Source organism: Dipodomys merriami, unplaced genomic scaffold, assembly GCF_024711535.1.
Source record: "Dipodomys merriami isolate MVZ:Mamm:240054 unplaced genomic scaffold, mDipMer1.0.p SCAF_470, whole genome shotgun sequence".
Classification (NCBI taxonomy): Eukaryota; Metazoa; Chordata; class Mammalia; order Rodentia; family Heteromyidae; genus Dipodomys; species Dipodomys merriami.
This window is the reverse complement of record NW_027206036.1, coordinates 645,284-717,372: the sequence shown is the minus strand read 5'-3', so window position 1 is coordinate 717,372 and position 72,089 is coordinate 645,284. Positions and strand designations below refer to the sequence as shown.

Below are 72,089 nucleotides of genomic sequence, written 5' to 3'. Positions count from 1 at the left end.
ACTCCAAGCTTCAAATCTTTACCATGAGAAACACAACAGAAAACTACCCAGAATCATTAACATGCAATCAACTGGGAAGCAAAGATATGCTCTTTGCCTTTGCAAACAGGTGAAACATAAGCTGGCATATTCTTTTCCAATCTGAAGAATTTTTCCTTCACACACAAACTAGCCATGAAATATGTATGGGGACAATTCTGTACACACACAAAAATCCTCGATTGAATTTATGGGCAAATTCCAAGGAATAGTAGGTCAAATGATCAAATAAGGGAAATAATGTTAAAAACAAATATCCCCAAACACATACCACCTTTCCTAAAGTTTCACATACTCCTGTCATAGGGATGAGGATGAATGCAAATACTGCAATATTACAAGTGAAATGGATTAAAATCAGCTGTTGTCAGATTGGGGTGTTGTAAATGTGATCTATAAGGAATCGCTAAGAGGAAGTTATACAACATGGATTATTTCCAACTCCAGAAATAAGCAACTTGGGTTTTGATTTTTCCTTTCAGGGCAGACACAGTTCACCCTTTCACATTGTAAATCTCACTAGGGCTGAATAATGCTCTCACAATAACTGACAAAGAAAGAATCATTCATGTCAGACCAAAAGGCTTCCTTCTGTCTGCTCCATGCGGCTTTCTTCCAATAGGCCAACAGGAATGTAAAATCCTGTTCTCAACTATCCATCATGCTCACCCCATCTTTCAATTAATGACACTGCAATCAGGTCGATAGAATGCAATAAGACCTTTGCATTTCTATACCTAGTAATTTGCTGAGTAACTCCAGCCATAAAACGTGACTTGGGGGAAAAAAAACCCTCAAGGAAAATGAATTTTCTCTTGATGTAGCAAGCAATGATTCTGACCACATGCCCAGGTTCTTCCTTCAGGCCAGGCTCATCAGCATGCAATGATGGGATGCACCTGGGGAAGCAGGATACTGTCCATGTGGGAGAGCCCCCCCCGACGCCAACACATGTCTGGTCAACTGGGTCATTTCTCAGGATTGGGGAGCACACTTCCTGGAAATGCGCATTAGAGCATCTGGGAGGAAAGCCATTGTTCTCTTCCTCAGCCATTCCTGAACTAGCTCTTGGTGGTCTGTGGCATTCTGTCTGCACAGAGGAACTGGGGAGCGGTGCTCAGTTTAGCTACACTATCAAGTACTGCTGGAGCTAGGGGTTCTGCAGAGTAACAGACATGCCAGCCCCACCATGTGTGAATTGTCTGTGTTGAACTCCGCCACCGCGCGCACTGGGATGGTAAAGGATGAGTTCTCTGTGGTGGGCCTGATGCACAGGAGGGCTGGTATAAGATGTCCCCTGTCCTCCAGCACTTCTTCATTTTGGTGTTTCTGGAGCTTTCAAACAACAACTTTAATCCTGAGAAGTAAAATCTTTCTACTACATTGATTCGATAATACAGTTTGGCCCACCACTAGATAACAGAATGAATATTGGTTATATTGCCCAATGTACCAGTGTTTAAATATCAATTCAATCATACACTAAATTAGCACTTTCTTTTTGCTGGGTCTGGGGCTTGCAGTCAGGGCCTGGGCACCGTCCCTGAACTCTTTTAGGCTGGTGCTCTACCACTTGAGCCACAGCTCTACTTCTGGAAACTGGATAAGAGTCTCATAGACTTTCCTACCAGAGCTGGCTTCAACCTGTGATCCTTATATCTCAGCCTCCTGAGTAACTAGGATTATAAGTGTGAGCCACCAGCACCAAACATTAATTAGCACCTTTGAAATTCAGATTTGATTGAATGGTTCATTAATCAATTGATAGTTTGGCTAGGCTGGAGATTTAACCCATACTAAGCAAGCACTCTACCACTTGTTTGACATAAGGTCTTCCCTAAGCTTACCTAAGCTAGCCTCAAGCTCACCATTTCCTGCTTCTGCCTCCTAGATTGCTGAGATTACACACATGTACCACTACACTCTTGATGAACCTTGAGTATTTTACTAGTAAGGAAGGAATATGCTTACCTCAAAAGCTACTATGAAGGTTGAAAGAGAGAATGCATATAAAAGTATCATGTAATGGCTAGCCCTTTCCTCTTCCAATTCTTAGATTTCCACATATAAACCAGCAATTTAAAAAAAAGGTAACCAAACCATGCTGCTTAAATGAGATGCTGCATATAGAACACAATGATCAGTCCAGCACTATACAACCAAAGGGTAGCATCACTATTGCCATACACAGCCAGCAATGTTTCAAAGGCTGAGTGCACCAAGGCTCCAGGAGTAACCATGATGTCCTGCATTCAATCCTAAGTTCCACTTAGCTCTGATCACAGCATTTGTAGAAGACATAAAGGATGAAGACTATGGCCCATGACAAATCACATATCTCAGATCCACATAGGAAATAAATATCCATGGGCCCTGGGACAGACAGGCCATGGACAGTCACATCAACATGCCTTCCCATGAATCCCAACAACATTTAGACTGGACAAAACATGAGGACTTAAGTTCTGCCATGGAACTATAAGAAGAAATCGAGAATGTGCCATGTGCTGTGGAGGCCCCGGCCACTTGGGGTTTCCTCCACCAGGGGTGGGGAGCTAAGTGTCCACTTCATAAGCACGTGTCCCTCCATGACACAGCCACCAAGAGCAGGGCAGGTGGGATGTAGAGAAAAGGAATTTTTCTACAGTGAAAAAAGTTAAATCATACAATGAAAACGATTGCACAGCATCACGTGAGGAAAACAATGCTACTCTTGCCATCACGTTTATGGTAATTGGTGTTTGACATCTGTACCACCAGAAGTATTTTTAAAGGACTCTTTTTATTTTTTTGTCATAATGATCATTACCTAATGAAATGAGACAATGCATGAGAGAGCTTAAAATAATCACCACAAAATACCATGCTTTGTGAAGACATCAAGTTCATTACTTATGCGTGGTTGATAGAAAACACGGGGAAGCTTTTAGAAACTGAAAACCTATTAAGTCCGCCCGTGATGTGGAGAGGATGTCTGCCATGCTCTCGGGGAGAGAAGAGTAGCTCCCACTCACGGGCTGTGTGCACCTTGCCAGGTAATCTGTGCCATGCGAAGTTTGTGTCTCACAACCCCTCAGTCTTCACAGCACCCCTCTGCGGTAGGCGCCACTGTCACCATCACTGTTTTTGCAGATGAAGAGATGGACGCCCTGAGAGGTCAGGTGAGTTGTCCAGGATCACAAAGCCAGCATGCAACGGGGCCAATGTCAAGTCCAGACAATGGATGCCCAAACTGGGCATCCATGCCTGAGTGACTGGTCACCCTCATCTCCCTCTCAAGTTCCTTAGATCCTCATCAAACTGAACATCAGTACAGAGTGCTGATGAACTATGCCACATGGCCTGTGAATGGACTGTGGGAAGAAGAGAGAGTCTACAGAGCCAAACCACCAAAGGCAGCCATGTGAGTTCATTCATTCATTTGGGAATTATCACTCTCTCGGAGTGGTCATTTTCCTAGCATCATCCCCACCTGTTTATCATTTCACTACCATAACATGTGGCTGCATCCAACCCTCCCAAGGGCCACATGTTCCATCTAGTGCTCGGGTTTAAATTCTCTGTAGCAAACGGAAGCTTGAAGGAATTTTCAAGTTCATCTCCACGTGGGCTGAAAGACGGACCTACCCAGCTGTCTAATGATTGTGCAGGTTCTCTGCTGGCTTTGGGTATGCTAAGACAGAGTGTAGAATTGCTGGGTCTCAGGGTTGGCCACACTGTCAAAGGGGCTGAAATTGAATTTGAAAGGTTGTGGTTGGGGCATAAGATCCCACCTTGAGACAACCAGGAAAGCTAGGTGGGAGGTCAGGCTGACAAGAGCACCTACAAATTCAAGTGTGACGCGCCCAGAGATAGCTGGGGCTCACCTTCAATGAGCCGGTGAAATGAGAAGCAAAGCACTTGCAAGAGAGAAAGGTGGATTGCTTGGGGGCAGAGGGGCAATGCTGTGCGTGCAGGGACAAGTGGCCAGTTCACGGATGCTCAGCCAGGGTCGTGGTCAAAGCCCACAGATGCACCTGGGCATTTTGTTTGCAGAAATTCAACTGGGGTTTACATTTCCATAATACTATACAAGTTAGCTTATCATAAGTGCCCTTTTTCATGGGCACAAAGGTAGAATTTGGACTGAGCTACACTGAGGACACTTGTCTCCATTCGTCACCCCCTTGGCAGTGCAGACACCAGGTAGGAAGAGTGACAACTAAAGCCCCCCACTTACCAGAAATGGGGAAGGGTGGGTGTGGAAAGCAGGCCAATTGGACCAAACAACACGGTCAAGGCAAGAACATTTCCCCTTATCCAATGACAGAACAACACACCACCAACCACCACTTCCCACAAGGCATCCATGTGCCATGCAGCCTTCCACTGCAGCCCACACCGCACTTTGAATCAGGATATTGACTGGACTGGACTGGGGGGGAGGCCCCACAATGTGGAGTGGCTGGGAAGGTGGACCATATTGCAATCTGATCACATCTTTTTGGGGGGGAGGGAGGGGTCTGGTAGTGGGGCCTGAACTCTGGGCCTGGGCACTGTCCATCAGCTCTTCAGCTCAAGGCTATCGCCTATCACTTGAGCCACAGCGCCATTTCCAGCTTTTTTCTTTTTGCTTATGTGGTGCTGAGGAATCGAACCGAGGGCCTCATGCATGCAAGGCAAGCACTCTACTATTGAGCCACCTTCCCAGCCCCAGCTGATCTTGAACCTATCAAGGCCAATAACTGGTTCTGTGCTCTTCAATAGCTTTCAGTACCTATTGGAGCCTCTGTGCCCAGCCTGTAAAGTGGCATTGAAATGGACTTCACCCCCTGGCTCATTGTAACAACGCAAACAGAGAACACCTCTGGACTCTACACAGCCCTGAGGTGGGTGCAGAATTCACGTACATGTTAGCCTGTGTTAGAGACAACCTAGGGAGTGTAGGCAGCAGGACCAAGCCTGCGCCCCTGCACCAGTCCCATCCTCTCTCCTCTGGAAGATGGCCGTGTTCACGGGGTTGCCCTGCAGAAGGTTGTCATGATGATCAAAGGAAACAATATCCTTGGATACCCAGAGGTGTATGGCTCATTTTAGTGCCCAGAATGTGAAGCTAAACCCTTAGGTCAAAAGTCCACCAAAGAAAAAGAAAAACACAGAATAAGTAGGAGTTTCTTTCCCTTTGGTGTGCGCTATAGTGGGAGTTGGTGTGCTGAGTTCAGTTTCTCCTACTTAATGGTTTAGAAGTCTGTGCTGCCATGCCACAGAGCTGGGACCATGCTGGAGCCATCCGCCGGTAACCCCAGCCCAGGTGCCCCTCTGACGCAGGGGTGTGGCAGCTCCAGGTGCTCTGGGTGCACACAGCGGGCTCAGGACGCCTCCCTCCAGGCATTCTCAATTGTTTTACATTCCGGAAGAACTGCATGAACTCTTCCAACAACAATGATTTGTTCATTCTTAATACCAACAGACTAGGAGCAGAGGGCTCTGCCTGGGCAGACAGCATTCAGAGAAACCACTTCTCCCCCCAGGGTTCCCTGGCTTTTCCATGCAATGATACCACAGTCATTTGCTACTCAAGGACAAAGGCTCCTCACCCCTTTTTAGAAGAATCAAGGACTTAACCTTGCTGAGAAATGTCCTGACACTTGAGTGACACCACCAATTCTTTTGCTTTTAATTTGAAGGTTGTTTTTTTGTCAGTTGTGAGGCCTGAACTCTGGGCCTGGGTGCTGTCCCTCAGCTTTTCAGCTTCAGACTAGAGCTCTACCACTTGAGGCACAGCACCACTTCTGGTTTTCTGGAAAATAAGAGATAAGAGTCTCATGCACTTTCCTGCCTGGGCTGGCTTTGAACCACGATCCTCAGATCTCAGCCTCCTGAATAGCTAGGATTACGGGTGTGAGCCACAGCACCCAGCTTTAATTTGGCTTTTTCAGGTAAATCTCATAGTTTTATCCAAGTGATCTATGGACTGTGACCCTCTCATTACCTCCTCCTAAATAGCTGGGCTCCACCGGCGATACACCAGAACCTTTCCTAGAGCCCTTGTCCATTTAGGTTTCCAATAAAAGTTTTGTGAAAATAACTGAAGCCCATTTCTTTTAGATGTCTTCTTTAGTTCAAATTTCTTACTATTTGCATGAGCCTACCCTCAAATTAGCTATGCCAGCCAAGATCTTTGAAGTGCCACATATAAAGCTTTCAGGCTATAATCTAAAACATATGTTGCACAAAGGAATCTATTTCTTCATTGATGTCCTGAGTACAAGCAGACAGGCAAAGCAAATGCCTGTTGATGTGCTTTTCCCTCATCTTGTTCCTGCCTGGGTCAGCATCTGACCTTCAGCACATATAGGCTCCCCACAGTCTGCACAGCAGCATTGCTTCCTGGTCCTGCCTGTGGCCCCTTTGCCATAGCAGAACTAACTTGTAGCTTAAAGTCCAAAACCTGCCCAGGAACTCATAGAGGAGTTACCAGTAGGAGTCAGGGTAGGGTAGACCATGTTTCCTGAGTATATAATGGCTGCTGCTAATATTCTTTCTTGAAGAGGATGCTATAATATTGCTGTGAGAATAGAGACTCTATATCTGAGGAATTAGGATGTAGTTAGAAAAAAAAGGGGAGGAAAAGGACTCATAGGATTTAATTGATAAAAAGTGAATGTAAATGTGGGAAGGTAGCTCAGTGGTAGAGTGCTTGCCTTGCATGCAAGAGGCCGTGGGTTCAATTCCTCAGTACTACATAAGCAGAAAAAGCCAGAAGTGGCTCAAGTGGTACAGCGTTAGTCTTGAGCTGAAGAGCTGAGGAACAGTGCCCAGGCCCAGAGTTCAGGCCCCACAACGAAAAAAAAAAAGTGAATATAGTTTCCCTTTACTGAACTTGTACACTAATGACCTAGGGTAAAACTTAACCGCTCTGCTTTGCTTTCTCTGTTTAGGAATTGGTGACTTTTGACTCACAATGAAACTGCAGAGCTTCAGTGAAATAATGGATGAGAAAGCGGAGTGCACATTCAGAGTGCAGCAGGAAAGCATGCATTCATTCAGAATTCGGGAAGTATACAGAACATAAGAACATTCACCCTTACTTGTGCATACTCAAGGAAATAATCCTCAGTTAAGATTTTTTTTTAAATAAAAAGACATTCTGTGAAAGTGTCAGGAAAATATTGAGGAAATATAGAGACAAGAGGCAGTGGGGGGTGGGGATTTAGCTTAGTGGAAGTGCACTTGCCTAACAGTAAGGTCCTCAGCTCTGAAAAAAAAAAGAAAGTTGTTTGATTGTCTCTGTCCCTGGTGTCAGCTTCCTATTTCCCCTCAGGTGTAAGTAGCTCTATGGGCTTTGTCTTGGTGCCCCAGCCTTGCTTTGCAGAATTTCCACACATAGTGTATGCAGCGTGAACCTGTGTTTAGTCAACTTCATCTTAGAATTCCTCTATGCATCAGGACATAGGGTATTATTGTTAGCTATGTGCTTACACACAATGGTCAGCTTTCTTAATCCCAGGTGGGTCAGTGGATCAGAGACTGCTTATGAAAAATGCTCTTGACATATGCGGATTCTAAGATACATGTATTGCTCCTGCCAAAATGTTGTCCCTGCGCAGAAAATGAAAGGGACAGCATTCTGAAGGCACCTGCAAGGTTTCCTATTTGGTTTCTCCCTAGCTCTCAGTGGGCACTCCACAATCTGGTGACAAAAAGACTAGTGGTAATTCATGACAGAATCCTGAGCAAGCAGCCCACTTAAAGAGTCATGCAGCCCATGTTTTCCCTGGGTCTTTCAAGCACCCACTTCCCAGAGAAAAGCTTCTGTCCTCAGTCAAATGAGTGCCCTTTCTGCTTCAAGTATCATCCAAAGCCGCATTAATGAAACTGGTGGTGTTTGAAGACTATTCAATATAGATTTGCATGGCTATGACATGCCAAGCAATGTTCTAGAAAGACTGTGGTGGGAACTGAGTATGCACACCAAACACAGACACACACATGCATGCACATACATACAAATGTGTGTGCAGTAAATCCACAGAAGTGAATATGCAGTAATTGGTCATGAGAAGTGTTAAGGGAAAGGAAGTATAGAGGAATCAAAACAGCGGTTGAAAGAGGTGATATTGATGAAGATATATTGTATTCTTAAACTGCTGTGTTAGATAGCAATTCCTTTGTATAACTCCTTAAAGATAATAAATAAAAGAATACATTGCTTTTAAAAGTAAAAGCAAAGAGTTGCCTGGCACTGTTATCTCAACCCTATACTCCTGACAACTCATGAGGCTGAGATCTAAGGGTCCCGTTCAAAGTCCTTGACAGATAAAGTCAGTGAGACTCAAGGGACTGAGCATCATCCATAAACAGAAGAGCCAAACAAGAAAGAGGCCATAAGTTCAAGACTAAGGTCAAACACAAAAAAGGGAAGAAAAAGAAGGGAGGGAAGGGAAGAAAGGAAGGAGTGAGCACTTATAAAAGTCAAGTTTAGAGAAAAATAAAGAAGATGTTAAGTGTGTATTCATATGGTTCCTCTATGGTGGATATAGTAATTACCATAATTGCTATAAATAATCTTTACAGAAGATAGACCAACTAACTAATGTGACAAATAAGCAGAAGGCAGGCTAATGGTACTAGTTATATATATTGATCATTAGATATTATACCAAACAATTCACCTTTTATCCCCTGGACTATGGGGAGGAGCTAACACTCCACTGAGAACAATGAAACCATACAACAAAGCCATTAGCCTGGAGTTACCAGTCAGTGACAGAGCCCAATACCACTCAAGGTTTCTAAAAGTTGCCCTTGGCTACAAACTCAGGGTCACTATCAGACAGATCTATCCCTCTAAGAAAAGTAAGGAGGTTCTTATTTTCAACTGGACTTGTAAAGAGATTTGCAAAATTTAATCTTACCTCCTTGCTCCAGACTACAGGGATTTGGGGAGCAAGCACCCAGCATTCCATAGCTCTTAACCGTTCCTTGTACCTCTGTTTCTAAGACAAAAGAAGCTATTACAATTTATGAAGACAAGAAAGGCAAGACAAACCTGCGGAGTGATTCAAGTATGAGCTCAGGGGAAAAGACAACCAGGCTCCTTAGACCAAGGTTACTGACAAAGATTCGGGGAGAACCTAAACCAAGCCTGGATGGCAAACCCAGCAGCAAAAACCGCCGAGGTCTATGGGAAGGCCAAGTGAGTGGAAGGCAGGGGAGCAACAGGATGGCTCGGCTCGCCCCTCGGCAGCAAAGAAGAGCAAAACAAAGCTCCCAAATTCCACCCTAGTCCCAGGCAATTTAATACATTTTAATTACTTATAACTTGCTGTATTCCAGAACTGCTCTGATAAACTAGGTGTAGGAGAGAATGGGAAAGTAGAAAGATATGTATACCAGCATACAATGGAGACAGGAATGGAGTTAATACAGAAATACACAATGAGTACCACGTAATGACCTCTGTATTCCAAGGGGAGGTGGGGCAGGGTAGGAATTTAGCTTGAGACTGGCTTCCAGCCAATCAAACCATGATACAGATCACAGAGTCCAGAAGAGAAAATAGCTTGCCGTCTTCATACATAAGGCATTGTTACACCACGCCTCCACTCCCCACAAAGCAATCCCTCCCAACTGTGACCACAGCGGAGAAGGATATCCATCCTTTACTCTGAAGGGAAGACTGGATGCAGTGGACAGAACACCAGTCCTTCTCTAGACGGATGACCCTGCTCGTTCCACTTAGAACTTTGCATTGGGATCTTTTCCCAGGCCAGGACTATGCAGGAGGCTTGTCTCTCAAAACTCGGGCAGTGAGCCGCAGTTAGAAGCCCCCAGTCAGCCAGATGACCACAGGGTGGACAGCTGCTGCTAAGCTGTGAGGTTCAGTGAATAACGGGTATCTCATGTATTTATGACTTCCGATGCCTTTAAGTTATAGTGTGTTTATTGTAACAGTAAATCCATTTGTGAGCTAACCGAATATGCCCATTCCCAAACTGCCTTCACTTTATCTGGAAATAACTCACTCATCTTTTCTCTTCCTCCTCCTCTTCTGTTTCCTCTCCTTTCTACTTCTTCCTCTTCTCATACTCCTCTTCCTTTCCTCCTCTTCTCCCTCCTTTCCCATCTCTTCTTCCTCCTCCCCTCTTTCTCCTCTTCCTCCGTCTTCTGTTGCTGCTTCTGCTCCTCCTCCACCTTCTTCTTCTCCTTTCCTTCCTCCTCTTCCTCCTCCTCCTCCTTCTACTTCTCTTGCAATGTAGGAGATTGAATTCAGGGTCTCATGTTTGCTGGGTAAGACCTCTATCACTTGAGCCACACCCCCAATTCTGTTTGCTTTTAGTTTCTATTTTTAGATAAGATCTCTTCTTTTGCCCAGACTGACCGCAGATCCTAATCCTCCTACCTTCATCTGCCAAGAAGCTTGGATTACAGGTATGTGTAGTGATACATGATGAATAAGTGGTTTTTCTCATCCAGATCTTACCATTGAAGGGCCGAAAGCATGTGTCTTCTTTACCATAATGGCCATGGCATGCAGCTGGTACCAGCAGTAACAAGAACTTAGCAAATATTCATCAGACCATGACAAGACAAAAAGCAGATTCAAAACACAAAAGATAAGGCTGTGATGAGCACCTGCCACGTGGTGGTGGCCAGCTTACCCTGGGTGAGGCTCTGAGGTCAAACCCAAGGCCTGTCCACACAGCTCTCCCTCTGCTCCAAGGGTTCTGACATATTTAGCTGATTGACCTTCCTCCTGAACCTAAAGCATACCATCCACATCCTCAACTGGAACCAACAAGAGCTGGTCTTTTTATTTTTCAAGTAGGTAGCCTGGATCTAGACTTCTTTTCTACCTGAGTATTTTAGAAGAGTTCAATAGATCAGTACAACATTCATTTATCTTGGACTGTCATTTTGATCTATCTTTTATACAGGTTTATACAATTCAAAGGAATTGTAGTCCTCATTATTTCCTCATTGGTTAATAAATTATTAAGAAGTTAGTTTGATGGGGCTTTTTAAGAGGGGGGGGATCAACCTTTGTTGAAGTTGTTAAAAACAGATTTTCCTCTTAAACACTGAGATCAGTTTTTGTTCAGTTTGGTTTTATTTTTTTTAGAGTGAAACCTAAATATACAAACACACCATTGCCTCTTAATTTCTATTGTTTGAAGTCTTTGATTAAATACAATTCCCTGTATAGCTTATCTGAGTTCCCATGGGTATACCTAAGATTGCATTGACCATTCAAAGCCATTCAGCAAGTAAGATATGAAATGCCTGGGACACTTTGCAGCAAATAGTGAAAGTTCATTCAAAGTTTTGGTCCTCCACAGCCACAAAGAGATGTAGGGTGTACAAATAGAATGGCTGAGTCTACTCCCTGCAGGCTGCACCCAACATGGTGGCCTTCCCTCCCATCTTGATAGAGATCTTTCACCTCACAAGTGGTTCCAGAACTCAGGTAATGAATCTTTGAAACAAATCTGTTCGGAGACAATTGCTATTATCTTCTAGGAGTCAACAAACTAGCTGTCAGCCAGCCTTACATTTGGATACTACTGAAAAGACACAGTATGACAGTTCACCAGTTTGTGAGTTTGTGTGAAAAGAGGAAACTATCTTACAGCAAACAGTCCATGCCAGTTAAGAAGTCGCTGGCACTATCAGATAGAGGGAACAGAAGAGCCCAAATCATTGTCAATAATCAGTTTCCTCTGTGCAATTTCTCACCCTCATTTTGCTCATGAGCTATGAACAGGAAAACTCCTGCAAGTGAACCAGTCAGCAACCATCACAAAGCCTCAGGATGGAGGAGAAGAGAACTGATCTAATACATTCCTACAATAAATTCATACATTTGTTACTCCAAACTCCTGCCAAATACATCGCTTCATGAGGGCATAATCTGTAAAAGATTTCCACGGTTGAATGTTTCAACTCAGTACTTTTGCTGCTCTGACACTGAGACTTGTCCCATTGTCACATAAGATGGTGATGTACAGAGAACAATGTCTGGAGCTCAGGCCGCCTGGCCCTCCCCTGTTCACTACTCAGGGTTGAATCTTCTGTACCTCATTCTCTGAATCAGGAAATCAGGAGCCGAACCTCTCTTCTGAAATTGTGTTGAAGCACATATGTGCACGTACGCACACCCCTCCACACACAAACTGCACTACGCACACCCCCCACACACAAACTGCTCTAAAGAGTATGTGCAGTTTGCCCACTTAAGAAACAATTCATAAACACTCTTGAATCCCCCAAAAGAAGTAAAGTATCCCCCAAATGAGAGGTAGAAGGAAAGAAGTTTCTAGAAGCAAAGTAGGAGCCTATTCACAATCAAACTAAAGGGAAGGAACCAAGGATAGCCAGAAGGGAAACTCACAATTCATAGAAAATGAAGAGTGTAAGCCACAGAATCAGAGAAGGGAATGCAGCAAAGGGCAGGGGGGTTGGCTGAGTGGTTGAAACTTCTGTAATGAAAAGTTCTGGACAGGAGTGAAGCCTGCCATGGACTCAAGCCCCAGGCATCCCCCAGGAGGTTGGTGGAGAAACAGATTCCCTAGAGAAGACAATCTGGTCAGATATAACCTGTTGTTCTCTGAGAGAGAGAAGTTCCAGTGTGACCGCTGCTCACCACAGTGACCCAGGGCCCAGTGGCAGGATGCCTGCCCTGTGCCCTGACAAGTCCCACCTGGGAGAGCGTCTGCCCTGCCTCAGGACCAGTTCAGGCCTGCCATTGTACACAACAGCCCTTGTTTCCTCCTCTAACAAGCAGCTCAATATCCAACCATCATGGGAACCCAGTCCGAGAGGCACAGGCACGATGGAGGGGAAGCTGCCGAGGCAAGCATTTGGAAAGGAGTTGAGATCACAGCAGGCAAAGTGCCATGAGGGTGTGTCTGCAAGGAGTCCTTAGCTGGGTAAGGGAAAGAGGCCAGTGCAGGTGGGCAGGGCACTTCCATAACCAATTTGATCATCTAATAAAGCTGCCTGTGGTGGATAGATGGCTTCTGATTTGACATCTGCAACAGAATAAGGGGCTGCAAATTCAATGAATAGTCTCTGGCCAGAGAAATAAGGTCAAAAGCTTAAGTTTCTGTACTTCCAGTGGTTCCTGGTATCTCCAGTAAGTATACTAAATTAAAAGACATCCTAGGGTTTTCCCTCCTTCTCTTCCCTCCCAAAGGCATTTGTGGTCCCTATGGAGTTCGCAACCCCCTGTAAGGCAGTCGCCACTTCTCAAACTCCTTGCATCCGCTGCAATATTTAGGCATCATGCCAGGAATCCATGACTGGTGCCTATAATCCTTGGTACTCAGGGTACTCAGATCTGGAAACTCACCAGTTGAGGCCGTTCTGGGAATAGAAGTCTGTGGATTCAGCTTAGGTACACCTTTACAGACGTAGGCATTTTCTCTGTCTTGCCACAGCCACCACGGTATGCCCCCCCCCAAACAGAAGGTCCTGTCCACACAAATATGTTCATGGTGAAAATGGACACTCAACTGGTGCCCATCAGAGGCAGAGTTCAAGCTCATGGTCCGTGGCTAAGTATGAGAGCCTAGGAAAGAATCCACAGGTGCTCTTAGAGTGACTACATGGCGCAAAGTTCCTAACTCCATGGGGGAGGGGGGGTCTCAGAACTTCAACTCTGTAACACATGATCAAACCATGTCATTCTACACCCCAAATTGAAATTCTGCATTACCCTGAAATGCATTACTACACTGGGGGTTGGGGGGGAAGGGAGATAATCTGAGCCATCAACCAACGATAGGTAGAGTTGAATAAACAAGAGAAGGGGAAAACAATTTCAATGAGTTCCACACTGCAAGTGTCCAAAAGATAGGGACTATGGAACCTTCCTATCTCCACCATTCCCTACGAATATTTTCATCACTTCTTTCAGAGAATTCTGAAATAATTGATGAGTGAGAAAGAACTTCTCACTCCTATCAGAGGATTGAAGAAGCACAGGTCCTGAGAAGTCAGGTGCCTTGGTCCTTCAAGTTCTATGAAATAGACGTCTAGATTTCTCCACATCTATTCCTGCATTGCCTGGTTTGGCTTTTGTTTGGAGCAAAATGCTAAGCAATAAAGCTTCCTTAAGCAGTCTTCTCTTCTGGGGGGGGGCGGGGTGAATGTGTGGAGCCCCAGTTGCTAAGAATAGCTCAGAACACCTTGGAAGGAGCTCTGGATCTGAAAGGAAGCCTACTGTGGAGTGTGTCTCCTTCTCCCCAACCCATCTGTCATTATGAATTTCCAAAAGCGCATCAGAGATGGTTCGATGTGTGGAGGCATGTCTTTTCTCCTATTTCCTTTCAAACACTCAGCTACGCCAACTATTTTTCCTTCTCCAGTGAGGTGCATTTTGGTAACTGGATGATGGATAGACCTTACAGAATCCTCTAAGGAAGAAAGAGAGCAGCAAGAGCCAGGAGAACTTGCCGAAAACAGCAAAGAAATGTAGGCAGTTCCCAAAGGAAGAATTCTTTAACCATATACAGAAAAGCACAACTTTCACTTCACATGACTTTCCCCAACTTTTGTTTTCTAAACTAGGTAGCAAAGATTAGAGTGCCAAAAATGACTGGAGGAAATTTTTGTGGGAATGCATGGGTATGGAAACACACTGCGCGGGAGGAGTGCAATCATCCTGAAAGTCTCCATTTCCAAGTCTTTGCAAACTCAAACTTAGGGGCTCTGTTGTCTAATACACAGATAAGCTTCCAAGAAGAGTTTTTGTATTTCAAAGAAAACTCTCCAACAATGATTGTTTCTTAAAAACAAAAATAGAAGTAATTATCTATGGGTTATAGAGTGTGGTTGTTTAAAATTATTTTTCTTATTTGTTCATAACAAATAAGAAAACATGACTTTTTTATTAGTATTTTGATGGGGTTGCACCCAGGGTAACAATTCCAGAAGTCAGGTTACAAGTACAATGCTTCCTGGGCGACGCCACCCCTTCCTTCTCGTTCCCCATGCCCCCCTCCAATCCCTTATTTGTGGAGCTGCTGCTCTGTCTGGAGACAATAGGAGGAACTAGTTGTGGCCAGAACAAGTCAAGCCTTGTGCCTTCGTGGAGTTTAATATAGTCTCTACTTGAGAAAATCATAAACTTACGTCATAAGGGCAACTTGTTACCTAGGTGCCAAAGCAAGCTAAGGTGTCCCAGCCACATGGGACGGACCAACCAACCTGTCCACAGCTGTGCCTCAAGCTGATTTCCATCCTCACTGCTCAAAAACCTCACAAAATCCAAATGTGTCTATGATAGTCACTGCCTGAAAACAGATAGACTGAAGCTACATAGTCCAGTCCTCCACCCACTCATCAGGAGCTATGCCTGCCCCTAAGCACAGAGTCATTACCAGTCCTGATTCCTGACCAGTTCTGACCTTGCTTGGCCTCACACTGCCATTTGCTGATGACCAGGGTCCCTTCCATTTACAGCAGTCATGAGGATGTGTCTGCCGTGAGCCTCCAGCAGGACTCCAAGGAGTTGGGGGGGGGGAAGGGAGAATGAGTGCCATGGGCAGCTGACATTAATGATCCAAGTATGCATGAGAGGTGCTGATGGGTCAGCCTGGAAGCCGTATTTGAAAAATAAATAAAGCAAAAAGGGCCGGAGGCATTGCTCAGATGATATAACTTCTGTCTAGTAAGGGCATGGCCCTGACTTCAAAGCCTAGCATGCAAAGAAAAACAAAATGATGGCAGTCATGTCCTGACCCTTTCACTGTCTGTTACGCAGTGCTGGGCTGGGTGACCCCAATGGGCTGTGACTCACAGCCTGCCTCTGGGACTGGAAGCCTAGACTTCAATCTGGTGGCCTCATGCTCTTCCTTAGTGTTTTCTTCCAAAGCTGGCATTTTACCACTTGAACCACACTTCTACTTGAGCTGGCATTTTTGCTGCCAGATAGTAAAAAAGAAAAAAGAAAAAGAAAACCCAAAAGTACTTAGTCCTTAACAATGGTAAGGAAATAAAGATAACACTTTATTTAATCCATCATGCCATTTAAATGTAGTTTATCTACCCAGAAAACAAACACAAGTACTTCCCAGGTGAAAAAGGTGAACTATGTCCTTTGTCATGTAAATTTGTGTTCCCCCCCACCACTACCACTGTCAACATAAGAAAAGGAGTGGGCGCTGGAGAATCATTCCATCAAATCAGACCAGGTGAAGACTAAGTTGCTGCTCCAGGCCTAGGACTAGAGAGAGGTGAATGCGGAAGGAACTCCATTTCATATTGCACATTGGCGTGAATGCAGTCTCAGAGAGTGAGCTTGGATGCCCTGCTGTTGAAACTCCAATAAGAAGAGGACAATGCAACTCCATTAGTCACCACCCTGCCTCTGGACATTTCCATCCTTTCATTAAAAATGAAGCTGGCAAAAGCAGAACTCTACCCCATGAACAGTCACGATGTTATTTTCAAGCGCGTTCCTCCCTTGCTTTTCCTTCCGCGGGGCCCTGGACAGCCAGAATAGAGCTCCTCCCCATCAGGCTTCACAGTGGCCCTGTGGAGTGCACAGAGGTGTCCTGAGGAGCAGCGAGCAGGTGTGGGACCAGAACTCTTCTCCCAGCCTCCCTCTCCAGTCCCCTCTCCTTCCCATCTCCAACTGCATTCTAAATCCCAATGTCCTAAATTAGCCCTGGGGTACAGGTCACACCAAGAGCAGAGAGGGGGTACAGGTCACACCAAAAACAGAGAAGGGATACAAGTCACACTACCAAGAGCAGAGAGGGGATAGAGTCATACCAAGAGCAGAGAGGAGGTACAGGTTAAACACTGAGAATAGAGAGGGGTACAGGTCACACCACTGTGAGCAGAGAGCATCCTATGGGGAGGGGAGAAGATGGCACCCACCAAGGCTGATGAGCAGGAAACCAAACCACACTCCCGCAAACAACCACACACACACACCAAACAACCACACACACACACCCCAAACAATCATAAACATCCCAAACAACCACACACATCCCAAACAACTACACACATCCCAAACAACCACACACACCCCAAACAACCACACACATCCCAAACCACACACTTCCCAAACAACTACACACACCCCAAACAACCACACATACCCCAACCACACACACCCCAAACAACCACACACACCAAACTCAGCAGCATTGCTGTTTTGAGACACATCTGCCTGGATAGTCTTCCATCTCCATGGACCAAGAGTGAGGCTAAGGCTTTGGGCCTAGTCAGGGCTTGGACCTCGACTGTCAATAAATAAGCCATATATGCTGCTCATCCGATGATGTCAATTCGCCAACACAATCACTGGGTGCATCTAAGGTTTGGGCTCAGTAGGATCACAGAGGGACAATACATCCTCAGCTACATGCTGGTGGCTGGCACCTATCATCTCAGCTACTTAGCAGGCTGACATTAGAAGGATCAAGTTTCTAGGACAGACCGGGCAGAAAGGTCCACAAGACACTGTTTCTGGGGGAGAAAAACAGTGCGGTGACATGGGCCCGGGAGTCCCACATCACCGGTGAACCTAGAGGAGGTGGATTCAGACACAGTCATACAACATTGGCAGAAAGCAAAGGAACCTAGAGGCAAGGTTCAAGTGGCAAAGCATCTGTATAACAAGTGCAAGGCTCTGAGTTTAAACCCTAGGATCACCAAAATTTTGAACAGCAAAAATGAGCAAAATGTGCTCATTTTAGGGCTTGTCCTGAGTCAAACCCCAGCATACAGGCTTGCATAACCCTCATTGCAACCTTGTGTGTGTTTACTTGACGTCTGAGAAAGAGTGGCTCCGAACCCAGAAACACTTTGCGATTCTACAGATGGAACTCAATCCCAGCTCCCTAAAAAGAGCTGTGGGTGGAGTGTGTCCTTTCTCCTCTGGACCAGGGTTGACATGGTCTCAAGGCCTGGCCCGGCCACATCTGTGACATTCACGGGTCAGGGAGTGTGGCCCTGTGTGTGCTCTCTCTACCTCTGTGGTTCAGACAGTTAACATGTCCTAGAATTCCAGGTTTTGAGCCAGGTGGCCTGATGTCCCCACCTGGCACATCAAGACACTTACATTTCAGTCTCATCACTTGTGGCCTGAAAATAGCAACACAGTCCAATGTATGGAAAAGAAGAAGGAAGAAAAAGATGGGAACGTCTCCCCCAAAGTTTCAAAGGCTCCTCAAGTTGACAACAGAAGGCAATAGGAGACTCAGCATGAGAATGTGGCACCCAAAATAAAGGCCTTTATCAAAAACTTCCCAGTGGATGGGGAAACTGAGTCTCCAAGAGGCAGACGGTGACCCTAGGCTCTTCCTGCCCAGGGGTAGGTAGAGACGTGGGCTGGAGCTTGAAGTATCTGTGCACCTGTTTTAACCCAGTCAGCACGTGGGTCAGGACACTGGTCCTCTTATACAACATCCTCCACTGCCTCCCCCAGTCCAAAAGGTGGGATGTATGCAGGGTGCACAAAGAATCGGCACTGAGAACAGGCAAATCTCTGGGAGCCCACAACACAGATGCTTCAATGTATATTATGTACATCCTGGAAAATCACACATGCTCTTGAAAGTGCAAAGTCAGACTTCCTCTTCCCTCCCTCTCACTTTCCCTCCTCACAGGCTAAGCCTTATGCAGAGGTGATAAAAATCAGCCTCAGGATCCAAACCAATGTCCTCAGTCCTGCAAACCCTTCCAGGAGGCAGGGTGGCAGAGCCAGGCTGCCAGTAGAACACACACACAGACACACACAGACACACACAGACACACACACACACACACACACACACACACACACACACACACACACACACACACACACACACACACACACACACACACACACACACACACACACACACACACACCGCTCATCCCAGAGATGGCTTATTGATGCAATTACATGGTTCAAAGCCAGTGGCACCTGACGGGGGAAGAAAAAGACAAAACCAGAAAGGGCGGGATGGCCTCAGCACTACTCCCTCGGGCCGGCTGTACAAGTGCCAAGTGCCTTTTCCTTGTGAACCACAGAGGCAGGTGCGGGCCGGCAAGCAGACAGGACCACAGCCCTGGCAACAGGAGGAAGTGGTAGTTGAGGTTTCCCGATAGATCTCCTGATCCTCTCTGGACCTCAGGACCTCTCCTAGGCTCCCCAGTGCTTTCCCTCTCTGGTCTCTGCTTGGCCTGCTCAAGAGGGACAGACAGACAGAAGTTAAAAGAGCAAGATTAGTTTCCTTTCACCCCTAACCCATCTCCTCATCCCTGTCCAGGGGCAGGGAGTACAAAGGTAGACACACAGGGAATCAAGAGCTCCAGGCTGCTGCCATTGGATCAGTGGGAAACTGGGCTGTTTGCATTTCCAAGTGCTGAATGGCCGGCCACTGTGATGTCCATGTTGATAATTCCTGATGCTTTGTATTCCAGCAAATGTTTAATCCCTCACTGATCAATAATCCTCACTCGGCTGTTCTTTTTTCCTTTTTTTAAAGAACCAAATCCCTTTTTACTCTTCAAATCCTTGAATAAAATTAGGCTGCTTTAGCCCTGGATGCGTTATTCCTCAAAGAAGCTGTGTGGTTTCATAACCTCGGTTGGGGTATTTTTAAAGGGACTGCCTAGACACACTTGTTCTTGGTGTCACCTAACTTGTCTCTGCAATTGCTGTGTGTTATAAGCTGGTCTCCTCAGACACTGCTTTCAACACAGATCTACTTTTTTTTTCACTCAAAAGAAGAAAATAATTCAAAGTGAAGTTATTTGCCCTAACTAAACCAGTGAGTCTAATCTTTGCATTCCTGGCTTACACTTAAGTCCTTCTGTACAACTTGATTTCTACCTTCCATCTATAATTTCTTTCCAAAACCATATTGAAAAGAAAACAGCTCCATTCCTAGGCCATCTTAAGAAGCTGTACTTCTTTCTTAGAGGCACGGCTGAATGTTTTGGAAAATGCACATGACACATGGAAAGAGACAACGGCTCTGTGCTCACAGGGGATGGGCTGGCAGGGGGGTCTCACAATCCACTCCAGGTCCACCAAAGTTCCACAAACAACGGCAACAGAAAGAAACTGCCTTTCATCTGTAGCAGCAAACAAAGCAGCAACTTTCACCAAAGCTAACCCAAGCCAGGAGTACATCCCACACACACCAACCACTTCCACAGTTAGCCCATAAGAGCCCAAGCAGCTCACCACAATATTTATTAGAAAAACACATAATTTGTGGTGGAGAAAGAAGAGTATCTCATACAAAAAAGAAAAAAAGGGGGGGGGGAAGCTCCTTCAAATGCAATTAACCAAAAGACATATTTCCCCTGTGTTTGTAAAGATCACTCTATGAGAAGCATAGTTTTTGTGTGAGAGGAGGGGGGGGTGGAGAGAAATGGGTTATCCCCACTAGTTAAGAAAGACAATTAAATTACTGGAGATTACCTTCATCATTAAGGAGAATGGGCTTTATTCATATTTACAGACCTAAGCAGACTTCAGTTTCCAGGTCACAAATGAATCTCTTCTCGTCTCAGATGCACATGTGGACACTGACATGGGCTGCTGTTGAGTTGATTGGATAATAATCTTATTCTCAAGCTCCTGCTGGAAAGAAGAGCTCCAGAGGAGGGCAGCAGGGGGAGGGGGAGATGGGTGAGGGAGGGAGGGAGGGAGGGAAGCGAGGAAGGAAGGAAGGAAGGGATGAAAAGAAGAATCCAATCATGTATTCTTCCTGGTTGGAAAAAAAAAGTAACCCCAGTATCCTGGAAGGATTTCAAACACAGGCGAACAGTGTGCAGGAGGGTGTGTTAACAGCATGCCTTACTGGTGTGGCCTGCCTGAGACACTCTTAATGAATATTACTTCCTTCCCATTGGCTGTTCCCGCTAGAAACCCAGACCCATCCCTCCTTTCAGAAGTCAGGAATTCAGCTCCAGCCAAAGTCCAGAAAACATGCTCACGCAGGGACAAGGCTCCACCACCGATCCATAACCTTTGAGGTTGTGTCCTACAGTCAACCTGACCAACAGTACATAGGAGTGAATTTTTTCTGCCTTGGGTTGTGTTCCCAGCTTTGTGTCTGTTCTAAACTGAAGGTCCATCAAAGAAAAGAAAAATAGACAGCTTTCTTTAGAGAGAACATGCTGTCCTAAATGCTGGGGAGAAAGAACTTTCTCAATCAGGCTTCCAAAACCAGATCTGAAACGTTGTCTATATCTTAAAATCCATCCAGGTGATTTTTTTTTTAAAACTCTGTGCCAAAATAAAGTAAAATCCCCAATTAATATATGTCCTTTTGTGGACTGAAGCTTCATCTCCCTCTGAAATGTCACATACCAATGCACCCTTTGAATAGCTGTTCAGAATCACTTGGAGCAGCAATATCTAAGCAGTACACGAATATGCATTCAGGTGACAGGATGACTAAGTTTTCTTTTCTAAACAATGCTCTTCTCCCTAACTTCTCCTGTCTGCTTACTGACAGGAGACCTGATGTTCTCAACATTTTAAAGCAGATAAATTTTTGAGAATATGAGCAGATATAATTCTTGCTCATAAGAAAAAAAAGCAACAAAAAATTGAAGGTGGGACAGAAGAAATGGAGAAAAACATTTTATTTTAAAAAATAGTAATAATAAAATATTTTGTGGCCCATTCAGTATTTCCCATATATAATTTATTAAAATTAGATCAAATTACGAATATTAAGTGCTCATTTGAACTAAAGTGCTTCCTCTTTCATACATACACGCACACACAAACAATTTGTGTTGTATCAGTTTCAGAAGGCAACAGAAACTCTAAGGATACAAAGAAATATGGTGTCCCCAGCCTCTAATACAAAGCATGCTGGGCAGCCCTGAGCTCCTGGATTACTGAAAGGTGTTTCTGTGCACATAATTGCAAGGCTTCCACCTCTCCCTCCCTGCCTGTAACTCATTGCACAGCTGCAGGAAGCTGTGGCTCTAGTCCCCTTATCTAAGGTCCTTGGTCCTTGTTCCATAAAGTATTTTCCTTACCACTATTAAATAAATGAGATGTCCTTCCTGTAATTCTAGGTTTCTGTGTTTAGAATGGAGGTGATTTTGTTTTTAATGCTTTGCTGAAGAGGGAAGAATAAAACTGAGCTCTCGCTCCAAGAGTGTTTATTTATGCTATTATAAGAGCAAACTAACTTTTCAGCACTTAGATAAAAAAATCAGTTTGCAAAGGCTAAACAACTTTCCTGTCCCTACACCAAGAGTGGGGGTAAAATAAAAATATTCATTTGACCTAAGACGATCACATGAGAGTTGTAAGAGTCTTCCCCCCACTCTTGAGAAAAGAGGGTAAAACCTGGGCCATAACCAGTGCCTGAGTCTGCCATGACCTCATCTAGGGGCCTTCAGCCTATGTCTGTGTGGGTGTGTGTGTGTGTGTGTGTGTGTGTGTGTGTGTGTGTGTGTGTGTGTGTGTGTGTGTGTGCTTCAGCCTGTCTGTGTGGTGTGTGTGTGTGTGTGTGTACACCAATGCAGACAAAGTCCCTATGTGCGGCCGATGGCCTAGTGTACTAGGGTGGCATGGTTCCTCAATAAGTGTAAATTACATCCACGTCTCCAGATTTGTTTCCATGAACTATACTAGAAAAATGCATCTTAACCAAAGAAAGATATATATTACCACAGATACAAGATCATATATAGTATGTGATATATCATTGTATGATTCAATTCATACAGAGCTGTAGGCATAAGAATAACTTAAGTGGATATTGTTCAAAGTGGTAGTCATTCTGGAAGGTAGCATCTTGGAGAGACCTTAACTTATGAGGCACTTTTTGGAGTGCTGGAAGCGTTCCATTTCCTGATGGGAGTGGTACGTATAGGGGGACTCATGTGTATATTTGCCATTGGATTTTATACTTTCTAGTATGTGAGTCATTCCTCACCAAAAAGAAAAAAAGAATCTACCAAGTAAGTTCAGTGATCATTGATGACTTCTTTAAAATCCATTATTTTTGCCAACTTCAAAAAAAATCTGTGAGAAAAAAACGGATTCTTTGCTCTGTTCATTATGAGAACAAAATCAAATGTGAATAATTTAGTGACGGGTTGAGGTTTGACATCTCAAAGCGTTTGGGGCCTGAATTTTTCAGAAGCTCTTGGTTTCACGGTTCACGTTGGCACTCCAGGGCTTCACATCATCAGAATTCAGATATCTGCACTTGGCAATTTTATATGTGGACATCTACACGTCACATTCTAACAGCACATCAAAACTCATTACATCCAGAAGCAAGTTTGTTATCTCAAAATAGGCACCTTCTTAACCACCCGCCCCCACCAAATTCCTTCACCTTGTTCTATTTTTGTGTCAGAGAGTTTCTCCTTTTCTCATTACCCACTTGGAAATTTGTCTTTGAGTAACTCAGCTGTGCTTTCATACTGACTTTCCACATCTCTCACATCCTACTCTTGGCCACCACTCCTATGAGCGTATTAGCAATGAATGCCTAATTAGTATTATGGTTCCTGTCTCTGCCTCCACAGCACCACCGAGGAAATCTTCCCTCTGTGCTCCTGACAGTCCTCTGCTGCTGCAGCACAAAACCCATCCTCAATGTGACATTCAAGGTCTCCTCTAGCCTCCTCTCCCCACGCCTCCACCGCAACCCTACTGTCCCACTGCACCTCACCAGCACAGGAAGGGACCGGGCATATTCCTCCCCCACCACCCCTGCTCGTGCCTCGAATCCTTCCTTTCTATGACATCCAAATATTGCATACCTCATAAAGACAAAACATTCACTGTCTCCCTGAGATGATTTCTGTGAAATGGCTTTCCCCATTGAAGTGCCTGTGTGGTTCTATCAGTGGTCAGGCAGGTAATTCTCACCTATGCCAATGTCTCCCAGTGTTCGCTGCCCCTTTTATATTGTGGTTTTGTTATCAGTGGTGGCACACATCAGTTTATAAATACAATGCACCTTGATCATGCCACCCCTTCATCATTCTCTCCCAACTCTCCCAAAACCAGCCCTGTTCTCAATTCTTGGTTTCACAGGATACATGTTAAGTATTATGGTTGCCTTCCTCTCTTCATTCATCCACCCTCCCTCCCCTTGACCTACTCATACCTTTAAAGTGCCAGTTTCCTGGTATTCATTTCATTGGACTATGAGTTTGTTTTCCTGAGGAATTTTACCATCCGAATTCTCCCCTGCAAATACCATACTTCAGTTAATACATCTGTGTACACTTGCATACAAACTGTGTCTGTTTAATTGTACACTTACGAATTAGTTTCTCATTTCCATGTGTGTAAGGCCTTGTCTTCACAAAGTAAAATAATAAAATTTCCAAGTTGAAAATTATATTAAGTGAAGTAAGCCAAGCCCAAAGAAACATAGGTCCCATGGTTCCCCTTATTTGCAATATCTAGTATATGTCTGAGTCAAGCAGAAAAAGTCAGATGAGGTAATGTTAGGGAAATAAACCCTAAGATATGTATTCAAATGTTTTCTTTCATGCGATTGTTTCTAACGCATTTATAAGATTATTTCTTTGTTGCTTTCTATGTCCCTCCCCCATTTTATAACCCCTACTTTCACTGTATTTGATGTCGGTATAATTTGTGGAGGGGAAAGGGAAAAACAAGTCATTTAAACGAGGATACAGGTGGACCCATTGCGACAATGAGAAGTACAAGTTGTCATGTCGAAAACGAACTTTACAACTTCGGTGGGGAGGGGGAGGGGAGGATTGGGGGAAAGGGGGATGTGAAGGGATGGGAAGGGGAAACAAAGGAGGAGGCTACAATGCTTGATAATAAATGTACTCATTATCTTGCCCATGTAATTGTAACCCCTCTGTACAGTATTTTCACAATAAAAAAATATAAAAAAAATTTCCAAGTTGATGAACTCCAAAGCCAAGTGTTATTTTTTCTCTATGACTCAAGTGTCTCAATGAAGATCTGCTCAGAAGTCGAACTCACAAATTACTAAGTTAGAAACATCAGCAGGGAATCTGTGTTATGTTTGCATTGCATTTAAAATGTCCTTACTATGATATATATCAACAATAGAATGTTGATCTTTTATGTTTGCACAGGCTTTTATGCCCCACCTAAAGTATCTCCTGATTCCCCAACCTTTCAAGTGAAGACAACAGCTTTATTGGGGTGATTTTTTGGGGGGGGTCCAGTCATGGGGCCTGAACTCTGGGCCTGGGTGCTGTCCCTCAGCCCTTCAGCTCAAGGCTAGCACTCTATCACTTGAGCCACAGCGCCACTTCCGGCTTTTTTCTTTTTGCTTATGTGTTGCTGAGGAATCGAACCCAGGGCCTCAGGCATGCAAGGCAAGCGCTCTACCACTGAGCCACCTTCCCAGTCCTGGGGCCATTTAACAGAGCAAAGCCACATTCTGGAGACAGATAGTCCAATTTCCTTTGGAACAAAGAGACGAAGTTCTCCAACTCTGGCAGACCTGAAGTCAATGCCAGTTCACGTGATTACCTGATGCTGAATTACTTAACTTCTTGTGTAAAAAGATAGGGCTGCAGAGGTGCCCACCTCCTATGTGTTGTGAAGATGATTTGAGGAAATGCCAGGCATCAGGTGCTATGCAGAGAAGAAAGTCATCAGGGGCAGAACTCCCATGCTGCACCCAGAACCTCCCCCTACACCTCGCCCCCACTACACCCCCCACTGCTCCCACCGCACCCTTCCATCCCCACCGTGTGGGCCTCCCCACTCCCGGCTGGCCCTTCACCCCCTGACCTGGGCCGCCCTCCCGCTGGACCAGACACCCCTCCACCACTAATGGGATCCTGGCTGCACAAGGCCTCTGTCGGCTCTGCAGGCTGGGGAGACAGCGCCCTCAAGTGGCCACCTGCAGAGCAGCACCTGCTGCCCTGTCCAGGGGGGCGGCGGGCCCAGAGCCTGGCCAGGCAGCTCCCCCACCAGGCACAGGGCCCCACCCAGCCTCCCTGCTGTGCCAGGTGCCCTCCTCACCAGTCTCTCTGAGATGAGGGTGAAGTTGGTCCAGACTGCCTCCAACTGAGAGCCTCCAACCTCTGCCTCCAGTACCGCGGGGACCACGGAGTGGTGGGCGTTGGGTGCAGTCAGGGTGGGAGCCAAGGCCAGGCTGGGCCTGCTAACCCTCAGCCCGGCTGGCCCCGCTGATCCCCGTGACCCAGCGACCCTACGACCCCGGCCCCATGCAGAGCAGCAGGTGACCCACAAGCTCTGTGCTCTGCTCCCTGAAGAGCCACGGAAGAGCGGCCGGGAGCATAAGGCAACATTCACACCCAGCACCTAGGACAATGGAATGACTCACACTAACACCACACACACAATCACACACACCACACACGGTCACACTCCACACACCACACACCACACACGCTCATTCAATCACACCACACACACCACACGCTCACAGTCAATTACACCACACACACGCTCACTCACACACCATACACCACTCACACCACACACCACACATGCTAACACTCAATCATACCACCCATTTTACTCACACCACATATGTTCACACTCACAATCACACTACACACGCTCACTCAAATCACACCACCCACACACCACACATGCTCATACACCACACAACACACACCATACATGCTCACTCACATACACCACACATGATCACACCACACCACACCTACAGCACTCACACCACACTCAGTCATACCAAACTCACACCACACAGTCATACCACACCACTCACGCTCACACTCACCACACACCAAAAGTACCACACACTAGATGCTCACTCACTTAATCACACCACACACACCACACTCACACTCAATCACACACACCACACATGCTTGCTCACAATCACACCACTCACACCACATACACCACACTCACACCACATGCTCACACTCATACCACACCACACACACACCACACACGCTCAGTCACTCAATCACACCACACACACCACACACACACTCAATCACATCACACACACACCACTCACGCTCACACATACCACCCACCACCCACACTCACACTCGCACACTCACCACACACCACACACACACACACACAACCCCCTGGTCTGTCACCTTGAGCTGAAGAGCGCAGAGACAGCACCCAAGTCCAGAGTTCAAGCCCCACAACTGACCCCTCCAAAAAAATATCCTGAACTGAACATAGCATATATGTATATATGTGAAATAACATGGCAAAATTCCTTTGTGTAATACACACTTAAAAAAATGAATGATAGGAAAGTAATATAGGCTCTTCTGGGTGATCAGGTACTAGCAGGAGGGAAGAGGGCCAAGGAGAGGGCAAATTAAGTACTTTACACATGTATGAAAATAGAATAAAACTTATTTTCAACGATTTGTATGCATGTATGGAAATGTCTGAGAGCTAATATAGTAGAAGCCAGGCACTGGTGGCTCACGCCTGTAATCCTAGCTACTCAAGAGGCTGAGATCTGAGGATCGAGATTCAAAGCCAGCCTGGGCAAGGGAAGTCCCTGACACTCTATCACCAATTAACTACCAGAAAACTGGAAGTGGTGCTGTGGCTCAAGTGGTAGAGCTCTAGCGTTAAGCTGAAGAGCTCAGGGATGGTGCACAGACCCAGAGTTCAAGTCCCACAACTGACAAAAAATAAATAAAGAAAGAAAAAAAAAGACAGTATATATGGCTTTAAATCTAATATATTAAACTTTATTCTTAGGAGTAAATAACCAAGCATTTCTCAGTTTTCTGAGGTCTCATTAGCAGTATAATAATTTCAGTAGTTCATCTAGACATAAAAAGTCAAAGTTTATTCCATAAATAAGAACACAATTTAATCCAAAATTACTAAGAGTCTTAAATGCCATCTTATTTTCCTCTAGCTATGATGGTATTTTTTCCTCCAAGACTGAATAAATAATACTAAACTAAGTGGGTATCCAATGACTCACCTGTACACTTGAAAATTTCACTTTTGGATTGTTATCTATCTCCCATAAGCCTTCATTGAAACCTTTTTATTTATTTGGTTTGCCATACTTTTCCTTATTTTCTGAGTAAGGAAATATATCCTTTGGTCCTAAAAAAGCACTAAAACAGAAGAAGATAATAAGTGCAATGCAACCTCAAATAAATATATACATAGTGCATTACTAAAATAACACTATTATATGATGCATTTCATAAAATACAAATTAAAGGGAAGACAAGGATATAAAGTCTGATGAATTCATTTCAATTAACACAATCTTACCAACACATGAGAAGGCTCTAAGTACTGGCAGAACAAATGTTGGAAAAGTCTTTTTGGGGGAAGTATGTATACAGATATTTGGGCTTGAAGTCAGAGCCTCCCACTATTGCTTAGCTTTTTTACTTAAGGCTACAGTCACTCTACTATAGCCATAGTTCCACTTCCAGCTTGGAACACAAGAGAGCCACACAGACTTTTCTTCCAGGCTGTCTTAGAAATTTGATCCTCATATCTCAGGCTGAATAGCTAGGAGTATAGGTGTGAAACACCAGCCACCTGGCTTCTAAAATATTTTTAGGTTCCATTTCTTTGCAGAACAATAAATGTTTTCTGTTTAGAGGTAGGGATAAAGTAGGCTATATTTTATTCCAAATACTACTGTTTTTTTTTTTTCGTTTACAGTACTAAGGATTGCATCCAGGTCTCACAGAAACAAGTCAAGCACTAAACCACAGAACTACATGTCAATCTGATATACTTTATTAATTCAGTAATGAGTTCCTAGATCCATAACACCAACTCATTTACATGAACTTTTTTTTTGGTACAGATCCTGGGCCTTGAACTCAGAGCCTGGGCACTGTCCCTGAACTTTTGTGCCCAATGCTACAGCTTTAGACCACTTGAGGCATAGCTCCACTGTTTACTGAAAATGGGATTCTCATGAACTTTTCTGCCCAGACTGGCTAAGAACCTCAATTCTCAGATCTCAGCCTCATGTGGCTATTAGAGGCAGGAATCACCAGCACCTGGTCTCATTCAGTTTAATTGAACAGGCTTTTCAGGCCCAGAGTTCAAGCCCCACGAACGAAAAAAAAAAAAAAAAAAAAAAAAAAAACTTCTCCCCCAAACTGGACAAAGCCAGGCTGGGGAGAAAAAAAATCACCAAGTCTGAATAACCAGCAGAGATGATCTGGAAGCATGGTTCAAGTGGTAGAGAACCAGCCAAGCAAACGAACCAGGCTCAATGCCTCAAAGCTCAAGCTCAAACTCTAGTACTGTGAAAAAACAGAAAGTACCTAATTTAAACATCATTATATACTTCTAATTAAATATGAACACATTTTCATGCCAGTAATTATTTAATACATTTTGCTAAATGGACCTATCAATCTATTGTTTGAGCACTTTTTCTGTGCCAATAGTGAGGGCTTGAACTCAAGGCAAGGCTTCATACTCTTGCTGTCTTTTTTCTGCTCACAGCTGGTGTTCCATCACTTGAGTCACACACTCCAATCTGCTTTTCTGATGGTTAATTGGGATTCCCAAGCACTTTTCTTTGGGCTTCAAACCAAGATACTCAGATCTCAGTTCTCCTAAGTAGCCAGGAGGCTGCAATATTTTAAGAGTCTGGGACCAGTGGCTCATGCCTGTAATCTAGCTACTCAGGAGGCTCAGTCTGATGTTGATTTGAAGCCAGCCAGGCAGAAAAGTCCAAGGGCTCTCCGATTAACGAGAAAAATCCTGGAAGTGCAGATGTAGCTCAAGTAGTAGCACACACCAGGCCACTGAAAAAGCCAAGCAAGAGTATAAGACCTTGAATTCAATATTCAGCATCAGCACACACAAAAAAATAAAATAAATATTGTAACAGTAAATATACTGCTCAATGTTTGATCTTCACAATCAATTCGAAGTATAGGTGGGGTAAAGAATATGCTCAAGACTGATAAGTCAAAAACAAAGCTGATGAACAAAATAACTCTCCATGGGGATACAATCCCCTAAGATTCCTGAATAGTACATAAATTAGCCTAGAGACCGCACTGCTAGTTACCAAGGAACACCTTATGGTGGCTGTGGCTATGGTTTTCTCTTAGAAATGTTCCATTTTCAAATGGCCTACAAAAAGTGTTTTATATGCAAAATGGAAATAGGACATAATCTAATTACATTTTGATAGCAAATACAAAAAAATTGTGAAGCCAGGAACCCATGGATCACACCTGTAATTTAGCTATTCAGGAGGCTGAGATCTGAGGTTCATGGTTAGAACCCAGCTCAAGCAGAAAAGGCCATGAAACACTTATCTACAATTAACTATCAAAAAGGCAGAAGTGAAACTGTGGCTCAAATATAAGAGCACCAGCCTTGCACCAAAAACAAAAACACTAAAGGAAAATGCCTAGGCCCTGAGTTCAAGTACTGGTACCAGCTCGAGAAAGAGATTAAAGGGAGGAAAGAAGGGAGGAAAGGGAAGAAGGAAAGAAGAGAGGGGAGGGAGAGAGGAAAGGGAGAGAGAAAGGAAGGAATGAAGGAAGGAAAATTGTGAAAGTTCAGAGGAAAAAAAATCAGAACACAACAGGTTTAGAAATTCTAAAATATAAAAATATTATTCTTTCTCTTTAGTGGTTAAATTGTAGAACTTTCCTTTTATTATTTGCTTTTTAAAAGCAATGAGAAAATTAAGCAGTAAATTCCAAATCTAACAGTAAACTTATGTGGATTGAAGTTCTTTTGCAAATATATAGAAAAGCAGTTATGTCTCAGATTTTACCTTTTTACTAAACAGTATGGATGCCCATAAGAAAGCCCACACAAAGTCACCACAAACTTAGAACTTTTTTTTTTTTTTTGGGTCCAGTCATAGGGCCTGAACTCTGAGCCTGGGCGCTGCACTTGAGCCATAGCGCCACTTCCGGCTTTTTTCTTTTTGCTTATGTGGTACTAGGGAATCGAACCTAGGGCCGCAGGCATGCAAGGCAAGCACTCTACCACTGAGCCATCTTCCCAGCCCAAACTTAGAACTTTTAAGTCAAACCAAAGGGGCCATAATCAAAATATGAAGGCCTATCAGACACAAGGACATCAAGATCAAGTCATTTATCTTTATTAAGTAGTATTTTCTAAACAAAACGTTTCATTTTCAACTTATCAACTCTAACTTGCTGCTTCATTTACCTATTATAAAATCACAAAATATGAAACAAATCTTAAAAAGGATGTTTACTAAAATTTTATAACAAGTCAGGCAGGAGTGATTCATACCTGTAATCCTAACATGTTGGGTAAGAGCTGAGGATCATGAGACTTTTAACTGCCAAAAATTCCAAAGTGGAACTACAGCTCAAACGGTAAAGTACAAGCCATGAGCAAAAAAAAAAAAGAGAGAGAGAGAGAGAGAGAGAAATCAGAGACAGTGCCCAAGCCCTGAGTGAAGGCCCAGGCTTGGCTCAATAAATAAATAGATGCTATGACAGTAAAAGGTAGAATGATGGGGAAAGACGACCAGCAGAAGGAGAAAGGACAAGCTGGGTGCCAGTGGCTATGCCTGTAATCCTAGATACTCAGGAGGCTGAGATCTGAGGATTACAGTTCAAAGCCAGCCCAGGCCAGAAAGTCTATTGAGACTCTAATCTCCAATAAATCAGCAAAAAATTGGAGTAACACGGTGGGTCCAGTGGCAGATCACTAGCCTTGAGTTGAAGAGCTAAGGGACAGAGCCCAGGCCCAGAGTTCAATTCCCACAACTAACCCTCTCCCCAAAAAAATGAACATAATTTCAACAATGTATATTATATGCATGTATGAAAATACAACTATGAAATCTCTGTAAATTTACAGTAATTAAAAATTATATGCATATGTGTACACCGTTATATGTTATAGACCACGATAGACAATTTGCTCCAGGAAAGTTAGAATGAACTTGTGACTTTAAATGAGCATCATTATTCCACAATACTGTGAAATTTGGGAAATTATGTAATCACTTAATCACAATTAAAAAAAAAAGAACCTCGGGGAAGTTAGGGAGATGAGGGATGCTAGCGGGAAAACAATGGAGGGTGTAGCAATGCTCAATAGGAAGTGTACTCGCTCCCTTGCTCATGTAACTGTAACCCTCTGTATAGTATCTTCACAATAAAAAATTTAAAAAAAATTATATGCATACTATACACTACATATACTATATAGTATTTTTTAAGTTTCTAAAGTTGAACATTAATAAGAGATAAAAGCAGAAAAGTATGACTAAATTTTCAAGAGTTTGGAGAGTTCGAAGACATTCTCTCAATTAGCAAAACTAGTCAGCAAAATTCAAACTGAGCTGATCTAAACTTAGTAACACTACAATAACAGCCTTAGAAAAAAATATATGCAATGTTACTATTAATTTATAAATCCCAGCAAGTATTGCTCCCAAAACAAGCCTTTCAAAGCCATACAGTTCTTACTGGCATTTCATTCAACACATACTTAGCATTAGTCTAATTAATTATTTATGAAAGCACCTTAGCTGTGTCCTAAAGTTCTAAGATAGATGAAATCCCTATTTTACAAATTCAGAAGGACACAAATGTAAGGAATTTGCTGAAAGTCACATAAAATAGGCAAATGTGACTGCTGTAATCGACTTGTATTAAATCCTGTGTCAAGTGTTACAAAGCAAATTCATCATCAACCCATGACTTTACTCTCCAAGCTTTTGGGAGGTACTGACTTTGCAAATGTAAATGGTATACTTAAAAGAACACTGATAATAGCTGGGCACCAGTGGCTCCTGCCTATAATCCTGGTTACTAAGTAAGCTGAGAGGATGAGAGCTGAGGATCACAATTTGAAGCCAGACCAGCAGGCAAGTCTATAAAACTCTGACCTCCAGAAATGAATCTATGGCTCAACTGGTAGAGTGCTGCTAACCTTGAATACAACACCCCGGCCCTCAGTTCAAGCTCTAGGACTAGCAAAAAAAAAAAAAAAAAAAAAAAAACACTGAAGATCAAAAACATTAAAGTATACTTTGAAATAAAAATGCCACTAAATTTTTATGAAACAGGTAGTTTTATTTTTTTTTCGGGGGGGGGGAGGTCGTGGGGCTTGAACTCAGGGCTTGGGCGCTGTCCCTCAGCTCTTCAACTCAAGGCTAGAGCTCTACCACTTAAGCTACAGTGCCACTTCCAGTTTTTTGGTGGTTTATTGGAGATAAGATTTTCACAGACTTGGGGCTGGGAAGGTGGCTCAGTGGTAGAGCACTTGCCTTGCAATGCATGAGGCAATGTGTTTGATTCCTGAGCACCACATAAGCAAAAAGAAAAAAAGCCAGAAGTAGCGATGTGGCACTAGCCTTGAGCTGAAGAGCTGAGGAACAGCACCCAAGCCCAGAGTTCAGGCCCCACGACCTGACCCCCCCTCCTCCCAAAAAAAAAGATTTTCACGGATTTGCATGCCTGGGCTGGCTTTGAACCACGAATCTCAGATCTCAGCCTCCTGAGTAGCTAGGATTACAGTTGTGAGCCACCGGCACCCAGCTTAAAGCAGGTTTTTTTTAATTATTATTATTGTAAAGGTACTATACAGAGAGTTACAGTTACATGAGTGAGGTATTGAGTACACTTCTTCTTGAACATTGTTACCCCCTCCATTGTTTTCCCCCTACCATCCTCCCCTCCCTCCCTTCCCCAAGGTTCTTTTTTTTTTATTTTGATTAAGTGATTAAATAATTTCTGAAATTCACAGTATTGTGGAATAATGATGTTCATTTAAAGTCACAAGTTCATTCTAACTTTCCTGGAGCAAATTGTCTATCACAGTCTGTAACATATAACGGTGTTCATATGTTATATACCATATATGTGATCAGCAGCATTGGGATATTTAGTAGTGGTTCAACCAGATGAGTGGGAGTTCTTTGTTTCTTAAGCCCTGCTAGTTTTGTCATATCGCCTAACGTTTTGGATTTAGCATCCGCTTATCAGGGAGACCATGTACCATTTGTCTCTTCTTTCTTGGCTTACCTCGCTCAACATGATTCCTTCTAGCTCCATCCATTTCCCTGCAAATGCCATTATTTTGTCATTTCTAATGGCTGCATAATATTCCATTGTGTATAGATACCAGAATTTTTGGATCCATTCATCTGTGGTGGGGCATCTAGGTTGTTTCCATATCCTAGCTATTAAAGCAGGTATTTTTAAATTTGAATATATCTTAATTTGTTTATTTTGGTCAGTCATGGGCCTGAACTCTGGGCCTGGGCGTTGTCCCTCAGCTCTTCAGTTCAAGGGTAGCGTTCTACCGTTTGAACCACAGCGCCACTTCCAGCTTTTTTTGCTTATGTGGTGCTTAAGTGGTGCTGAGGAACCCAGGGCCTCGTGCAGACAAGGACTCTACCACTGAGCTACCTTCCCAGGCATTAATTTCTTGATTATTAATAGCCTCATTTTCCCCCTTAACCATCTTAATACCTAATTAACCAAGTAATACCTAATAAGTTTAGGTACCCAGTGTAATGCTGTGATTTAAATACAGACTTTGGGCTACATATGCTTCCAAGTGGTAACACTGCTCAGCAAGTTCAAGACCCTAGGTTTAATCTTCAGCATTGAAAATAAAAGTTCTCCATTTTTTAATGTTGGGGAAAGAATAGTCACTTTTAAATTTAAAATAGTAACCTAATGCTGGAGGAGCAGTTGCCTTGTATGAACTAGGATCTCATTGGATCTCCAAGACTGTTAAAAAAAAAAGAAGTAACAATGGTCTACACAAGTGCCCTATAAAACTGTAAGAATGTGTATATATATACATACGTGTATATAAATATTTTACAAAATGTCTTAAAATCAGAGAAATCAGAAGTAATTTTTTTTTGGGGGGGGAGGTCTGGTCATGGGGCCTGAACTCTGAGCCACCTTCCCAGCCCACTCAGAAAGAATTTTTTAAAGTTACAAAAATAAAAAATTGGAGACTGGGAACGTAGCTTAGTGGTAGAGTGCATGCCTAGCATGCATGATGCCTTGGGTTTGATTCCTCAGTACCACATAAACAAAAAAGCAAGAATTAGCGCTGTGGCTCTAGTGACTGTAGGGTGCTAGTCTTAAACAAAAAAGCTAAGGGACAGTGCCCAGGCCCTGAGTTCAAGCCCCAAACTGCCTCCCTTCCCCTCCAAAGAAAATTCAACTAATGCCAGCTACATTTAATACAGTATTTGTAAATTTGGTATGGCTCAGGATCATCCCCAAGGCTTGTTAGATTGTTGAACTCCATAGCATACAGACTGACTCAGAAAGTCTTGGATAAGCCCTAAGAAATGTTTCTTTAGGGGCTGGGAAGGTGGCTCAGTGGTAGAGCGTTTGCCTTGCATGCATGAGGCCCTAGGTTCAATTCCTCAGCACCACATAATCAAAAAGAAAAAAACCGAAGTGGCACTGTGGCTCAAGTGGTAGAGTGCTAGCCTTGAGCTGAAGAGCTGAGGGAGAGCACCCAGGCCCAGAGTTCAGGCGCCCCCCACAAAAAAGATGCATTGTACTTACAAATTTATCAATTTCTTGAATTGAAATCCATTTGTACAACTAAAGACAATTTTTTAAGTTTCAAAAAAATAATAATTTGTGGTATTTTATAATACCACTAACATGAAATGGCCAGAAATGGTGATTCAACCGTGTAGATTAGTGGTTGTTTAGAACTGAAGAGAATGGAATGATCATGAATACAAGAAACTGCTAAAATCTAATGAAATTCCTATTAAAATCAACTTAGTGGTATACATTTTGTGTATATTATCACAGCAAAACATAACTGTTGAAAAAATTATGTGAGAGCTAGGATAATGGTACAGGATTATAATCTTAGTTACTGGAGGGGCAGGTAGGACTGTCGTCCAAGACTAGCCTGAGGCAAAAATACAACCCCCTTTCCAAAAACAACCAGAATTTAAAAGGGCTGAAGGATAATTGATTAGTAAGCATGAGGCTGAGTTCAAACCTCAGTACCACACATACACATTAATAACTGAAAGCTGGTTGCTAAGAAACATTAAATCAGACATTGTCATTGTAGCCATTTCTAGGAATATAATTATAATTAGAAGAGGAATACCAAGCTTTGTTTCTCTTCATCCCAAATAAGCAAGCCTAAGCTACAGAAATTATTTTAAGTTCAAAACCAGTCAAATTATATAGTACTTAGAAGGCTACTAAATGATAGGTATATACAAATATAATCATTGGAAACCCATGAGATAGCTCCCAGAAAATCTTATGCATATAAAAGTAACAGCTCAATTTTCAGCTAATTTTTGAAAAATTAAAATTGTCTCACCAAATCAGTTTGTGCCCATATCCACTAGGGACAGTAGAACAAATCAGAATGGCTCTACTACCCATAAGCCTCTAGTACACTCAAAGGAACTGTCCAGATTTCATCTTCTCGTATTTTGTACAATATAGCCTAAGGCCTAAAGCATAATATAAAATAATCCTTATGGAAATCACTTAGTTGGGCCAGGCACTGGTGGCTCACGCCTGTAATCCTAGCTACTCAGGACACAGAGATCTGAGGATAGAGGTTCAAAGCCAGCCCAGGCAGGAAACTCCGTGAGACTCTTATCTCCAATAAACCACTAGAAAACCGGAAGTGGCACTGTGGCTTAAGCGGTAGAATGCCAGCCTTGAGCTGAAGAGCACAGGGACAGAGTTTAGGCCCAGAGTTCAAGCCCCATATCTGACAAAAAAAAGAAGAAATCACTTAGTTGGGCCAGAGGCATGACTCAATGGTAGAGCACCTGCCTACCAAGTACAGGACACTGAATTCAAATCCCAGAATGGGGGGGGGGGGGGAGAAGAAAGTCCATGTAATTTTACTGAACAGAAATATTGAATGTCCTGTAAAAACTTCCCATACAAACTTTCCACCATTCTTTTGCTTCCTTCCCTGATTAAGAAAATTAAACTTTCAATCAAAATTAAACCTACAGTGCCTTTACTATCTAAAAGTAAAACATACATAGTGCTTCCTCAACACAAAGAGGTAGCTTGAAAATTTATTCTAAAGTTCAAACATAATTTTAAAGTTTTGTATTTCTTTCCTATTCCTCTTTAAATTAATTTCTACTTTTTCATTTTATGCACAATCCTGAAACTTCTAATTTGCATCGAAAAGCTAACAGGACTTACGTCTCATGAGTTCCAAAAAAGAAAATGGGTAGTTTGTAGGTAGTTTTACAGCTCCATCAGGAACTTCATCTACCTAAAAGAAACATTAAAAAAAAATTACCATCATTCAGTCATATACACTTCAACACATCTGAATAAGTTGATAACACATTCAAGACAGCTGAAGATATAAAATCAGACATTTTACAGGTTCCAAATCTTATTCCCAACTCTGAAACCTAAGAAGTTCCATAAAACAAAGGTGTCTTTTTCAAATTCACTTTGTTGCAAAACCAAAGCTAATTCAGTCATTTCTTTTACGCAGTCATGTTTCTATAATTTCTCTACAGAAAGTTATGTGCCATGCTAGCAGTAGCAAAACACATGGAATATGTACCACCATTAACTTCCTCAAATCCCCAAATTCTCAATTCTTAAACTTATCTTAATCCAAGTATTTCACATAAAGAATGTCAAAATCTACATGAAGAAATGCTCAACCTCTGTAGCCATAGAAGAAATGCAAATCAAAACAACATTGAAATACCACGTCACCCCATTTAGAATGGCTATAATCAAGACCTCTAATACCAACAGATGCTGGAGGGGATGTGGACAGAAGAGAATCCTACTCCATAGTTGGTGGGAGTGTAAACTTGTTCAACCACTTTGGAAAGTACTATGGAGATTCCTCAAAAGACTCCACGAAGAGCTCCACTATGACCCAGCAATCCCACTTTTGGGCATTTACTCAAATGATCACAAACAAGACCATGCTACCAGCCCAACTATGTTTATTACAGCATTATTTACCATAGGTAATATATGGAACCAACCGAGATGCCCCTCAGTAGATGAATGGATCAAAAAAATGTGTTATATATAAAATGGAATTCTATGCTTCTATCAGCAAGAATGACACTGCCCCATTTGTTAGGAAATGGAAAGACTTGGAAAAAAATTATATTAGGGGCTGGGAAGGTGGCTCAGGGGTAGAGCGCTTGCCTTGTATGCATGAGGCCCTGGGTTTGATTCCTCAGTACCACATAAGAAAAAAGCTGGCAGTGGCGCTGTGGCTCAAGTGGTAGAGCAATAGCCTTAAGCTGAAGAGCTGAGGGACAGCGGCCAGGCCCATCCATAGTTGAGGCCCCACGACCGAACCCCAAAAAAAGAAAAAAAAATAAGTGAAGCAAGCCAGGTTCAAAGAAACATATGTCCCATTGGTTTTCCTTATTTGCTATAACTACTATATATCTGAGACAAGCAGAAAAGGTCAAATAAGATGATATTAAGTGAAATGAACACCAAGATAAGGAATCAAGTGGTTTTTTTTTTCTTTCTTGCTATTGTTTGTAACGTATTTATAAGGTACCACATGATTTTTTTTTGTTTTTTTCTATGTCCCTCCCCCAAGGTATAACCCATTTTCACTGAATTTGATGTTGGTATAATTTGGGAAGCAGAAGGGAAAAAATAAATTGTTTAAACAGGGATACAGGTTGACCCATTGCAACAATGACATGTACAAGATGCTATGTCAAAAAACAAACTTTAAGGGCTAGGAAGGTGGCTCAGTGGTAGAGCACTTGCCTTGCATGCATGAGGCCTGGGTTCGATTCCTCAGCACCACATAAGCAAAAAGAAAAAAGCCGGAAGTGGCACTGTGGCTCAAGTGGTAGAGCGCTAGGCTTGAGCTGAAGAGCTGAGGGACAGTGCCCAGGCCCAGAGTTCAGGCCCCATGACCGGACCTCCCCCCCAAAAAAAGAAAAATGAACTTTACAATTTGGGGGGGGGGTAAGTTGTATAGGTGGGAGGGAAGGGATGGTAGGGGGAAAACAAAGGAGGAAGCAATAATGCTTGGTAAGAAATGTACTTATTACTTTGCTCATGTGATTGTAACCCCTCTGTACAGTATCTTCACAATAAAAAATTATTTAAAAAAAGAATGTCAATCTACTTCACAATTCTAAATGACATTCTAGAAAGCATAAACAGAGTAATGTAAAAGCTGACATTAACAAAAGTTTAAAGCAACACTTCCCACTCTGAAATGTATAATGAATACATACTTCAATTGTATGGCTGAATCACATGGGGTTACCTGTTCCTTTATTAGTTTTCAATCTTTCAAGTCACCAAGCACTAGTATGTTCCAAGAGTTAAATAACATTTCTATTTGAAATTTCAAAAACATGGGGTTGGAGTTGTGGTTCAGGTGGTAGAGCACCAAGCCAATGAGCAAAAGTATCAGATTACCAGGGCCTTAGTCCTAATCTCAGAGAGAAGGAGGACAAATACAAAACATTTTAATTAGAAAACAAGTTGACTGCAAATACAAGAGCTGACCCTAGTATCTATCTGTATAAGCATTACAGAATAGAAAATCTGGACTCATAATCTATAATAATGAGGGTTTAAGACAATAACAGAATAATCAACCAATAGTTCTAAGAACCTTAATTTCTCTACTTGTCCCCTCCATCCTTATACTATTATGTTGGTTTATATGCTTCTTTCTGCTAGTAAACAGCTTTAAGAGTTTGTTCAAACGCTTACTACGGGTTAGGCAAATATTTTAAGTTATTTTCAAAAGTACTGCTAACAGGAAGAGGTGACAAAGTTCCAAAACAGAAATGTACTCATTACTTAAGAAATGGTAACCCCTGTACAAAACATTTTAATAATAACAAAATCTTATTTTTAAACTACCTCTAGTGCCGGTGCTAGTGGCCTGTAATCCTAGCTACTCAGGAGGCTGAGGATCGAGGTTCAAAGCCAGTCCAGGAAGGAAAGTCGGTGAGACTCTTATCTCAGATAAAAACACTAGAAAACTGGAAGTGGCGCTGGAGCTCAAGTGGCAGAGTGCTCGCCTTGAGCTCAAGAGCACAGGGACAAGAAGCTTGCAATATGTTTCAAAGTCAAATCATATACAAAAGAGTTAAACAGATTTTCGTAAAGGGAACTGTTAGCTTAAAATACCAAAGGATTATTATATTAAGGATTATTCTAGTAAGACTCTACTGAAAAGGTAGACTAGGGGAAAAAAGGAAACAAACTGAAATTGATAAAGACCTGGAAGGAGAAGGGATCAAGGCACATTGTAAAAGTCCATCAAGCCACATACTGCAGATTTGGGCACACTACTGTACACATTGTTTTCATGAAAATATATAAATATAAAACAAAATCAAGGAACAAAGTGATCTTTGGTGTTTTTTTTTTTGTGTCCGGTCGTGGGGCCTGAACTCTGGACCTGGGCGCTGTCCCTCACCTCTTCAGCTCAAGGCTAGTGCTCTACCACTTGAGCCACAGCACCACTTCTGGCTTTTTTCTTTGTGCTTATGTGGTGCTGAGGAATCGAACCCAGGGCCTCATGCATGCAAGGCCAGCGCTCTACAACTGAGCCACCTTCCCAGACCCCAAAGTGCTCTTTTAATTCTTGGGAAATACTTAGCTTCTCACTCCATGATTCTCTATCTAATGGGTATTCCCCCACGTCCTCTTCCTAGGTACCATAACTAGAACTGTGATTTATTTTTAAGAACTGTCTTTTTAAAGAAAATTAAGTATCAAATAGTTTGAAAATAAAACAACTTTGGAACATCACAGTTATATTTTGAAAAAAGGGTTTTGACTGTACCTAATTAATAGATCTCAATATTCCTGGGTTCTGAGGACCTGAATCCCACCATAAATTGATAAAAAAAAAAAAAAAGAAAAAGAAAAAGACCTTTCCCTGAACTAAATTCAGAAAGTCTCATGAACTGCAATTTGTAATCCTTTTGTAAGCAAAAAGTGTAAAACAACTTCATCATAGCTGACACTCAAGAATTGATCATCTGCATTAGATTCCATTGGTATTTTGTATCTTACTCAAAAAATTAAAGAAATGGTAATGGTTCACTAAATTTTAAACATACAAACTCCTACTTGGGTCATTTCACCTACAATGGAACCACTCCCTAGCTTGTTTTCCACCAGCAGAGCATTCTGTTTAACTCATTCTGAAATGACTCAGGCCAAAAATCCTATCTGGAAAGGCTCGGCTTCATCTTCCAGTGGCACCTATTTACAATCTTTCTTGGTAGTTGTAAACTACTTAGAAGTAGACATCATCTTATGCATTGCCTATACTTGGCAGATAATCAATTTTTCTAACAAATATTTAAATGGATGAGAAGAAGCAGGTGATGAACACTGATGGAAAGATAAGGCATACAGGGTCAGAGTGCTTGTCTATAATCCCAGCTATCATAGAGGTGAAGGTAGAAGGATCAGGAATTGGAAGCCAGCCTAGGCAACTCAGTGAGACCCTGTATTAAAGAATATAGATGGTTGCCCAGACTCACGCCTGTAATCCTAGCTACTCAGGAGGCTGAGATATGAGGATTGTGGTCCAAAGCCAGCCCAGGCTGGCAAATCCGTGAAACTCTTACCTCAAATAAACCACCAAAAAACTGGAAATGGCACTGCAGCTCAAGTGGTAGAGCTCTAGCCTTGAGCGGAAGAGCTGAGGGACAGTGCCCAGGCCCAGAGTTCAAGTCCCATGACTGACCAAAAAAAAAAAAAAAAAGAGAGAGAATATAGAGGATTAAGAATATAGCTCAGTGATAGAGCTCTACGTTCAATTCTCAGGAACAAAGACACATGCATGAGGATATTTTATCTTTACTTCATGAATTTTTCATGTACTAAGATGTTAACCCTTTCAAAGCACTGATTTTTCTTTTAGGACAAATACATTCATTTTAATGAAAATCTTTTGCATTGTATTGGCTCAAGTGGTAGAACACTGACCTAGTACATGCACTGAGTTCAAACCCCAGTCCTGTACTACTCCAAAATCATCGACAATCCCTTCCTTTATATTTTAATATAATTATTCATCTTAATACACAATAGTACTAACATACCTTACACTTTGTGATTTTATAATTATATAATTATATATTCTATATATAATATATATTCTATATAACACTTACAGACATTTCATGTGACGTTTTAAATCTGATGTAAACATAGTGAGAATTAGCAAAAATATAGGGAAATATAATAAAAATAAAGAACATTAGTGAACAAATGCAACAGTGGTATTCACTATGTTGAAAAGTGAACTCTATAACTTGTGAGTGAGGACAGGATGGAAAAACAGAGAGAGGGAAGAGGTGACATTGTCCAAAACAAATATCCTCTTGGAGGGCTGGGAAGGTGGCTCAGTGGTAGAGTGCTTGCCTCGCATGCATGAGTCCCTGGATTCAATTCCTCAACACCACATAAACAGAAAAAATTGGAAGTGGCACTGTGGCTTAAGTGGTAGAGTGCTAGCCTTGAGCTGAAGAGCTGAGGGACAGATTTCAAGCCACACAATGAACAACAAAAAAGTACTCTTTTCCTAACTTATTGTAATTGTAATTCCTCTGTACATCACCTTTATAATAATAATAATAAGTTTTTGTAAGAATAGTAATCAAAGATCCAGTTCAGTCAGAGGCGTGATAAAGTCAGTGTAAGTTTTCCACCGTGAATATCAAAAAGCAATCAGAACCTGGGTGCCTATAATGCTAGCTTCTCAGCAGACTGAGTGTTGGAAATCTCCATTGGAAGGTACCCAGAGCAGGAAATCCTGTGAGACTCTTTATCTCCAATTAACCATCGACATGTAGGAAGTGGAGCTGTGGCTAAAGTGGTACAGCACTAGCCTTGAACAAAAATAGTAAAGGGAGATGCCCAGGCCCTAAATTTAAGCCCCAGGACCAGTTAAACCACCAAAAAAAACAAAAAAACAAAAAAACAATGAGAGCTTTGACCAGTAGGTTAAAAAATTTTTTTTTAAATGGGGCAGGGAGGGATGTAGTTGTGGAGATGGGAGGGAAGGGGTGGCAGGTAAAAAACAAAGAGGCAACAATGCTTGATAAGAAATGTACTCATAAGAAACTGCACCCAAACTGAGAATCCAAGAACCTTAGGAAGAACCCAGTTTTCGCAGCCCCCAAGAAGGTGGATAACATGGCAGGAACTCCCCAATACCTCTCAGTCCTATCTCTTAACGTTAACGGATTGAACTCTCCAATTAAGCGACATAGACTGACTAGTTGGATTAAAAAACAAGACCTTCTATCTGCTGTCTGCAGGAGTCACATCTTGCCCGTAAAAACAAACACATTTTCAATGTTAAAGGCTGGAACAAAATCTACCAAGCAAACGGCCCCCATAAACAGGCGGGAGTTGCAATCCTAATATCAGATAAAATAGACTTCAAATTAAAATTCGTGAGAAGAGATAAAGAAGGTCGCTACATACTAATTAAAGGATCTCTCCTTCAGGAGGATATTACAATTCTAAATATCTATTCACCAAACAATGGAGCACCCAAATTTATCAAAGAAACACTACTTTCCCTCAAATCCCATACAGATCCAAAGACTTTAATTGTTGGGGATTTTAACACACCACTCTCCCCACTAGATAGATCAACTTGGCAAAAACTCAACAGAGAAACCGCAGATCTAAACAGCTGCATAGATCAACTAGACTTAACAGACATTTACCGAACATTTCACCCAGCAGCATCAGAATACACGTTCTTCTCAGCAGCACATGGAACGTTTTCTAAAATAGACCACATTTTAGGCCACACAGCAAACTTGTCTAAATTCAGAAACATTGAAGTTATACCTTGCATTCTCTCTGACCACAAGGGAATAAAATTAGAACTCAACACCAAAAGTCACCAAAGAAAGTCCGGTATCACATGGAGGCTGAAATACATACTGCTGAATCATGAGTGGGTCATGGAAGAGATTAGAAAGGAAATTCAAATGTTCATGCCATTCAACAAAAATGAACACACAAATTACCAGCTCCTCTGCGACACAGTAAAGGCAGTACTCAGAGGCAAGTTTATAGCTCTGAGCTCCTACATCAACAAATTGGAGAGATCTGAAACTAACAATTTAATGACACATCTAAACCTCCTTGAATAAGAGCAGCAAGATAAACCCCAATCCAGTAGACGGAAAGAAATAATCAAAATTAAATCAGAATTAAATGAATTAGAATCCAAAAAAACTATAGAAACAATCAACAAAACAAAGAGTTGGTTCTTCGAAAAACTTAACAAAATTGACAGACCCTTAGCAAACCTTATAAGACAAAGGAGAGAACACACCCAAATTAATAAACTCAGAGATGAGAATGGAAACATCACCACGGAAACAACCAAGATTCAGAACATTATAAGGGAATACTTCTCAAAACTTTATGCTAATAAGTTTGAGAACTTGACAGAAATGGACCTTTTCCTAGCAAATATTGACATGCCAAAACTAAACCAAGATGAGTTATATCAGCTTAACAGGCCCATATCAAGCATTGAAATAGAAAGAGCAATAAGAGACCTCCCAGCTAAGAAAAGTCCAGGACCAGATGGTTTTACAGCAGAATTTTACAAGGCCTTCAAAGCAGAGCTCACACCAATACTCCTCCAACTCTTCAATGAAATTGAAAGAGAAAGCTCAATACCGAACACATTCTATGAAGCCATCATAACCCTCATCCCAAAACCAGGCAGGGACTCATCAAAGAAAGAGAACTATAGACCCATTTCTTTGATGAACATTGATGCAAAACTTCTCAACAAAATTTTGGCCAATCGACTTCAACAATTCATCCAAAAAATCATACACCATGATCAAACAGGAATCATTTCAGGGATGCAAAGCTGGTTCAATATACGCAAATCAATTAATATTATTCTTCACATCAACAGGAGCAAGAATAAGAACCACGTGGTTATCTCAATAGATGCAGAAAAAGCATTTGACAAGTTCCAACACCCCTTTATGATGAAGGTTCTGGAAAAATTAGGAATCCATGGATCATTCCTCAATACAATAAAGGCTGTATATGACAAACCTACAGCCAGCATTATACTCAATGGTGAAAAACTAAAGCCATTTCCTCTTAACTCAGGAACAAGACAAGGATGCCCACTCTCTCCACTTCTCTTCAATCTAGTATTAGAATGCCTAGCTACAGCAATAAGACAAGATGCAGACATAAAGGGGATCCAAATAGGGAAAGAAGAAATAAACTCTCCCTCTTTGCAGATGACATGATCTTGTATTTAAAGAATCCCATAGACTCCACTCCCAAATTACTCAAGCTGATTCAAAACTTTGGCAAAGTAGCAGGTTATAAAATTAACCCCCCAAAAACAATGGCTTTTCTATATGCCAACAATGAGAAAAGTGTGGCTGAAATTAGGAAAGCAACTCCATTTGTAATAGCCCCACAAAAAATAAAATACCTATGAATTACCTTAACCAAAGAAGTGAAGGACCTCTATGATGAAAACTTTAAAATCTTGAAAAAGGAAATCAACACAGAACTTAAAAAATGGCAAAACCTCCCATGCTCCTGGATTGGCAAGATTAACATCGTGAAAATGGCAATACTTCCCAAGGCTATCTACAAATTCAACGCCATACCTATCAAAATTCCACCCTCATTCTTCAAGGAAATAGAAGAGGCAATCCAAAAATGTATATGGAACAATAAAAGACCCGGAATAGCAAAAACGCTCCTCCACAGAAAGAACACTGCTGGAAGAGTAATAATACCAAATTTCAAACTCTACTATAAAACCATAGTAATCAAAACAGCTTGGTACTGGCATAAGAACAGACCTCAGGACCAATGGAATAGAATTGAAAACCCAGAAATGAACCTACAGACCTATAGCCATCTAATCTTCGATAAGGAAGCTAAAACAATAGAATGGAAGAAAGACAGCCTCTTCAGTAAATGGTGCTGGCAAAATTGGTTAACTACATGTAGAAAACTAAAGCTAGATCCTAATATATCACCCTGCACCAGAATCAACTCCAAATGGATCAAAGACCTTGAACTCAAAGCAGACACTGTGAAAACATTACAGGAGGGAATAGGAGAAACCCTAGGTCTCCTTGGCTCAGGCCGAAATTTTCTGAATAGAGACCCAGAAGCACAACAAATCAAAGAAAGGTTGGACAAATGGGATTGCATAAGGTTGCAGAGCTTCTGCAGGGCAAATGACATAGCTAGCAAGATCAATAGAAAGCCCACCGATTGGGAGAAGATCTTTACTAGCCATACAACGGACATGGTCTCATATCTAAAATATACTTGGAACTCAAAAAATTAAACCACCCAACAACAAATCCTCAAAGAAACAACTGCCCAATAAATAAGTGGGCGAAAGACTTAAAGAGAAGCTTCTCTGAAGAAGAAACAAGGATGGCCAATAGACACATGAAGAAATGTTCAACATCCCTAGCCATAAAAGAAATGCAAATCAAAACAACATTGAGATATCACCTCACTCCAGTTAGAACAGCAAAAATCAAGAACTCTAACAACAACAGATGCTGGAGGGGATGTGGACAGAAAGGAACCTTACTTCATTGTTGGTGAGAATGTAAACTTGTTCAACCACTTTGGAAAGCAGTATGGAGGTTCCTCAAAAGACTTCACATAGATCTCCCCTATGATCCAGCAATCCCACTTTTGGGCATTTACCCAAATGTTTACAAACAAGACCACACTAAAGCTACCAGCACAACTATGTTTATTGCAGCATTATTTACCATAGCTAAGATATGGAACCAACCCAGATGCCCCTCAGTAGATGAATGGATCAAGAAAATGTGGTATATATACACAATGGAATTCTATGCCTCCATCAGAAAGAATGACATTTCCCCATTTGTTAGGAAATGGAAAGGTTTGGAAAAAATTATATTAAGTGAAGTAAGCCAGGCCCAAAGAAGCATAGGTCCCATGGTTTCCCTTATTTGCAATATCTAGTATAGGTGTGAGTCAAGCAGAATAGGTCAGATAATGTGATGTTAGGAAAATGAACCCTTAAATATATTTTTTAATGTTTTCATTTCTTTCATGCATGTGTTTCTAACGCATTTATAAGATTATTTCTTTGTTGCTTTGTATGTCCCTCCCTCACAGTGTAACCCCCGCTTTCACTATATTTGATGTCAGTATAACATGTGGAGGAGATGGGGACAAACAAGTCGTTTAAGGAATCAGGTGGACCTGTTGCAACAATGAGAAATACAAAATGTCATGTCAAAAGCAACTTTACAATGTCGGTGTGGGGGGGGGTATAATTGGGTGGGGGTAGGGGGGAGGCTGGGAAGGGAGGTGAAGGGTAAACAGAGGAGGAGGCTGCAATGCTTGGTAAGAAATGTATGCATTATCCTGTCCATGTAATTGTAGCCTCTCTGTACAGTATGTTCTCAAATAAAATAAAATAAAATTTAAGAAAATCAGAAAAAAAAAGAAATGTACTCATGCCTGGCACTGATGGTTCACTCCTGTAATCTAGCTATTCAGCAGGCTAGATCTGAGGGTTGAGGTTCAAAGCCAGCTGAAGCAGGAAAGTTCGTGAGACTCTTATCTCCAACAAACCACTAGAAAATCAGAAGTGGTGCTGTGGCTCAAGTGGTAGAGCGTTATCCTTGAGCTGAAGAGCTGAGGGATAGTGATGAAGCCCGGACTTCAATCTCCATTACCAAAAAAAAAAAAAAAAAGCATGCAAATCTTTTGTTATATATGTTGTTATCTCTAGTGTCAGCTGTGCATTTCTCCTATAGAAACTGAGATTTGAGTAAGTTTTTTTGGGGGGTCCGGTCGTGGGGCCTGAACTCTGGGCTTGGGCACTGTCCCTCAGCTCTTCAGCTCAAGGCTAGCACTCTACCACTTGAGTCACAGAGCCACTTCCAGGTTTTTTTCTTTTTTTCTTTTTATCTTTTTTTTTTTTTGCTTATGTGGTGCTGAGGAATCGAACCCAGGGCCTCAGGCATGCAAAGCAAGTGCTCTACCACTGAGCCAACTTCCTAGCCCTTGAGTAAGTTTTTAATGGCAGCAGTGCAGGTGGATTTTGGAAATACTCATAAGTCAGCTGCTTCTTGTAGTCATGAATAAATCTTTGAGCAGTAGAAGGCTAGTTACTTCAAAGAGGAAGGATGGGTAAAAATTATTTTGGAGATACTTGGGGTTCACAATTTTTAGGTTTACGTAATTCTGAAAGCTCTCAACCAAGGTCCTTTATTTCCTAATTATCTCCAAATTGAAACTTTTTAGGAGAAACTTGGTTATACTCACCATTAAATATAATTCAGTGTTCAGCATAATTAGAGTCTGGTTCTTGAACTTGTATGTTCTAGGGCTACAGGATATAAGAGATTCTTTAAAAGCCACCATGGAAATTCTCTGAGTTTTCTGAGTATCTTCTAGTACTGAGGCTTGAAATTAGAGCTTCTCACTCTTCTTTGGCTTGCTTGCTCATAGCTGGACACTCTACTACTTAAGCCTCACCTTTAATTCTGGCTTTTTGCCGGTTAATTGAAGACTTTTCCTTCAAGGTTCAGCCTCCTGAGTAGCTAGGACTATAGATTTAAGTTACTAGGACCTGACTTTTTGTCTGTCTTGAGCTGTGTTCCTGAATCCCTGAGATTGTTTTTGCAAATTGTTTAGTAATATTTAGTTTTTTGGCAAAGATAATGCAATAATGGTGAGTTGCTTTTCTACTTCATTCTCTAACTTTTTGGTTTCAAATGGCACTTCATCTCAAACAGCTTTGCATGATAATTTAATTATCTGTGGTCCTGCTGTATATTGTGGATTACTAGTGGATTACTTGCTGCAGGATCTTCACTATAGTTAGACTTACCTAAATTAGGCCCCCAATGTCAGAAACCCATCTTGAGACCATTTCTGATTCCAAGATGTGAGTATTATTATTGAAGTTCGATCACAAAAATGGAAGCTGAATCAATGAACTTCATTGAGACATCAGTAGAGCTTATTGATATAAAGATCCAAAGAAACACAGTGGACATTAAAGTAACCTACAAAGCAAGAATTATTTGAAGAGATCAAGGAATTGAGAAGGAGCAACTATTTAGAATTATTTACAACCTGAAAAAAAAGGGAGAATGACTGTGTAGAGAAAATGAAAACGATTTGGATGGATTTCAAGCAAACAAGGAAAAAAACTAATACCAAAGAAGATCCAGTGCTAACTACTTTAGTATTATGAGAGGTGAGCGAATGGACAGGGAGTAATGGAATGAAGCTGGAACAAAATATTAGAGTTACCTTAAATTTATAAATAATGTGATTTTTTTTCTTTTTAAATTTTTGTCTATTGCGGGGCATGAACTCAGGGCCTGGGTGCTCTCCCTGAGCATTTTTTTTTCTCAAGGCTAGCACTCTACCTCTGAGTCACAGCAACACTTCTGTTTTCTTGAGTGGTTAATTGGAGACAAGTGTCTCAGGGACGTTTCTGCCCCTGCTGGCTTTGAACCATGATCCTTAGCTAGGATTACAGGTGTGAGCCACTGGGGCCTGGCTGTTTCTCTTCTTACATGGTAATGGACATTTGTAAATTACTATGTCATATGGTTTTTTCTTTCTCCTTCTCCAGTTTTTGCACTTGTGGTGAATATTGAACTCAGGATCTTGTGTATACTATGCTCTGTCATTTATCCATACCCCCAAACCTCATTATTTATTTGTTTGTTTTTGTTGGTTGTGGGGCCTGAACTGGCACTGTCCCTCAGCTCTTCTGCTCAAGGCTAGTGCTCTACCACTTGAGCCACAGCCCCACTTCCAACTATTTCTGCTTATGTGGTGCTGAGAAATCAAACCCAGGGCCTCATGCATGCAAAGCAAGCACTCTACTACTGAGCCACCTTCCCAGCCCCACTCACTGGTTCTTTATTTGTGAAGAAAGAATGTAGTTTCTGCCACATACATATTAATAGCAGCTAGTAGTAATTTCTGATGTGTCTTTCAGAAGTCCCTTTGTCTTTTCTTTCCTTGTTTGATTTTGACCCTAGGGCTTGAATTTAGGGTTAGGCACTGTCCCTGAGACATTTTGCTCAAGGTTAGTAGTCTACAACTTGAGCCACAACCCCACTACTGGCTTTTTTGGTAGTTAATTGGAAATAAGAAACTCTTGGGCTTTCTTGCCTAGACTGGTTTCAAAAGATGATCTATAGATCTCAGCTTCCTGGGTAGCTAGGATTATAGGCATGAACTACTTTCACACAGCCTTTTGTCTTTTCTTTATTTGATAGATATATAGACCACAGTCTGATATAGTAAGCAGTTTAACTGGATTTTGTGAGGTACTCTTATAAAATTGAACCTATATACCTTCTGTAGAATTTAATTCCTTGACTCAGTAGTTCAGTAACATTTGGTTTGTATCTTTCACAGTGCTTACCACATAAGTATTTAATATGAATCATTGATTAAATCATATGATTTTAGAATTAGAAAAAGGACCTTTTAAATCATCTAGTTCTCTCTGACCTATTTCTATCATAATTGTTAATGGAGGATCATATATTAGTAGGTTGTTATGATTTTTGCAGAGTTGCCACTTTTTTTTGGGGGGGGTCCAGTCGTGGGGCCTGAACTCTGGGCCTGGGCGTTGTCCCTCAGCTCTTCAGCTCAAAGCTAGCGCTCTACCACTACAGCCATAGTGCCAATTCCAGCTTTTTTCTTTTTGCTTATTTGGTGCTGAGGAATCGATCCCAGGGCCTCATGCATGCAAGGCAAGCACTCTACCACTGAGCCACCTTCCCAGACCCAAGAGTTGCCACTTTTATTACTATATGTTTTGCCACTGATCTCATAATCAACAAAAAATAATATAGACAATGTTTAATAAATTGTACTTTTAGCCAGGTGTTGTCTGTAATCCTAGCTACTCAGGAGGCTGAGATCTAAGGGATGTGGTTCAAATCCAGCCCAGGCAGGAAAGTCTGTGAGACACTTATCTCCAATGAACTACCAGAAAACCAGAAGTGGCACTATGGCTCAAATGGTAGAGCACTACCCTTCAGCTGAAGCCTCCTTCATAGTTAAGATTAAAGACATGAGCCACTCGTGCCTTGCCATAATCTCTTTATACACAGACACTGAGACATTTGAAATTGTTGAGTAAGAAACTTTACCACAAGGCACTACTTTTCTTGTAACTTTTCAAACTGCAAATGTATCTTGCTCGATTGATTTTTGTTTGAAACTGATATTTTTTACACATTTCACATTGCTTTTGTCAGGGTGAAATGGGAAATAGGCTTGATTAGATACATAAAAAGTCTTAAAAATCTCATGGTCTTTCCTGCCCAGACTGGCTTTGAACCATGATCCTCAGTTCTCAGCCTCCTGAGTAGCTAGGATTACAGGCATGAGCCACTAGCACCCAGCTGAAAATTACTGCTTTAAAAAAATGGCAAAACTATTCTTGACAAATATAATGAAGAAGCCGCTTTGCCTCCAACCATTGTCCCATTCCTTGTAAGTGGATCCAGCTACAGTATTGAAACCCACCTATGTAGACTAGACTGAAATGCACAATAATTGCTGTTACTTTTAATCAACCATTTTGGGATGCCACAGTCACTCTACTCTGCCCAGTGCCTTTCCTTTCCCTTCGCTCTATGTCCTGGGTTTAGGCCCCAGGTCCAATCTTCTCAAAAAGTCATGGGCTCTTGTTAAATTAGTCATTACAAGGGATTTCATGCTTTGCTGGATTTATACTTCATGCCTGGAAAATACACCAATGGTGTATTTGTGGGTGGTCACCTGAATCAAAATTGGAGTACGGTTTCTGTGAAAGTTAATAGCAAAATCAACAGTTACCAGAACTTTTCTGCACTCCTCTTCTGGTACTTGATGGAGAACCAAGGCTTCCTTTAAACATCTGGTACTCTTTGGTCTTCAAGATGCTTAAGCAGCCCTCCAGTGCTCCTCCTCTGCTTCCCCAATAGATGTAACAACCATTCTTAGGACTGGAAATGTCTAATGATGAGTATGCCACCAGCTAACCCAAGTGGTATATCCCAAAGCTAAAGGTTTTAAGTCTTGATGTAACTTATTTTCATGTATGGAAACAGAACAATTAAAATTGCTGAATTTTTTGGAAGACAAGGGAATTGAATCTCATGGAATGAGAGTTATAGGAGAGACAGAGAGAGAGAGAGAGAGAGAGAGAGAGAGAGAGAGAGAGAGAGAGAGAGAGAGAGAGAGAGAGAGAGAGAGAGAGAGAGAGAGAGAGAGAGAGAGAGAGAGAGAGAGAGAGCTTGGCTAGATGAGAAAGCAAAGGCAAGAAAGGGCAAGGCTCTGATTTCAAAAACGTATTTGTGGGGGTGCAAAGAGCTATTTTTGGAGCTGCAAGAATTGTATGCATTGGGTATCATTTCAAATCCAATTAATAATTTAAAAGTTATATTTTATCCAGTATTATGAGCTGTTTTACCTTGTGGGATCAACTTGCAACAAGAAAATGTGATCTATCATCTTCTATTTATTTGACTGTATGCCTGGATGTCATCTACATATTTTGCAACCACTTAAACTAAGAACATGAACTCATGATTTTTAGGATTTATTTGCTTGCTCAAAGCTGACACTCTTCCAACTGAATCAGGCCTCCATTCTGTACTTTGATTAGTTAACTACAGATGGAGTTTTGTGGACTTGTTTTTAGGAGTTTCTTCAAACCATGATTCTCCAGTTCTCATCTTTCCGAGGTAAGATTATAGGAATGGGACAATGGTGGAAAGCAACTGGACTTCCTTCTGATGAGGCCACAATTGTTTATTTGTCAATAATATTTGTTATGTTTAAAAAACCCAGTAATTTCCAGCTGGATGCCAGTGGCTCATGCCTGTAATCCTAGCTATTCAGAAGGCTAAGAACTGAGGATCATGGTTCAAAGCCAGTCTATGCAGGAAAGTCCGTGAAACTCTTATCTCCATTAAACCACCAGAAAACAGATGCTATGGCTCAAGGGACAGAATATTAATTTTGAGCTGAAGAACTGAGGGACGTCAACCCAGAGTTCAAGCCCCATGACAAAAAAACATTAATTTTCAAATGCAAGATTATAGTGATGGAGAACTAGTCTTGAAAAGAAAATTCAGGACAGCACCTTGGACCTCAGTTCAAACCTCAGGACATACAAACAGGGACACACAGGCATAACTTAAAAGGCATACACACTATGCAACCCATCTCAGGACACAAGGCTCTTTAACATAGCTGCTGACTGTTGCTCTCATATACAAGCATCCAAAGAATTTTTTTTCTTTTAGTATACAGTCTTGGCGATTTCTTTGAATAATCAATTCAAGGTTGGAAACCATACAACATAGAAGATCTCATTGAAATAAACAGATGGATACATACCTGTAATACTTTCATTCATTTGTTGGTAGGAAGTCTTGAGGTATGACTCAACTGTGGCTTGCACAGCAAGACTTATGGCAGAACAACACTGAAACATCAAAAATGAATGAATGAATGAATACATTTATTGTCATAGTCTGAAACCTTATGGCCCTCACAATTGTCCTGATCATGATAAGCATCAAAGAAAGTGTTTTTCTTATGGCACACAATGAAACTAGTATACTGATGGCAAGGAGACTAGCATGGATGACCTGAGGCTGAGCAATCTGAAATAAGCCAGTACTCTTACCCCTGCAGGAACATTCTGGTGACAAACCAAACCAGTCATTGTTCAAAGTACCTTGGCCTATAGCTTCTGTAAGCACACTAACCTTGCTGGGCCATTTCCTTCACAGCCTGCAATTGCTGAGAAACTGTCACAAATCTCTAATTTTCTTAGGTTGTTCACTTACCTGAACATGCCCTTTGCAGAATTATTTCTTCCTAGAAATTTATTCCATACCACTATCTCTATCCCCATCCAAACTTGCTTACAAATACCATGTACAAGTCTACATTGGGTGACTAGACTTTAGAGGGGATGCCTCTGTGTAAGAATATTTTACCTTCTGTGGTTCTGGGAAGATGGCGGAGGAGAAGCTGGAATCTGAACAAGCTCTCGCATAGAAAGGAGTTTTAGAGTTCCAGTGAACAGTCCTAAGCCAGAGAATCACACCAAGTGTGTCAGCACAGGACAGAGAGTTAGACAAGAGAGGGGAAGCCAAGGAAACGCAGCAGCTGCCGCTCCGGCGGCGGGGCCGCGGCGGCGGCGACCACCGCCGCGGAGACATACCTGAGACACAGAGAGTCGGGGACAAAGGAGCCAGACGCAGCTGACGAGCGGATTCTACTCAACACCAACAAGAACCGACAAGGAGCGAACATCTTCATCCTGCTGTTTGCAGACCAGAGACGACCCAGGATCCAAGACTCGGCGTGAGTACAAGCCCGACATCCTCACTCCTCAGGGAGCAGAGGAGGGAAGGCCACCCCTCCCCCCCCAGCACCGGTGATCTCCATCTTGGATACCGACAAAGCTCGGAGGAGCTGCTAGCTCCAGCTCAGGCCTTGGAATAAAATGAGTCGTTTAGCAGGTCACAAGAACTTAACGGCGAAGTGACCTGCCAGACTCAGCTCCATCCAGGGAAAAGTCACCCAGCTCAGGCGCCAGCCATCGGAGTGCCATGCTTCACTGGGTAACCAGAGCCAGAGGCTGCCCCTCCCTCTAGCAGCCTCAACAATCAATTGAAAAACCGAAACCCTGAGAATGGCTCCAGGCTGGGCGCTGTGAGCTTTATCACAAAATAGCCCCAGGGAAAAGCTACTGTTTATTGAAAGGCCTCAACTCTACCCAGAACCTAGCCTCATCACCACATCCCCCTCTTTTGTGACTCTCAAAGCAGACCACCCTCCCAGAAAACTAACCTGGGAGGGGAATCTCAAAATCTTGGGTAAAGCAGAGCATTTTTCTGCCTCTTCCAACCAACCGACTTAAGAAACCAATCAAGCCACAGTTCCTCAAGCTGACCAGAGACTCCAACAAGAGACTGGTTGCAGACAAAAGGGAGATACAGTATTCTTCCCACTCCTCCCCCCCCAAAAAAAAAATCAAAAGACTTTTTTTTCTTTTTTTTCTTTTTTTTTTCTTTTTCTTTTTTTTCTTTTTTTCTTCTTCTTCTTCTTTTCTTTTTTTTGCTTGTTTTTTGTTTTTTGTCACCTTATATATATATATATATATATATATATATATATATAAATTTTTTTCCCTTCTAAAACTTTTATTAATCTTTAATTTTTGCCTCTTCTGAAAAAATAATTGTTTTCCAGTAACCTTTTTTTTTTTCTCATCTTATAATTTTTATTTTAGGAATACGTGAATAAGAGTTTTCCTTTCTTTTCTTGTCTTCTTTCTCTTTTTCTTTCTTTCTTAATTATCTTTTTGTTTTTTATCTAGCTCTACTGAACTTCTGATCTTTTCTTCTCCCGTTCCCATCCTTAAAGCTTTTCACAACTCCTCTATGTCCCTCCCCTTCTCTGAACATATTCACATTCCTCTCTAAATAGACGGTCTTTTAAGCTCTATAATAACATTAATTTTTACGTTTCTATTCTTTTTCTGGTCTCTCTTTATTCCCCTTTCCATCTCTTCTTTTTCTCTATCTCTCTACTTGCATCCTACCAAACTCATTTCCTGCACTGTGATTAGGACATAGTTAACTCTCCCTGTGCCTCCCCACACCAATCTATTCCTATTTTTTACCCACATCTCTCCCTAATCCTAATAATTTCTGGTTTTCCAAATTCTTTTCTGCGGTTCGAAGTCCTTTAACATATAGTCGTTTGATGTTGAATAGATGTATCTGTTGAACTAGATTGTATCTGTAGACTATTGACTGTACAAATGCAAACTTTGGTTGATGGTTGTCTTAAGATAGTGTTCTAGCACAAAACTGGTGCAATCTTTATCTTAAATGGGCCGAGTAAGCCGGAAAAACACAAGAAAAATGGCAAATTCCGGTATCTCAATTCTCAACCTTGATAATCAGGGATTAGAACAGATAAAGAATAATCCAGAGGAGAGTTCCCAAATAGCTCTACAAACACTAATAGCAAACATGATAAATGAGAAGTTTGGCAATGTACAAAGGACTCTGTATGAGCGTGATAGGGAGAGAGAGGAGGCATCCCAGAAGTTTATACAGGAATATCATAAGCGTGAGGAAGCTTCTCAAAAACTGATACAGGATTTGCGTGAACAACTTGAGAATACTCAAAGAGAAAGGGAGGAATGGCGTGAGCAGGCAGAGAACACTCAAAGAGAACTGCAGGAATCCCACAGAAGGGAGGAAACTAATCAAAGAGTAATTCACGAATTAAGAGACCAGGTAGAGAATACATAAAGATCACTAAAGACATTCATGGAATCCATTAACAAAGAGCTGAAGGAAGTCAGGGAGACCACAAAGGGAATGCTGAATGGAACCCAACAGAAGGAATGGGAGTCCAAAGAAACCATAACCAATCAACTAAGTGATTTGAGAACAAACACTGAACACCAAATTAAGGAAGTAAAGAAAATCATACAAGACCTAAAACAGAGCTTCAACAAAGAACTTGAAGCCATCAAAGCTGACCAATTAGAAGGAAAAGAGATAAAAAACAAAGTAGAGAGTCTTGACAGCAGGTTAGACCATGCAGAAGATCGAATCTCAGGGATTGAAGACAGCCTAGATATTATAGAGAAAGAACATACAACCATCCAAGACAAGTACAAGAAATATGATAGGTCTATCCAACACCTGGAAGACACCATCAGAAGGCCCAATCTAAGGATAATGGGTGTAGAGGAGCACCTAGAAACAGAAGTTAATGGTCTAGGAAATTTGTTTAACAGGATCCTAGCAGAGAACTTCCCAAACATACAAAAAGATAGGCCTATTCAGATAGAAGAAGCTTTTAGAACCCCAAATAGACCAGACCAGAATAGGACATCCCACCGTCACATTATAATCCACACAGGATCAACCCAGACCAAGGAAAAGATCCTTAATGCTGTCAAGGAGAAAAGGTTAATCACCTATAAAGGGAAACCAATTAGAATTACCTCAAATTTCTCAGCAGAGACAATCAAAGCAAGAAGAGCCTGGAATGACGTATGCCATGCCCGAAAAACAAACAACTATCAACCAAGAATACTGTACTCAGCTAAACTCTCCTTCATAACTGAAGGCCAAATAAAAACCTTCCATAGCAAAGAAAAATTGAAACAATACATCTCCACCAAACCAGTCCTACAAAAGATTCTTAAAGATGTCCTACACATAGAAAACCAACAAGAACGCAACAAAGGCAAAGAAACTGCACCCAAACTGAGAATCCAAGAACCTTAGGAAGAACCCAGTTTTCACAGCCTCCAAGAAGGTGGATAACATGGCAGGAACCCCCAAATACCTTTCAGTCCTATCTCTTAACGTTAACGGACTGAACTCTCCAATTAAGCGATATAGACTGTCTAGTTGGATTAAAAAACAAGACCCCTCTATCTGCTGCCTGCAGGAGTCACATCTTGTCCGTAAAAACAAACATATTTTCAAAGTTAAAGGCTGGAACAAAATCTACCAAGCAAACGGCTCTCATAAACAGGCGGGAGTTGCAATCCTAATATCAGATAAAATAGACTTCAAACTAAAATTCGTGAGAAGAGATAAAGAAGGTCGCTACATACTAATTAAAGGATCTCTCCTTCAGGAGGATATTACAATTCTAAATATCTATTCGCCAAACAATGGAGCACCCAAATTTATCAAAGAAACACTACATTCCCTCAAATCCCATATAGATCCAAAGACATTAATTGTTGGGGATTTTAACACACCACTCTCCCCACTAGATAGATCAACTCGGCAAAAACTCAACAGAAAAACCGCAGATCTAAACAGCTGCATAGATCAACTAGACTTAACAGACATTTACCGAACATTTCACCCAGCAGCAACAGAATACACGTTCTTCTCAGCAGCACATGGAACGTTTTCTAAAATAGACCACATTTTAGGCCACCAAGCAAACTTGTCTAAATTCAGAAACATTGAAGTTATACCTTGCATTATCTCTGACCACAAGGGAATAAAATTAGATCTCAACACCAAAAGCCACCAAAGAAAGTCTGGTATCACATGGAGGCTGAACAACACACTGCTGAATCATGAGTGGGTCATGGAAGAGATTAGAAAGGAAATTCAAATGTTCATGCTTTTCAACAAAAATGAACACACAAATTACCAGCTCCTCTGGGACACAGCAAAGGCAGTACTCAGAGGCAAGTTTATAGCTCTGAGCTCCTACATCAACAAATTGGAGAGATCTGAAACTAACAATTTAATGACACATCTAAACCTCCTTGAATAAGAGCAGCAAGATAAACCCCAATCCAGTAGACGGAAAGAAATAATCAAAATTAAATCAGAATTAAATGAATTAGAATCCAAAAAACTATAGAAAGAATCAACAAAACAAAGAGTTGGTTCTTCGAAAAACTTAACAAAATTGACAGACCCTCAGCAAACCTTATAAGACAAAGGAGAGAACACACCAAAATTAATAAACTCAGAGATGAGAATGGAAACATCACCACGGAAACAACCAAGATTCAGAACATTATTAGGGAATACTTCTCAAAACTTTATGCTAATAAGTTTGAGAACTTGACAGAAATGGACCTTTTCCTAGCAAATATTGACATGCCAAAACTAAACCAAGATGAGTTAAACCAGCTTAACAGGCCCATATCAAGCAATGAAATAGAAACAGCAATAAGAGACCTCCCAGCTAAGAAAAGTCCAGGACCAGATGGTTTTACAGCAGAATTTTACAAGGCCTTCAAAGCAGAGCTCACACCAATACTCCTCCAACTCTTCAATGAAATTGAAAGAGAAAGCTCACTACCGAACACATTCTGTGAAGCCATCATAACCCTCATCCCAAAACCAGGCAGGGACTCATCAAAGAAAGAGAACTATAGACCCATTTCTTTGATGAACATTGATGCAAAACTTCTCAACAAAATTTTGGCCAATCGACTTCAACAATTCATCCAAAAAATCATACACCATGATCAAACAGGATTCATTTCAGGGATGCAAAGCTGGTTCAATATACGCAAATCAATTAATATTATTCATCACATCAACAGGAGCAAGAATAAGAACCACGTGGTTATCTCAATAGATGCAGAAAAAGCATTTGACAAGATCCAACACCCCTTTATGCTGAAGGTTCTGGAAAAATTAGGAATCCATGGAACATTCCTCAATACAATAAAGGCTGTATATGACAAACCTACAGCCAGCATTATACTCAATGGTGAAAAACTAAAGCCATTTCCTCTTAACTCAGGAACAAGACAAGGATGCCCACTCTCTCCACTTCTCTTCAATCTAGTATTAGAATGCCTAGCTACAGCAATAAGACAAGATGCAGACATAAAGGGGATCCAAATAGGGAAAGAAGAAATAAAACTCTCCCTCTTTGCAGATGACATGATCTTGTATTTAAAGAATCCCATAGACTCCACTCCCAAATTACTCAAGCTGATTCAAAACTTTGGCAAAGTAGCAGGTTATAAAATTAACCCCCCAAAATCAATGGCTTTTCTATATGCCAACAATGAGAAAAGTGTGGCTGAAATTAGGAAAGCAACTCCATTTGTAATAGCCCCACAAAAAATAAAATACCTATGAATTACCTTAACCAAAGAAGTGAAGGACCTCTATGATGAAAACTTTAAAATCTTGAAAAAGGAAATCAACACAGAACTTAAAAAATGGCAAAACCTCCCATGCTCCTGGATTGGCAAGATTAACATCGTGAAAATGGCAATACTTCCCAAGGCTATCTACAAATTCAACGCGATACCTATCAAAATTCCACCCTCATTCTTCAAGGAAATAGAGGAGGCAATCCAAAAATTCATATGGAACAATAAAAGTCCCCGAATAGCAAAAACGCTCCTCAACGGAAAGAATACTGCTGGAGGAATATCAATACCAAATTTCAAACTCTACTATAAAGCCATAGTAATCAAAACAGCTTGGTATTGGCATAAGAACAGACCTCAGGACCAATGGAATAGAATTGAAAACCCAGAAATGAACCTACAGACCTATAGCCATCTAATCTTCGATAAGGAAGCTAAAACAGTTGAATGGAAGGAAGACAGCCTCTTCAGTAAATGATGCTGGCAAAATTGGTTAACTACATGTAGAAAACTAAAGCTAGATCCTTATATATCACCCTGCACCAGAATCAACTCCAAATGGATCAAAGACCTTGAACTCAAAGCAGACACTCTGAAAACATTACAGGAGGGAATAGGAGAAACCCTAGGTCTCCTTGGCTCAGGTCGAAATTTTCTGAATAGAGACCCGGAAGCACAACAAATCAAAGAAAGGTTGGACAAATGGGATTGCATAAGATTGCAGAGCTTCTGCAGGCAAATGACATAGCTGGCATGATCAATAGAAAGCCCACCGATTGGGAGAAGATCTTTACTAGCCATACAACGGACAAGGGTCTCATATCCAAAATATACTTGGAACTCAAAAACTTAAACCACCCAACAACAAATCCTCAAAGAATCAACTGCCCAATAAATAAGTGGGCGAAAGACTTAAAGAGAAGCTTCTCTGAAGAAGAAACAAGGATGGCCAATAGACACATGAAGAAATGTTCAACATCCCTAGCCATAAAAGAAATGCAAATCAAAACAACATTGAGATATCACCTCACTCCAGTTAGAACAGCAAAAATCAAGAACTCTAACAACAACAGATGCTGGAGGGGATGTGGACAGAAAGGAACCTTACTTCATTGTTGGTGGGAATGTAAACTCGTTCAACCACTTTGGAAAGCAGTATGGAGGTTCCTCAGAAGACTTCACATAGATCTCCCCTATGATCCAGCAATCCCACTTTTGGGCATTTACCCAAATGTTTACAAACAAGACCACACTAAAGCTACCAGCACAACTATGTTTATTGCAGCATTATTTACCATAGCTAAGATATGGAACCAACCCAGATGCCCCTCAGTAGATGAATGGATCAAGAAAATGTGGTATATATACACAATGGAATTCTATGCCTCCATCAGAAAGAATGACATTTCCCCATTTGTTAGGAAATGGAAAGGTTTGGAAAAAATTATATTAAGTGAAGTAAGCCAGGCCCAAAGAAACATAGGTCCCATGGTTTCCCTTATTTGCAATATCTAGTATAGGTATGAGTCAAGCGGAAAAGGTCAGATAATGTGATGTTAGGAAAATGAACCCTTAAATATGTATTTTAATATTTTCGTTTCTTTCATGCATGTGTTTCTAACGCATTTATAAGATTATTTCTTTTTTGCTTTGTATGTCCCTCCCCCACAGTGTAACCCCCGCTTTCACTATATTTGATGTCAGTATAACATGTGGAGGAGATGGGGACAAACAAGTCGTTTAAGGATTCAGGTGGACCTGTTGCAACAATGAGAAGTACAAAATGTCATTTCAAAACCAGCTTTACAATGTCGGTGTGGGGGGGGAGGAGGGTATAATTGGGTGGGGGTAGGGGGGTAAAATTGGGTGGGGGGAGGGGGGAGGCTGGGAAGGGAAGTGAAGGGTAAACAAAGGAGGAGGCTGCAATGCTTGGTAAGAAATGTATGCATTATCCTGCCCATGTAATTGTAGCCCCCCTGTACAGTATGTTCTCAAATAAAATAAAATACAATTTAAAAAAAAAGAATATTTTACCTTCAATAGCTATATACACAACTACACATCCACATGTGTCTTTCCTCATGGCTATTTCTACTTCCGGTGCAAACCACATGTTTGGGACCAGCCTAGGCAGAAATGCTTGCAAGACCTCAGCTGAGAATTGAGCACATTTGGAGGAATTACTCAAGTGGAGGAACACTAGGAGCACAAGTCCCTGAGTTCTGTCACCAATATCACACACACAAAAAGGCAGAGGCTTGGTTCTTTTTTTTTTTTTTTAGAAAATCGAGGAAATACAGGCTTAAATGACAATATTAAAGAACTGCTATTAACTTAATAGAAAAGATGAAGAATAGTAAAGTTATACAAGAAAACGTCTTTATTTCTTGGAGACTTATACTGAAGTGAAAATACTGTTAAATTCTTTAATAGCAACAGTAAAGAAAGAAAACAATAAAATTTGCACTATTTTTAAGTGTGCCTGCTGAAAGGTAAAGATTCCTTATATAATTTTTCTCTACTTCTGCTAGGCTAAATTTTTTTTATAATATGTATGCAAACATCTCTAAACATCCAGGAACGCCAGAGAACACACCAAGAATATTCTTGGTGCAGAAGAGGCACAACACCAAGAATGAGTCTCCATATCTGCAGAACTGGTGTCAAGAAGCCACCGATGGCACAGTGCAAGGGGCAGACACCTCAGCTGGAGCTGCCACCCACATCTGCCATGGTAGCCATGATTAGGAACACTGCCCACTGCCACTGCTGATATTTTCGCCAGGCAAGAATCTAAATGATCCCTTCCTGAACTCTGATTCCAAGGAAAACTGAAAAGCACTTACCTGACATTTCAATTGTGTAGAAAATGAAACAGGCACAGGTTTGTTGATGTTAAAATTAAAGTGTATCTTTATCATCAAACACTTTCCAAAGAGCAAAACGCAAAACCATGAATTAAAAGAATGACCATACAACATATCTAACTGGTATTGGTATAAGCAATGAAAACATAGCTCTAGAAATACAAAACAAAGAATTTAAAAATCCATTTTTGAGAGTAGATTCCTTATATAAGTGCTGAGCTTCTTTGAGAGTGTTATACAACTTGATATATAGCATTATTGGTCAATAATTAAATTTCACTATTTGAAACAGAACATAAGGACTAACACATGGATACTATTTTATAGCTTATCAAGTACTTCTTATGGTATTAATATTGACCCTTTAATCTCTTTACAGAAGTTTAAACAAGAGGTGTGAAGCTTCAACAATTTTTGTAAAAGATATAAGAAGGTAGCTAAGTGATTAGATATGCTAATCATTAACATTAATAAAATGGCTTTTATCTTAAATAGGTACTGCTTTAAAATGTTGATCTTCTCTAAGAATAGGGGACTTGAAAAGCAAAAAAAAAATGGCAAATATAAGACATATATGTACAACAAACACAGACAATTTAGTGACATTGGGCCCTCTGTGGTCTAGTTCTTGCTACTAATAGCCAGGACACAGCCTGCTATAGAACCCACACTCCAAAATGTTACCCCAGTAGTTAAACACTGAGCTGAAGAACAAAATGGCTTCTGACATGGAGCCTCATCATTTTGACCTAGTAAACTCAGACTTCATTCAGAGAAGCTTCCTAGCAATAAGCCACTAAAGACAAGAGAGTCTTGAGCTGAACTAAGTAGAAAAGAATGGAGATCAAGGGGAAAAGAGAACAAGAGTAATATATACCTAAAATGATCATGTGTTCCTGTTCTCTGAGTCCAACCAACTTGTGCCATTGTCCCAGAATAATTATTAATAGGGTCCAATTTTCAGTATTTAAGTAATTCTGATTGGGACAATGAATACCGTGGAGAAAGCCTAGAAACAATGAGAGTCTGAAGATGTGTGCATGTGTGTGCGTGTGTGTGTGTGTGAGTGTGTGTGTGTGTGTGTGTGTGTGTGTGTGTGTGTGTGTGTGTGTGTGTGTGTGTGTGTGTGTAAAGGCTAACCTTAGCCAAACAGGGCCCAGAAGCCCCAGGGAAGAAATTTACTTCATCCCGTGTGTATAAGGGCTCATTGACAATTCATAAGCTCAATAATCACAGGAGTAGGAAATAGTATTTTATAGCTTGTCTTTAAGCAATAAGACAGAAAATGTGAGAACAGGAAAGAATTCAGGTGTCAAAAGGTGTTCTGTCACAGGACTACCAAAGGCAACAGTATCAGATGTAGAGTGAAGGATTGACTCCCACCCTATTGTCCCTGGTCCATACAGATGCCAGACAAATTCCCAGGTATGTTTGTTTGATGTGCCTGAACCCAGCTGTGAACATCCCACGTGAGCTCATTTGAAAGGCACAATTCACTAGACTAGGCCCTTTCATTCATCTCTGCCTCCTTGCTCAGATGAAAAGCCCAGCTCCTACCCACAACCTCCAAACTGTAGGAAGGTCTGTGCCCCTTGGTGTTCCTCAATAAACAGTCCTCACCTATTGACAATTGAGTCAAGCCTATCCCCTTTCAGTCCTCCTCCCTTTTCCCAATATTGAAGGTCTTAATAAGAGCCCATAGAGGGTCCAATGAGAAGGAAGTTGTACAAACAAGTGACTGGGAGTCACCTCTTTGTAAACCAAGTCTGCTGCACTCCTGATTAACTGTACTACTGAGTACTTACATGTTAAGACTTGACATTGAGAGAAGAAAGACAAAAAGCCAACATAACAAAACACTCAGAAAGTGCTCAGAATTGTATGAACATGATCATGCCCTTAGGAAACTTACAAAATTCACTCCAAAGATTCCCTCAGTGAGTTTATAAGGCACTTCTCTAATAACAAGAGGTCTTTGAAGGTAGTTGTTCTTCATAATTACGGGACTCTAACCATTTTGAAGGCTATGGATTATTTTGCTTTTGAGACCTCAATTTATATGCAACATTGATCAGTGACTGACAACAATTTGAACAGAGAAGAATGAGATCATTAGGAAAAATGAATATAATACTTTCAGCTTATCACCAGAAGTATGTTGTTAGATCACAGAAAGTTTGTTTATTCACCCATTTATTTATCGAAGACCACTCTAAAGTCCCAGTAAAATCAAAGGAAATGCATAACAGAATTACCTATTTTGTAATTTCTAAGAAAGGAGAGAATTCAAAATTTCAGAAATCCTAGAAACAGGAGACCTGAATGAAATAATTTAGAGTCTGTGGTAAGCTGAAATGCTGAAGATTCTGAGCTTCTAAAACCTGCCAGGAAATATGCATATCCAGATTGTCATAGATAAGCATTTATTCAAAAAGAATATGGATGGTCTCTCTAAGATATAGCTCTTATTCCTTCAGTAGACATTAATATCCTTTGTTGAAAAGCAGAAACTTTTAACTCCACCCAAGGAAAAGCTAAGCAAAAAAAAATCAGACCAATATTAAACACCTACAGACAGGTGAAAATGAAATACTACCTATTTGTTCATTCCCCCTTAAAAATGTCTGCTGACACCTGGACACTGATGGTTCATGCATATAATCCTAGTTACTCAGGTGGCTGAAACGTGAGGATCATGGTTCAAAGCTAGCATTGACAAAAAAGTCCATGAGAATCTTATCTTCAATTAACCACCAATAATCCAGAAGTGGGGGTATGGCTCAAGTGGTAGAGTACTAGCCTAGAACAAAAAAGTTCAGGGACAGTACTCAGGTCCTGAGTTCTACCCCAAGACTGCCACACACAAAAAAGTTTGCTGACATCTTACATGAACCTAACCAGAGAACAAAATGAATAACATCTCTATTCATTAAGAAAGAGGCACGGTGGAGGAAAATGCCCCCAGAAACAGACAACAAACACATAAAATGAAGAAGTTTTTCAAAGCCAAGGATGGAATGGTGAATGTCTGTCCCCCCAAATCCCAGCTACTCAGAAGGTGGAGATCAAGATCATCAAAGTTGGAGGCCATCTTGCACAAAAAATTGAAACATCATCTCAATAAACTGGGGATGATTGTGCATGTATCCCATCTCAAACTCCAGGAAGCTGTGGACAGGAGGATGTTGGTTCTGCCTAGTTAAGACAAAAAACATGAGGTCATATATAAAATATAACTGAAGCTAAAAAGGAGTAGAGATGTGTCTCAAGTGGCTGTGTGAGCATGTGCCAAGCAAACTAGTCTTGAGTTCAAACCTAAACAAGATAAACAAGCAAACAAATATGCAGATGGGAAACACATAAAATATTAAATGATTACCTGCTGTAGCATTTGGGAGAAAAACTATCTTCACACTCAGAAGACAAACGTGAAGTAAACACAGATTACAAGGCAAGAGTTTCTATAAGGTCAAAAACAAGAAAGAAAGGAAGGAAGGAAGAAGATAGGGAGAGAGAGAAAGAGAGAGAGGAAGGAAGGAAGGAAAGAAAGAGAGGTAGCTAGGGAAGGGGAAAGAGGGAGGGAGGCAGGAAGGAAGGTAGGCAAGACTGGGAGCTGGTCACCTCAGCTGTGGAATAAAAAGATTGACTCTACCATAGCATGGGGTGTGTTTCTGAATGGTTGCTTGAAGTTCTAGGGATTGAACTCAGAGCTCTATGATTGCTGGAAGGCCACTCTAACACTTGACTCATGCCTCCCTATAATCTTAATATGCTTCCCAATTAATGGGATGACAGGCATAATACAAAATTATGAGGTGATCACTGCACACAGCTGAATGTTCTGCCAGCTTCATCATGGGGTGGCCACAAAGTCTATAACACATGGGCCTTTAGGGAACATTTCAGACTCAAACTTCAAAGATATACCACTTGGTATCACAATAGCTGAATATCACCAGCATTAAACAAATTAATCATTACTTCTTTTCTATCAGAGAAGTAAAAGGACACAGGGAAAATCCTGTTCCTTTTTATGACACTGGAAGTACCTGGGTATATGCCAGTTATTGGCAAAGTAGCTGAGCCTCACATTTCCTGCCCAAGTCCTGCAGGGGAGAGGTGAGGTGAGCCACAGACTCTCATGCCTTTAACTTGTCAAGATGAACAGGTGGTACCTGGGTCTTGGACTCCAACTAAGAATGGAGTCCTCGTCAGACTTCAAGAACACACTCATCTCCCCCTTCTGGAGTGGCTGGATGTGAGAACCTGGACACTGAGCAAGTATTCTTTTGTAGCAGCAACAAGATGGAACTTTTTGACACTCATTATGAGAGGCAAAGAGAAAAAAAAATCTAGGTTTTCTTAAAATCAGGAGAAGACACAATTTTTTCTGGTCCCTTCTTGTGTAATTTTACTTCCCCACACTGACAAGAAGGTCCACAGAGCCAAGCATTTCCCATGCTATTTCCCAAATACTGCATGTTCTGATGAAACTGTTTCTATAAACATCACTGGAGCCATCTGCAAGCAGTGAAAAGCATCTTCAATGACCCACAAAGTGACAAGTGACAGAGCTGGAGACATAGCACAACTCAGTCCTGACTGTCCTAAAAACTTAGGGTAAGCCATAAAGGGGTCTATCCAATACCATTCCACCAAGGACTCAGAGAAACCTGGTATTTCCTAAGTGACAGAGCCATTCCAACTCCTGTCCTGGGACTACTTAGAAACCCTACTCTAAGTGCCACAGAGCTGTAACTCCTGTGATAACCTCACCCCCACAAGTTATGTGCTCTTAGTAAGGCTAAGAATATTTCTTATTGGAAGGGTGATGACAACAGATCAGCTAAGTCAAAGGGCAACCTGGTGAACCAGAGAGAGACCGTGGCTGTGATGAAAATAAAAAGAAAATACACTTTTAATGCCCTTCTTTTAAAAGTGTTAGTAGGTCTATGCTAAAGGTAAGATAGACACACATGCTTAGAGACATTTAAAACATTGTACATTAAGGTGTTGGTAGTGTTCCATCCTTTCTGCTGAGATATGGAATTAGGTTTTCATCATGCTTTATCTCTATTACACACATTTTCTACAATGCACAAATTGTATTTATTCTGAGGAATGTACTACTGATTTACTAATATGAATACAAAAAAGACTCATATCTATGCAAACACTCTCAAGAGTTTGTGCCCTATTTGTAAAGTCTTTGTAGCAGTTTTGATTAAACCCATCACACCCACAGCTAGCTCTGTTTTAAAGCCCTATGGGAACAGTGATCCTTCAGAACTAGAGAAGACAATGAGCCATTGTTCCTCCTTTCCGGCCAATACTGTGGCTCCAAAACTGCTATGTATCCCTTTATGAGTAAGCAAAGAAAACAGGCTTCATAAATAATTTGATGTTTCAGCACTTTCTTCCAAGACAAGCATGCAGGCTTCACACAAAAGACAGATTTAGTAACTAACTCAAAGAGCTCGGCTAACTGAACAAGGAGCTTTTGATGCTGGAACTCAAATTGCACTAGTATAATAGGATCTGATTGGAGCTAACAGGAACCGTTTAGTATTAGACAGGTAATTTGGCACCAAGGAACCAAATAGAATAGTGCACAGCTTGCCAGGGCCTCAGACTCTTCCCAGAGACCACCAAAGAATATCTCATCCCCCAATATTCAGAACCAATATCACCTTCCTGTGAAGACCTAAATATTTCTCATCTATTTTTGGTATGAACTCAAGCTAACCAATCCTTCTTCCATGTGCCCTCTTAACTCACTTATGAATCACCTACAGTAATTGAGCACTATGTCTACTACTGTGAGTACACAGAGCAGTTCTGTACTGGGCGCCATTAGGTACTCACTGAGTACTCACTCTGAAGTCCTCAATGCTCCAGGGTAACAAGGAAGCTGGACTTGTAGGCTCCAGGCACCACATCAACAAGTATGCACAAATGAGCACTAAAGGGCTGATGAGATTGTCAGGCACCCTAATGCAGCAGCTGTGTGCATGCTATGCTCAGGCTTTAGTTCCCTAGTAAATCAAATGCCCAGAGGGGTGACTGGTCTGGAGCTTCTTGGAGATAAGTTTACCCCCAAGTGAGATAGGGTTCTCAGCCGTCAATCAGGAGGCCGGGTTAGTATACCAACACACAAGAGACAAGGAACATTCAAGCCGAGCCCACACTCTCTGCAGCCAAGGGTGCCATCCAGTAACGCCAGAGGCAGGTAGCAGAGGCTCTGACACAAAGCCAGATTGGAAGCACTATCTACCACATAGACAGACCTCCTTAGGACAAGCTTAGAGAAGGATTCTGTTTCTCACACTCTCTTCTCTTCCTCCTGCCTTCCTTGCCCAGATGAGGGAATCACAGCATCACCTTCTCAGCAAGACTTCCAAGTGGATCTCATAGACACAAAGCAAGACCATCAGGAAAGAAAACCATCCCAATTTCTCAGAGGACAAAATGCAGACTGAGGCCTGGACATGTTTAAAGGAGACACATCTGGTACCTGATGTTGTCCCTGCCTTCAATGCCAATATTCATTGCCCTGCACTGCACTGTAGAAGCTATCGGAGTCTTCTACAATTACAAGGAACATCTGGGATTCTGGCACATGACCTGAGCCACTCCTGCTTGACCTACAGCTTCATATCTCCCCTATTCTCCATCCATCCATTCAAAGCAAGACCTGGGAACTGGGAGAGGTTAGCTCTGTCTTCTATTCTGCCTAGGCTTTAAGAGCTACTGAAATATCAAATCCCCATGAGGGCTGGGTGCTTCATAGATAAAGTCACAAGAGAGCCAGGCCTCCAGAAAGAACATATCTAGGTGGGCCAGGGGTATGCATATAAGGAGCACAATGTGTCTCAAGCAATGCAGATCTCTCCTGAGACCTTCCTAGAACTAGTTACTCACAGAAGACCAGGGACATACACTTTGGGGTCACCCAATGCCTTTTAATGGTCCCTAAACACTTCCTTACAACTCTATACATCCACCATCTCATTTGCACTCCAAAACTCCACACGCAACCTCATTAAGAGTCAGTAATTGGTGAGAAATATTGATACTTCAAATTAATTGTGTTATTAATACTATAACCAATCAAAGGGTCCTAAAATAACTCTATTTTCTCTATATAAACTATACTATTAGTGCCATTAAAAAACAATTGCAAATAGACTTGTACCATATGTGGGCAAAAAAAGCAATTAAGTGAAACTCTTGAAAACTAAATGTATAACCAACAGCATATTATCAACATTTACATAATTCACATTAAAATAATGACATCCTAAAATATATTACTTTTTTTGAGGGGGGTCCCGTCGTGGGGCCTGAACTCTGGGCCTAGGCGCTGTCCCTCAGCTCTTCAGCTCAAGGCTAGTGCTCTACCACTTGAGCCACAGCGCCACTTCTGGCTTTTTTCTTTTTGCTTATATGGTGCTGAGGAATCAAACCCATGGCCTCAGGCATGCAAGGCAAGCGCTCTACCACTGAGCCACCTTCCCAGCCCCAAAATATATTCATTTTAAGGGATAGACTTATCAATAAAATATTACATACCAGGCTGGGAAGTTGGCTCAGTGGTAGAGTGCTTGCCTTGCAGGCCCTGGGTTAGATTCCTCAGGATCCCATAAGCAAAAATAAAAAAGCTGGAAGTGGCATTGTGGCTCAAGTGGTAGAGCACTAGCTTTGAGCTGAAGAGCTGAGGGACAGTGCTCAGGCCCAGGTTCAGGCCCCTCGATGGGACCCCCCCCCCAAATATATATATTACATTCCTTTTAATACTCTGCTACAGTATCTCAGGGAAATAAAATGTAGGTCTATTCATCAACTAAATACACAATCCTTTCCCATTAGCTTTTATTAATAAAGGAACTACAATTCAGTCATAAATAGGCAAATTATTACATGATTTGAGGATTAGGATGAAAAATTTGATACATAGCAAAGGTATATGATGCAGTAAAACCAGCTGGTTTACATTTTGGTCATGTGTGAACTGCCCATAGAGTAAAAGAAAGAACTTTTAGTGATGGAAGTTAAAATAAACTCTATTTTGGAACTTATTTTTCAAGAGGAAAAAGGGAAAGTATTTCAACAGAATTAAAGAGTACCAGACCCAATGAAAGGCTTCTTAAATCATGGAGGCTCTATGTTTGCTGTGTAGAAACCTCACGCCTACCATAACAAAGACCTGATACCTGCAAACTTTCCCATAATCCCTCTTCCTAGAAATGATTCAAGAATTCATAGTACTTTTCCAACTCTCTCTTTTCCAGCTCTCTCTTTCCCAACTCTCTGTCTTTCCCAGCTCTCTCTTTCCCAGCTCTCTCTCTTTTCCACCTCTCTTTCCCAGCGATCTTTCTCAGTTCTCTTTCCCAGCTCTTTCCCAGGTCTTTCCCGGCCTTTCCCAGCCGCGTGGAGGGCCAAGATGGCCTGGTGCCAGCCAGAACAATGACTAAACCTACCCCTTACCTGAATACCAAGTGTGTGGTGCTCTTCTTACTCAGCTACCTCTTTTTAAAAATCTAACATAAATGGTGTCGTGACTCGGATAAAGGGCTTAAAGTCAGGATAGGTGGGATTCCTCTCTGTTTTTTTCCTCTTTTTTTCTGTTTTTGCTTGTTTTTCCCTTTTTGCTCTGAGGAATATCCACAGTTCTGATGGCCTTTTGCGAATTGGTCTATCTGCTGTGGACACATCACACCGATACCATTGCTGGCCTTCACATCCACGTCCACACCACTTCTCTACTCTGGTGAGTGAAACTACTCTCTACAATTCTCAGTTGCTCAGTCTCTGTCCAGACATGGCACCATGCCAGAGAGCTCCTACAGCCTTTAGCTGAAAAAGGCCACTCACCTCTGAAGCCTAGGATGCTTGGTTTTGGGACTTGGCCTTTTTTCTCTAGAGGGCTCTTGGGGAAGTGGGGAAGCTACACATGGTGGGTTAAGGGTTTGGCCCCATCTGACCCTTCAACTTCCACCAAGCTTACTACTCCATCCATCTATTCTAAGGTATCTTGCTAACAAGTTGTTCTTTTTCAGGCCCTGGTAAGTGAGACCCAACCATCTGATGTGCTTTGTTACCAAAGATGTCTACACACTGTTGTCAATGCTTGATAGGAAATGTACTCGGTATCTTGTCCATGTAATTGTAACCCCTCTGTACAGTATTTTCACAATTAAAAAAAATTCAGGTTTTGAGTTTTGCCTTTTTTGTTTTATGTTGTGTGTTCTACTACTAACTACGTGGTTTTAAAATACTGGGCCTATCTGTGCTAAAATTTTCATCACATCTAACAAGTTTAGTCATTGCAGAATATTTGTTGGTCAATTCTTGATAAGGACCAGGTAAGCTCTATTCTCTATTCTATTTGATCTCTTTGTTGATTTATTGGAAATAATAAAGGGCCTTTGTGGCAAAGATTGCAGTTCAAAGGCAGCCTGGGCTGAAAAATCCCTAAGACTCCATCTCCCAACTAACCTGAAAAGAGCCAGGTTGGAAGCATGGCTCAA

The 72,089-nt window shown here is 41.6% G+C and overlaps 1 long non-coding RNA gene across 3 annotated transcripts; it reads right to left on the bottom strand.

Annotated features, from left to right (window-relative positions):
• Positions 1-16,048: 16,048 nt before the first annotated feature.
• On the bottom strand, positions 16,049-28,018 carry LOC138808723 (uncharacterized). 3 transcript variants are annotated; one of them, XR_011366593.1, is made up of 6 exons: positions 27,951-28,018; positions 24,132-24,214; positions 20,501-20,617; positions 20,017-20,106; positions 18,929-19,209; positions 16,049-16,558 (listed from the first exon to the last, which is right to left on the bottom strand). It is a non-coding gene; the product is annotated as an uncharacterized lncRNA (long non-coding RNA). The 3 variants fall into 3 exon arrangements; XR_011366591.1 differs by lacking the exon at positions 27,951-28,018 and having other exon boundaries at positions 24,132-24,442; XR_011366592.1 differs by lacking the exons at positions 18,929-19,209; positions 20,017-20,106; positions 27,951-28,018 and having other exon boundaries at positions 24,132-24,442.
• Between the last annotated feature and the right edge of the window lie 44,071 nt (positions 28,019-72,089).